Source organism: Melanostigma gelatinosum (genome assembly GCF_949748355.1).
Source record: "Melanostigma gelatinosum genome assembly, chromosome: 19".
NCBI classification, from domain to species: Eukaryota; Metazoa; Chordata; class Actinopteri; order Perciformes; family Zoarcidae; genus Melanostigma; species Melanostigma gelatinosum.
In genome coordinates this window covers 6,353,602-6,425,690 of record NC_136652.1, presented here as the reverse complement: position 1 = coordinate 6,425,690, position 72,089 = coordinate 6,353,602, and the positions used below count along the sequence as shown (strand labels likewise).

General features: G+C 43.1%; 2 protein-coding genes and 1 long non-coding RNA gene across 4 annotated transcripts in view; 1 reads left to right on the top strand and 2 right to left on the bottom strand.

The window, feature by feature from the left end:
* Positions 1-3,678, bottom strand: part of LOC306793047 — a 4,287-nt gene extending 609 nt beyond the window's left edge. The window contains exons 1-8 of one of the 2 annotated variants that reach the window (XR_013772860.1): positions 3,135-3,678; positions 2,800-2,940; positions 2,316-2,373; positions 2,004-2,194; positions 1,799-1,894; positions 1,370-1,458; positions 1,159-1,201; positions 1-120 (exon numbers count right to left, since the gene is read on the bottom strand). The exon at positions 1-120 is cut by the window's left edge and continues 609 nt beyond it. This is a non-coding gene — a long non-coding RNA (uncharacterized lncRNA). The remainder of the gene's footprint in view (positions 121-1,158; positions 1,202-1,369; positions 1,459-1,798; positions 1,895-2,003; positions 2,195-2,315; positions 2,374-2,799; positions 2,941-3,134) is intronic. The other variant, XR_013772861.1, reaches the window with a different exon arrangement.
* An 11,561-nt stretch (positions 3,679-15,239) lies between these two features.
* LOC306793043 (tyrosine-protein kinase FRK-like) lies at positions 15,240-28,456 on the bottom strand. Its single transcript, XM_079290481.1, has 8 exons — positions 27,996-28,456; positions 25,848-25,969; positions 22,019-22,167; positions 21,705-21,873; positions 19,535-19,693; positions 18,504-18,685; positions 16,959-17,124; positions 15,240-16,755 (listed from the first exon to the last, which is right to left on the bottom strand). The coding sequence occupies exons 1-8, from the start codon at positions 28,265-28,267 to the stop codon at positions 16,547-16,549; spliced, it is 1,428 nt and encodes a 475-aa protein (XP_079146607.1). The 5' UTR covers positions 28,268-28,456; the 3' UTR covers positions 15,240-16,546.
* Positions 28,457-32,102: 3,646 nt separating this feature from the next.
* Positions 32,103-42,507, top strand: frk (fyn-related Src family tyrosine kinase). The gene is made up of 8 exons (XM_079290404.1): positions 32,103-32,669; positions 34,577-34,698; positions 36,459-36,622; positions 36,722-36,890; positions 37,332-37,490; positions 39,903-40,084; positions 40,584-40,749; positions 40,936-42,507. Exons 1-8 carry the CDS (start codon positions 32,266-32,268, stop codon positions 41,139-41,141), a joined length of 1,572 nt encoding a protein of 523 aa, XP_079146530.1. The 5' UTR covers positions 32,103-32,265; the 3' UTR covers positions 41,142-42,507.
* Positions 42,508-72,089: the final 29,582 nt, after the last annotated feature.

Here is a 72,089-nt window from a genome sequence, read left to right as displayed (position 1 = left end):
GGCTTCCTGTTGTTCCTTTTCATCCATGGAAAGGACAGCGGGAACTTTAAACCCTCCATCAAATTGTGTCTTGAGACACCAGTCAGCTGCAGCCAGGCTGTCTCTCAGAAGAACATTTACCTGCAGTAAAGAATAAAGTGTACTCAAAGTATTTATTGTATATTGGTGTTGTAACCAACTAATACTTCAAACTTGTACAGCATTTACAGTACCTAATTAACAAATAGATGTTTTGTAACAACAAATGTTGTCTTTGTCAACATATGTGTCATTCAACATCTAAAAGTCAAATCTCTATTTAGAGAAATAAGCAACAAAGAACAAACAGTAATGCTGGATGGGTTCCATCGAGAGCCTTTCAAATTGAATGGCAGTATATAATAAGATTTACCTGTATTTATTTATGTAAATTAATGCTGACAATAAATAGTTGCAAACCAATTCTAGCCAGAGCTTAATCCATGCACATAATTAAGCACCAATCTTATTAGATATCCTGTGAGTTCACAAAAGCTGCTTAATTTAAGTAGTGAAGTGATTCTATATAGGGCGACTGTGGCTAAGGGGATAGCAGGGCCATCTTTCAATCAGAGGGTCGGCGGTTCAATCCCTGGCTCTGGTTCTGCTAGTCGCATGTCAATGTGTCCTTGAGCAAGACACTTAACCCCAAAATTGCTGTAATGACTGTAATGTAATATATTGTCTTATGATCATGCAACAGACAATACCTTCATGATGGATCTTATGTGAAAGGCTAAATGACATTCATTTATATTTACAGTTTTAGTATTTCATGCTAATCCATTTTTTTATTGTTTATCAGGCAGCCCAAAATCTATTATTTCTTATTTTTGGATTCTACTTCATTCATCTAATCGGTTTATATTCAGCTTAATTGTTATTCCTGTACATGCATGCAATACATAATATGAAGTTCTGATGTTTGTGAATGTGCTGCATGGTTTCCGCCATCAGGTGTCGCCCTTGAGCACATGAATCCGTTAAAAGTTATTTCAGCAAAAAATAGAATTTGTCTTGTGGATTACGGTAAATCAAATATACTCTGCTTTGTTGTTTAATGCAGAAATAAAGCCACTGTAAATCAAACTACGCACCAGCATCTGTGTCTCTGACTGCAAAGATTTTAACATTTCTTACCTCTTCTGTGCTTTCTCTGTCACTTGTTGACAACTCTGGAGCACTGAAAAAAAATATATTATCTGTAAATGAACCACTGCCACATTCAGTCATTACAGTTATGTCAACTTCACATGCAAAACCACTCTTAGCCAGGATTAGCATAATGGATTTCGTGATGTTACACATATGCATGCTCACCCACAATTCAAACACAAGTCATGTGGTCTACCTTTTCTCTTTATATGTGTTCTCCAGCAGCACAGACTCTGCCTGGTATCTGCACATGTTGCTGGTCTTTTGCAACCACTGAATCACAACCTACAAAAATGTATCGATAATAATAATTATAAAGTATGTTAAATCAATTTGACAGTTTTTACCAAATGTTAATTGTCAGTCATTACATACATACATTTATATTTCATTTAAATTGATACTTACCTGTACCAGGTTACCCAGTTAAGTTAGCACATTGATACTAAGTTATTCTTCCAGTTGTAGTTTTGGTTTATATTCTCCAAATGGTGTTCTCAAATGTCTATTGACACTTGTATCTCTCGGAGGCCTATGCCATTAATAACTCACTAATCTTCTGCTGTAAACGTAATTCTTAAACTACCGGTAATTGTTAATTTGGTACACATCCTCAATAGCTCACCTCTGGCAAAATGACCTCTGTGATGAATAGCTGCTTCTCAGCTACAGTTCCAGGCACTGACAGTAGTCTTTCCAGACGTTGGATAATCTGTTCTGTCTGGGAAAACAAGTAAATAAGAAACAAATAAAACACTTTTTGTATACCATCCTGAAAGAGGAGAACAAGAAAATGTCACGGTAACATTTCTCTATCAATCTAGTCCTACCTTTTCCCCTCCTCTGCCTAAAATGCTGTGTGTACAAATAAGACAAAAACAGCACACTCTACCTTCATGTCACTGAATAAAGTGAAATGTTCACTGTGATATTTTCGCAGGGCTGCATCCAATCCTCTGTGTTTCCACAGATACATTCTGTTGGAGAGAAAATGCCCACTCTGCAGATTTCTTTCCAAGTCCTGAAATATAAGATGTATATGTAGTTGTAGATTCAGTGTTATGTATAATTAGTGAATACCATTTTTATGTGAAAAACCTTTGTACAGCTCACTGGAGAAAATGTACAATGTATGTTATTACCTTTATTTCTTCATCCTGAAGAATTTCTTCTGCTTTAACAGACTCCAAGATGTTGTCTCTGTTTAAGACAGAAGCATTGCCTGAATTTGACGAAAATCTTTACATGTTGTAGTTTTACAACATACACCTTTAATTACCATGTATCAAATTTTACATTGGTTATACTGTATATATAACTAGCTTGTTGCCAGTATATACTGTAAATCGCTAAAGGCTATGAATGTTGTTTGGGTAATCGTATATTTATTTGTCATTAACAGTCTTTTTTACGTTGTCTATTTATTTATTTGTTAATTTTACAATGTTATTATGTGTTAACTCCAGTGATCCATGAATTATGTTAAATATATGACACTTTAATATAGAACATAAAACTGAAAATTATTGGAGATACTAAGGGAAATTCTTCCCTAATTTATATCAAACACAACTAAAACAATTGTCACTTTTATATCAATCAACGAATGAATGAGATGATTCTTACACATCTTGGACAATGTTGCATCCACAAAAGAAATCCTTTGATGTCCAGTCACCTTCCACACCAGCACACTCAAAATGCAGCCAATTTTTGCAAGTTGAGCATTGAACCCATTGGTAGTTCTTTATGTGGTCATGGAAAACCCTATGAAAAAACAGAGGTGGGACAACTTCCAATATTCCACAATCATTTCATCAGGTTCGTCAATTGCAAATATTCCAAAATGTATTTTCCCTCGAATCATAAGTTACTTACATAAAACTGAACTTTTCACTGTGTTGTGTGTGAAGTGCTATATAAATAAAATAGAGTTGAGTTGCCACTCATGTTGCACATACCTGGTTGTCCCAGTTGCTCGCTGGAACAAACATGACTTTTTTTTGGGCAACAAGTACCAATTGAAGTTAGCCCGCAATTAGCTTGTTGACAAAAACGAGTGGCCATACCATGATAATTCGGCCTTTTTTTAATAAACTAATTACAACTACCAACAGTCATGCCTTCATCATGCCTTCAATGACCTTAATGTATTGTCACATAATGTCAAATAACGACAAATAAAGGCTAAACTACGGCGGAATCCGTTCCGAAACAGTGGCAGCTGCCACAAGATGCTAGTGGTACCAGTCGCAAACAGTGAAAACTGTCGCGAAAAGTAGTGGCAGGTACCACACAACGGTGTTAACTGTCGCAACAACTTGTTGCATACTGTATATATATCTATATACTGCGTATATATATCCAAGTCAACATGTTATATGGATTGCTATCACTCTAAACAGTACATTGCATATCCATCCATATTTACAACCTGTATTCCTTTAGTCTGCAGCGTGAAAGTGTTTATCGTTGCCATGGGTAACAGGTTTCAAGTGAAGTTAGCCCGCAATTAGCTTGTTGACAAAAACGAGTGGCCATACCATGATAATTCGGCCTTTTTTTAATAAACTAATTACAACTACCAACAGTCATGCCTTCATCATGCCTTCAATGACCTTAATGTATTGTCACATAATGTCAAATAACGACAAATAAAGGCTAAACTACGGCGGAATCCGTTCCGAAACAGTGGCAGCTGCCACAAGATGCTAGTGGTACCAGTCGCAAACAGTGAAAACTGTCGCGAAAAGTAGTGGCAGGTACCACACAACGGTGTTAACTGTCGCAACAACTTGTTACATACTGTATATATATCTATATACTGCGTATATATATCCAAGTCAACATGTTATATGGATTGCTATCACTCTAAACAGTACATTGCATATCCATCCATATTTATAATTTGCATTCCTTTAGTCTGCAGCGTGAAAGTGTTTATCGTTGCCATGGGTAACAGGTTTCAAGGGAAGTTAGCCCGCAATTAGCTTGTTGACAAAAACGAGTGGCCATACCATGATAATTCGGCCTTTTTTTAATAAACTAATTACAACTACCAACAGTCATGCCTTCATCATGCCTTCAATGACCTTAATGTATTGTCACATAATGTCAAATAACGACAAATAAAGGCTAAACTACGGCGGAATCCGCTCCGAAACACTGGCAGCTGCCACAAGATGCTAGTGGTACCAGTCGCAAACAGTGGCAATCACTTCCTGTTGCAGGCCCAGCTGCCACGGACAACTTCCTGTTGCAGGCCCAGCTGCCACGGAAAGTCGTGGCAGCTGAGCTTGCAACCGGAAGTGCCTGTACTAGCTGCCGCTGCCACGATTTGAGCTTGCCCTTTCTCCAGCCTGGAGGAACGTGTGTTGCTGAGTTGTCATGTGCCATTGACATATCAAAGCCGGACTCATGTATTTACCAGATAATCATATACCCGAATTAACACATTCATAAAGGCACATTTTAAAATGTGGGCAGGCAAATGTCTCCGTATGAGTATGTTTTGACTATCTGTAGTAGCGTTATTTGTTTGCTAATACCACCTCCGTGGTAGTAGCTTACGTGCCAGTAAATGCTAAATTTGTTTAAGTTTCTTTAACAGAGCGACCGAAAAGAGTTGCAAAACAGACAAAAGTCTTCCTTGAATTGTATAAACGTTTATACATGGACAAACATATTGCAGCTAGCAATTCTCTACAGACGTAACGCTAGCGTTAGCCAACAAGCTAGCAATATAGCATAGGACTTGCTGTCGACCGGAATTGCATTACAACTGTGAAATGGCCTATAGTGTGACAACCAGTCCAGCTCTTAGTGATATGAAGTATAGTGCTCCTTCTGTTGTTGTGTGTATTTACCTGTTTTAGAGAAAGCGCTGCAGACGGCAACCTTGAGACTACCATCTTACGCGGCTTCACAACCGGATGTTGTGAATGCGTTACTTCTTTTCGTTCAATAGGGGGTGTCAACCCATGCCTATGAGGTTTATACCGCCACCTAGCGTACCGGAGTATGTAGCGTCACATCAAAGACTGGCCCAATCCCAGGCCAAATCCCAATGTCCCCCCTAAACCCTCAACCCTCAAGGATTTACTGACGTCACCTGGTAAGTGGGTGAGTGCGAGAGACTGTGAGGGCTTGAAATGATGTAAATAGGAATGGGACGGCACTTTGCTGCAACATATCATGTTACCATGAAAACAACAAAAAATATGATGTATATTTTATACTTTGTACTCCCTGATTTGAAAGTCTTCCAGGCTCTTTTCTCACAAGATGAGAGTTTTTTCAGATTTACTTGTTTTTGTCAAAACAGCTTCAATGACAAAATCTAATATTTGATGAATAAATAAATAAATATCTTCTGATTTCATGTATTTTTTTGTTCCATCTTTAACCCTTAATGTTTCTGAGTAAATTGAATACCACAGGCTGAACACACGTGAGCCGTCCTCTTTGTTTACCTTTTTACTGCTCCAAGCGTCCACTGGTTTAATGTCACATTGCAATGATTTGTGGGTAATTCCCTTAGGGGTTCAGTGTCTTGCTCAGGGACACTTCGGCACAGGACAGCCCCCACCCTCTGGAACTCTCTCCCTGCGGTGATCCGCAACATCTCCACTCTGGACGCCTTCAAAAGGGCCCTCAAGTCCCATCTGTTCGCCAAGGCTTTCGGCCCCTAGTTTACTTGTTCTGTTTTTCTGACTGTTTGTCTAAACTGTTTTTGTCTAAACTGTTACTCTTGTAAAGCGGCCTTGGGTCCCCTGAAAGGCGCTATATAAATTAAAGTTATTATTATTATTATTAGGACACGTAGCAGCCAAGGATCGAACCGCCGACCTTGCGGTTGCCGGACGACCCTCTCTACTGTAGCGTGAGCGGCTCCTGTCCCGTTTCTCGGCGGAAGGAGTCAACGAGATTAATGTAGGCTGTGTGCAGCTAGAGTATTACTTTAGAAGAAAGAAATGACTAAGACTCAAATGTAAAGGATCCAGCCAGTAGAGCCGAGTGTGACATGATGCTTAAAGCCCCTGAACTCTTAAGTATTTCTCTAAAACATTCGATATTCTCGACCAAATAGGCAACAATCTGACCTACATATTCATCAAGAGTTTAACACGGAAAAACTTCTTCAGGACTTTGTGGGTGATGTTCGATCAGATTTGATTGACAGCCATCTCTAAAGCCCAAAAGCCAAAGTGTGAAAATGAGATGTTGTGGTTTTTTGGAGGGTTGTGTGCTGTTCTAGGTCTATACGCTTCATGTTAGCCGAGCTAACAGGCTGCTGGCTGTCGATTCATATTTAGAGAGTGGTTTCTATCTTCTCATCTAACTCTGAAAGAAAGGGAATAAGCTCATTTCCACAAGCTGTCAAACTATGATGATGATGATGATGATGAGGTTACATTCTTGATAAAGTGATTTACAATGTTTTCGTGGACCTGTGTGAGCTATTTTCAATGCATCTGTCTCCAACACGCCTGTCGATGCAGAAGAAACAGTGTAGAACAATTCATCAAAAGTGCACGTTTAATGTGAGCTCTGTGTATCTTACAACAGTCTGAGGCTGGCTGCTTCAAATGTAACCAGCGGATCTGTCGTGCATAACTGTGGCTTGACAGTGCAGATGGAACGGACACCTGCAGCCTTCAGGTGGCTGTAAAGAGTCACCAGTGAAAAGGAAAGACCTTCAGTATAGAACTAAAGTGCCCCAGAGAACAGCAGTGTTCACATTTACTCGTTGGAAAGAACCCAGCGCCTGTAAGCTAACCCTAACCCTAACCCATGATGCAACGATCGACAGGGACGGGGCAGACTCAGAGGTTTGAGGATCACAGCACGAGCTCGCCAGCTGCATCACACCATTAGAATGCTCTCCTTTGAACAAATGGAGGCCGGAAAACTCCATCAGCTGCAAATGATGAGCAGGCTCCACCTTGTACTGGAGCAGCAGCACAAAGGAAACAAACAGGTACAGTAGTACTCCAGGAAATATTGGCTGCCCAAGTTAACTGGTTTAGTCGACAGTACTATTCATTTTTACAGTTCATGCACGGTTTAAATATATATTTTTAAATTTTTAACAGTTGGCATTTGAAATCTAATACCAATACACCAAATGAACAACAACAATAACAGTACTGATGAATTGATATATTGTTTTTAGTGGTTATAGTTCTGTATATCTTGTCTTGTATGTTGGCGACTAAAGTTTATAGTTTATCCACCTTTTTTGTACGCCATGAGAGAGCTTCTATTGACATGCACTACCTCTCATATTTCATAGTTTCTCTAAGTATTAAAAAAAACTGCATTACTTAGTTTACTTACCATTGTCTTTGTTATATTACGCTTTAGAGAGTAGAGTTTGTGGATTAGAAATGAATACAATAAAGGTGCATTTCACCTGAAAGTCATCATACAGAATAACCCTTTCTAACCACATCTCCACATGTAAGGGACTATTTGAGTAATCCTCTGTGTGCACACCAGATGGTGTTCTAATCCACACAAACAAGAGACACCTCATCGTGTTATTCATTGTAGAACATAACATTTTAAACTTGAGTTGATTTTAATCCGATGTCTTTACATTAACTTTAATATTTAAAAATAAAACTGTATTTCATTTATCGTCACTTTTGAAGCAAGTACAGGAAGAAAAGTCATTCTCATTCTCTCTTCCTCGCGTGCTTGTTATAGTTGCCTTTTTTTTCCTTCATCCTTACGTCTTCCTCAAAGTCCTGCCAAACACAAGGCTTGAAGATAGCCCAGCACAATTAAGCCTGAGTGAAGAGAGAGGACAAGGAGGACAAACTCGGAGACCAGAGACATGTGCTTGTGGGACATCCAACAACAAACATTAAACCCCAGAAACAGTCTACATTTGACCAGAGACACAGAGGAAAGAAATATTGAATAAGAGACAGCATTGAACTACAGAAGCTGGTGGAACAGAGGCTGACCCGGACATGACGTCACAGCTTGGACACTCTATCCTATAGAGAGTCCAAGCTGTGACGTTGTAGAAATTGTAGAAATTAGAAATTAGAAATTGTAGAAATAAAATTGCTTTTTAACATATATATATATATATGTATATATATATATATGTTGCAGTGTGAACACAATCCGAACAAAGCGGCAACTGCAACATTGTATCATATTAATCTCTGAATCAGAACAAAGCAAACGAACTGAAGGTGTGAAAACGCCCTGAAACACTGCAACAAAGTTTCAATAACTTTCAGTTACACAAGGCGTCACTTTTAAAGAGCAATACGGATGGCGAGGACATACGCACAGGCTCAGAGGCAGATTATCACATTTAATTTACAATGAACCACACATAGAATGAGACTGCAGTTGTTTTTGGCTGTTTTGTAACTCCTCCAATTTCGATATAAACAATGTAAGGGGCTTTTGACTTGCACTGGCATGCTTGGTGTTCAGGTGGCGACGTAAATAAGAGGGCTTCAGACTGTTAGCCAGAACCTCACTGCACACCACACACTTCATATTTCCTCTTTTTTTTCCCAGTCTGATGCTCTCTCGTTTCCTCTTTTTTCACCTTGACTCCGCAATGGGCCGATGTGCTCCCGATTTGTCTGTGCAATCCCTTCCTCCTTCCTCCGTCTCATCTTCCTCTGACTCCTGTTCGATTTCTTCTCCCGGTCTCTCCCCAACGCACCTCTCCGTTTCTCTCACCTCCGATTCCGCTCTCTCTCTCTCCTCTTTTATAACTGATAGCTTCAGATGTCCCACCTGACAGTTTCCCCGATTTCAGCCAGTTTAGCATATTTGCATGAATGTTGCTGAATGAATGAAGTTAGCTGTTAGCTGACGTTAGCTGCACAAACTAGGCTAGCTACGTAAAAGACAGTCTGGCGGCATAAGCTGAAGTGCATTCATCTCTTAAATTGTACGTTTTTAATTTTAAATTTAAATCTTACAAAGGGAATTTTTATAATTAATGTAACAGAGCGTCTTGGGCGTTGCGCCTTCGCTACGGCAACCCTCAAGGGACATATCATCGTCAACACCAGAACGACAAACATGAGACAGTCTGTTACATTCAGGTTTTTATTTTGTGAAAATTATATTTAATATTAATTATTACACCATTAGACCACCATTACATTTTTCAATGTTCAGCTCAAAGTGTGGTGCGCGCACCACACTTTGGGAATCCCTGCTCTATATCACTGACCTCAAACCAGCATTCACAAAGGCAGCTCGGTGTAACGTTAACAGTCAGCAGGAGCTGTGCCCGCTGTTTGAAACCATACTCGGATAGAGAAAACTGCTGATCTGAATCTCCTGCTGCGGCATTTTACGGAGAGTAAACGTCTCCGTTTACCGTGAACGGAGACGTGCAACTGCGCAACTACTAACGACGGTGAACTTGGGTTACCGTTAGCTCAACACCGGCCAAAGCGTGCACAAAACACAATAACAGACTTCAGCAGAATATAACGTCACATTTTAAAAAAAAGAAAGAAAGACGAAATAGCGCTCCTTGTTCATTTGTTTCACTGACTATTCTCCAAAAATTCACGGAACCGTTAAAGCCAAATGGACGTGCTGTTTTAACAGCACGTCCTCCATGATTATCAATCATGGAGGAAAGTCATATGAAATTGTGGCATTGAACCGACCACTTTTTCAGTCCTTGCTATGCTTTTAGAGGATCAAAGACACTGTAGACTGACTTAACAAAAACCCACTAACGTTAGCTTAAATAAAGTTACAGTGCAGTAAAGTTGGCATGTTTGTCAACTTTTAGGTAGTGCAAAAAAAAAAATCAACTGCAACAACTTGGTTATAATTTGTTCGTAAACTAACAATAATTAAAACAGGTCTTACCTTTGGGCAAATGGCAGCCGCTGCAACATGTGGCAGAAGATGTCCATGTGGTCAAAATGGTTGGGCGGAAGTGTAAGTTGATTAAAAACAAAGACCTCCCAATGAGTAAAATTCATTGACTTTCATTCTTTGACTTTCCTGATAAAATATAATTAAAATATAGTCAGTGATTCACAGCTGATTTTATTCAAATAAAGTTCAGTAAAATGTCATGAATAAATAATTGAAGTTTGTTGAATTCAGCTCAATATAATTCCAAACTTTACGTTCGTCTTTTTTATTTTGTAAAGGTTACTATTATTTATTTAGGAGATATTAATTAACGCCAATCAGTTTTTACAGTGCACAGATGAGGTTCAGGTACTTCTAAAATTGAATGTATTTCAATGTACGTGGGCTACCACACTGATTATCAACTTCTTGCTGTTTTAGTACCAAGAAGACAAACGGTAGGTGTGTATGTGGAATGTAGGCTAAGCCATTTAAATATTAAAATGCTGTTTTATTGCTGTTACTGTCAGGATCCCTGTCTGACCCACTGTGTGGTTACCTCTGTTTCCCCTCCAATCTCCTCTCCTCATGTGTCTGTCATTCCCCTGTGTGTGTTTTGTTATGCCATGTGCTTGGTGTTTTCTCGGACCTGCCTCCAGACTCCTCCCACTGCTACCGCTCTGATGGATGCCAGCTGCGGACAATCTGGCTCGTTACCCGGCAGCATATAAGCCCTGGTCCTGCAGGCTTGGGGCGTCAGTCTGTATTGTCTTCTGCCTCGGTAGCGTCCGCCGTGTCGTGAGTAAACCCCATGGTATCTTCCTGTGCTAATCTCTCTCCTCTCTGCTACGGGTGGAAAGTACTGGGCGATCTACGAACTCTCCGGTGTCGAGCCACGGGACATCACACCGTCGATCTGTCAACTCTTCAGTGTCGAGCCACGGGACATCACACCGTCGAGCTACCAGCCCCCGGTGTCGAGCCACGGGACTCACACCAGCCACCCACCTGTCTACCAAATAAACCTGTTTCATTGGACTTTGTCTCCTGTGGTCTGCATTTGGGTCCTACCCGTGAACTCCCGTGACAGTTACTGTATCAAAACTCCCCTGTACCTGCCAGCTTATCAGAATCAGCTTTATTGGCCATGTATGTGTACGCATACATGGAATTTGACTCCGGTTTCCACATCGCTCTCAATATACATACAAAAGTTTACAATAAACAATAAAAAAAAACATACATATATACAAAACATACATATATACATTAGTGCTGGGCAACGATTAACATTTTTTTGCGATTAATCTCATTGTTATGGCAAAGTTCAATAATGAATTAAAAAGTAGTGTATTGCGTACTTTTATTTTAAAAGTACTGCGATATGAACAAAAGGGCAATAACATTTTGTTTGCAAACACTTATTAAAGGTGGAGGGCCAGTTCACCAACCGCTGTTTGCTCCTGACGCTCTTTCAAGGGGTCTTGTTCGTGACGCCAAGTTTGTGGTGGAAAAACTATATAATAGCACCGAGTGAGTCCTATAATACTGAAATAAGGAACATCGAGAAAAGAAAGTTTGTATTTAAAGTATTTATTCTCTGCGCAGAGGGTTCAATCATCACACAGAGTGCCTGTATATTGTTTATGCTTGACAAGAACATATCTCCATATCTCCTGATAACCAGGGCTAAACTGTTTAGAGGCATCGCGATTTTGCATAATCTCCCCCGTGTTCAACACCCTCTCTTGCGAATCGCGACTTGTCTCTACCTTCGTTCTTGTATCACACAAAAGGTAGCTACCATGATTAATTGAGGCTAAAACCTTTGACAATGTCTATCTCAGTGAACGGAAGATCAACCATTTTCTTTGCGATCTGGGCCAATTCGCCACATCTCTTAACACCCTCTCTCGAATGGCACCAGATACACGAAAAATAGAACATCTCATACTCTCACAGTAGAGGTCCATCATAACTTCTGTATCATCAAAAATGCACAAAAGCCCAGAACCACAACGGGAATCTGAATCCTATTGAAACACAACCCATGAAATGATATCATTGAAATAAAGACAGGAAAAAGAAAATGAATCCTATCTGAAAACATAGTTTAAAAGAAGAAAAAGCAACGCTAAAAAGTAAAACACTCCTCATCCCCAAAACAAAATCCACCTCTCAAAGATATCATAAAAGTACAGAATACAAAATGTTGAACATATCAGAAAACACAAAATACACCCACAACCTCTTGGTTTTTGTGTTTTTTCCTTTCTTCTCTCTCCTAGAGCAGAAAAGTCAATGTCCAGAGTCACATGCGAGCCACGCCAGCAGCCGTCACTGTCGATCGTTCAGCATCTCCCGTCCGAGACGCCACCTGTCTCAGCCCGCTTTCTATCCCAGAGGACATATTCCTCTACACCCTGTTCGTTAGAGTCGATTGAAGGCCCCCGGGCCCACGGAAAGTCCAGTTTCAGTATTTGGATACTGATAAGGACCCAGGTCAGCGTAGGCCGGTTCTCCCCCGATGGGCTGATGGTCCATCAGGTCCGTTGCATCACGTAAGGGCCCGTACACGTTTCGGGGATCGATTTCTTCGTCCACAGAGTGGACAGAGGTCAGGGTCATGTTGACGTTGGGAGACAGAGAGGGAGAGATAGCAGGGGGTGATTCTGGCGAGTCCGACAGTGGTACAACCCGCCGGTCCAACTGGACCTGCCCCGATCTTGGAGATTCGGTGTGGTTAACCTGGAGACCTCAGGGATGAGAGGTTAAACCCAATATATCCAGGGGATGAGGATAAAAGTATTCAACAAAAATAGCAGTAAAGTATCAAAGAAAGAGAAAACCTTAAACGACTACCTGTTTCAACCTGTCCTTTCTAGACTGAGGCGTGCTATTTCGCAGCCGATTTAAGTTTTATACAATCGTGAAGGATATTGTTAGCTGCCATTGCCCTCGCCCTTCTGTATGCCATATGAAAGCACAGATCAGGATCATAGATCGTTGGGCTGGGCCAGTCATCTGGTCCAAGATTCATTTTCACATAATGACCAGGGTAGAAATCGTGTAGAAATCAAAACATAAAAATCTGAAAAGGCTCTCTCCTTCCTTAACTAGAATATTCAACTTAAAAGTTTGAAAAAGTTTTAAAACTAAAAATAAATGCTCAGTCCGTAACAACTGCATAAAACACTCAAACGATGTGTATATAATCCCTACTTAATATAAAGGATAAGATCGTAAAAAATATAAAATAAGAAATGAACAAAATGTCCTCGCAGGAGAAACTGAAAAATCAGAGAAGCTCGTGTAAAATATACGGCTGATAAGAATTGAACTGGTAAAGTAACAAACAAAAACTGATATACTTTTAAAGGATTAAAGACCCGAACTATATTTAGAGAAACGCTGATTTTGGAGTTCACCTGAATGCCAATAGATGGCTGTCCAGGCTCATTCTAGGCAAAATCTTGTCCCCTGAGCAGCTGATGATCCAGACGGCTTGTGGAATGTAAAGTGTGAGGTCACAGAAGTCAACGTGAGGCTCATGCTTGCTAGGATACTGGCTTGCCTTTTTCCTTTTTCTTTTTTCCTGGTGTAGCTGTCTTGAAGCCATCAACCATCGTTCACTGTTGACCCGTGACCTCACTTTGTGTTGGATGTGTTCTAAGGTTAGGAAGAGGAACTAGATTTTGTTTAAAAAAACCTATTGACCTTGTCGTGTCCCTCATTTCGTAATCCCTCATGCATATTGGTCCCTATTTGAGAGGCTTGTTCAAGCAGGACCTCAGTGAGTGCATCATTCCCTCTCCACCCTGAAGGAAAGATAAGGGAAGGTTCAGCCATTTTCGGACTGGCGTGGGCCATTTAGTCCGCTTGTCGTGGCTTGTCGTGGGCGAGCGGTTTGCTTTTTTTCCTTAGTGAAGTCTCTTTGCCACCATTATTCTAGCTCATTCTGAGCTGCCTTGAAAGCAAGGGAAGGAGGGGCTGCCCCTCCTCCCCTGATCGCTCCCTCTCCTCTGAACAAGGAGGGGGCGTTTTTGACTTTAACCTGAGAGACACACAATCTGATCCCCTATTTCACACCTTTAGTGTTTTAGGGCCTAATGCTTCTCAGGTATCCAGCCATGCAATAATATAACAGTAATATTATTACGATTTTAACTCGAGAGAGAAAATCTGTTCCCCTATGTTACACATTCTCGTGTTTTAGGGCCTAATCTCTCTCGAGTCCCTGCTTTTTTCTTTCTTTGCAGTCAAGACACCTTCCAAAATAGCTGTCACCTGTGACATTGTCATGAGTTCACAAGAGCCCGCCCACGTCAACCAGAGGCAGCGACCAGAGCAGCCACAGCTGATGACGAAGGACCGAGTACTTCCGTTAGATTTTCGCTGGAACTTAACCGCTGAACAAAGAGGGGGGGGGGGGTGGAGCTGCCTCCTCTCCTCTGCCTGCTCCCTCTGCTAGGAGCAAAAAGGAGGGGGCCGCCCCTCCTTTGCCTGCTCCCTCTGCTCGGAGCAAAAAGGAGGGGGCCGCCCCTCCTTTGCCTGCTCCCTCTGCTCGGAGCAAGGAGGGGGGCTTTTTAAATTTTGCAGCAATAAATATTAACTAAAATCAACACTGTAATACTACCCCACACTAGCCATGCGATAATATAACAGTGATATTATTACGAACAACAATTGGTAGGGAAGGTTGCATCACTTTTCTTTTATCCTCGGGAGGATTCGTGTACTTTAACCCGAGAGGGAACCTCTGTTCTTCCTATATTACACGTTCTAGTGTTTCTAGGATCTAATCCCTCCGGGCCCCACGTTGGGCGCCATGTTACGTGATATCTGGGGGGTGACCCCTCACGATTTTTTATTCGATAATAAAAAATTGAAAAATTAATTAATTCATTTTTTTTATTTTTTTATTATTAGAATAAGTATCAGTGTGGTTTGGAGCATGTAAAGAATGCCATCAGTAATGTACCGAGCTGGATCAAACACAACTTACCTCAGGGGCTGAAGGGGATCTGCTGAGGCGTAACCCCTCTCCAGGGCTGGCTTCTCAAGAAAATATGAAGAAAAGGACTTGGTCGAAGAAACTAATTCGTTATTTCTTTATTTGCATTTAAATCAAAGTGTAGTCTCTTGGTCCAAAATACAGAGAAAAAATCGTTAACTGAAAAGTATAAGAAAAATCACTTAAGTATTCAAAAACCCCTTCAGAGCAGTTTACAGACAAAGGATCTGTAAAAGCACTGACTCAGCCAGCAGACGGGCTGGCTGTTTAGCCTGCGGAGGAAAAAGTTAATGATTCACCCAGCGCAGGACTGGACAGAGTGAGCTTTCTCTCTTGTTTCGACTTCAAAAAATCTTCTAAGTATTCTTAAAAACTCTGACTCTCAAAGTCCGGTGATCTGCAAAAAGTTAAAGTTTCACCTCCGTGCAGGCAGAAGCCCGCACGGGGTTCGAGACTCCTTCCAACTCCGAACTCCGTCTCCTCCCAACTTCTACCCAGAACTCTTTCAAAACTGCCCCTATTTATACTTGGGGCTGGGGGCCCCAAGCACTTCACCCATAACTTGATTGATGACACATAAACCCCTTACTTCAGCGTAATCTTTGAAAGCCGGGTCTGCCTTTGTGGTCCATATGAACCCGTCAGCAGTCTCAGCGACGCCACTGTCAAGGGTACGTTTACTTATATGTACCCCGAGGCTTAACTACTGATCTTACCGCCCTAGTTTCTTCCTGGAACTGCTGACTCGGTCTTTGTGACTTCGTCTGGGATTTTCCCTTCTTACTCCGCTAGACTAGGTGGCGCCTCAGTCTTCCTTCTTTGTGTGAATTTGCTGGCTCAGCTCTTCTTCCTCCCCATGAACCGAGAAGCCCGCCTAGGGGGGTGAGGGTGTGTGTGTGTGTGTGTATGTGTGCGCCCACCCGTACACATCAGTGCAGCAGGGGTTTTGGACAACAGAGACAGGTCTGTTTAACCGGTTCAACCTTATGTGCGACTTGTCATATCTCCTGATAACCAGGGCTAAACTGTTTAGAGGCATCGCGATTTCGCATAATCTCCCCCGTGTTCAACAGTGTAGTCTGTGTACATCTAACATTCTGTTACTTCCTTTTATGGAAGCTATAGCAGACATCCCATATGTTCTTGTCAAGCATAAACAATATATATATGATCTTGTTGTTGAGTAAGGAAAGTCAGTCGAAAAATATTTAGCACAGGGGAATTTTCGATCACAACTTTCAGACACAGCCTGCCTGAAAGTGCATTCAGTTGTCAAACAAAGCCAAACCTAGGAGCGCTGCTGCAGTAAAAGCTTCCTCACTGCATGTCAGACACAGCCACACCATTCTATCAACCTCAAACATTTTAGATCCTTTATTTCACCGCAAAGGAGTGGAATTATTAAATCACATTTCAATCTGTTGCGTCATAAAAACATCGACGTATGTTCATGTTTGGAATCATATGATTTTTGATTTAGCTTCAGTGCAGAAATTATGTTGTGACCCAGAGGTCGTCCTCGATCACGTCCAGGTCAAAGAAGACCTCCAGCTTCCACCGCAGGGTCTCAAATGTGGGCCGATCCTGGTCGTTCTCCTTCCAGCAGTCCATCATCATGTCATACATGACTTTGGGACAGTTGGGGGGGCTTGGCATCCTGTAGCCCTGGGAGACCATCTGGACGACTTGGAAGTTCGACATGGCTGGGGGGGAGGGGTCACAGTAGGACATTATAGCTTATCTTGCAGGAGACAATTGTTTCGCATTAAAATGTTTGAGCTATTTAGAAACCACAAGAAAAAAAACTGCGCTTTGACTTTCCAGAAAATTCTGAATACATCACTTCCATTTATTTAAATCTCTCTGTTCAGAGAATCATTTATGACTAGATTGACGACAGTCTCACCTGGGTAAGGCATCTGTCCAAACGTCATGATCTCATGCAGCAGAATTCCAAAAGACCAAATGTCCGATTTGATGGTGCACTTGTTGTCTAGGATGGCCTCTGGCGCGGTCCACTTCAGAGGGAATTTAGTTCCTTCTTTGGCTTCGTACACATTTTCATTCTTTTTCTAGAAACAAAAAAATATGTCGATTTTCTTTTACTGTCAGTAAGTCAGCTTTAGTGTAGAGATTCGGAGGCAACCTCCGGGTGTGAAAAGTGAAGCCAATGCAGAGGTGCCTTCAAGAATTGACTTTAAAATCCTGCTGTTGGTTTACAAAGCACTGAATGGTTTAGGGCCAAAATACATCTCTGATCTGCTGCTACCTTATGAACCATCCCGACCCCTCAGGTCGTCTGGGACCGGTCTACTTTCTGTTCCCAGAGTCAGAACTAAACATGGAGAAGCAGCGTTCAGTTTTTCTGCTCCACATATCTGGAACAAAGTCCCAGAAAGCTGCAGGTCTGCTGAGACCCTCAGCTCATTTAAATCAAGATTGAAGACTTTTCTGTTTGCTGCTGCCTTTAATTGAACCACATTCAATTAATATATTCATCAATTTCCTGCATTTCTGCATTTTACGACTGAATTTTATTTCTTACACTGTTTCTTTAATTGTTTTTAAATCTCCTTTTCTTTTGCCTTGTGTTTTGATGCTTTTAATGGTTTTATGTGAAGCACTTTGAATTACCTTGTTGTTGAAATGTGCTATACAAATAAACTTGCCTTGCCTTAATGCCTTTACAAGCTGAGGGAATTTTTGAGGGAATATTTTTTCAAACTGGATTCATGACAAACTTTTTTTTGTCACACACGTTCACACAGTACGTAAATATTACACAGCAAAAAAAATTATTTCAACTCTTTTTCAATTTCAATACAATACAATACAATAATTTCAATACAGCATGATGTTCATTAAACAAATTATGTTTTTTCTTTTGAGGAAAACGGACGATAAAGCAGTGCATGCTTTAGGGCGGGGCTACCTTGCGATTGACAGGTTGTTACTACGGCGTTGTCCTGTCTGTTCTGTTTGTGTTTTTGTCTCACAACTTAAACCCTTTTACACTGTTTTCAGTTCATGAAAGCCAATTGTAACATTTTGGTCACCTACAAATGTCTCATTCGGCATTCAGTTGTACTCAACTCCACCCTCTCGTGTCAATTCTGGTTATGAAAAAACAAGATGGCAACTGTAGTCCACAAACCAATGGCTGACTTCATGGTAACAACATCCACTTCTTATATTCGGTCCATGGCGAAAACCCTTACTGTCGCAACATGGCCGGACAAAAGTGTATTTTGAAAGGGTGTCTGATAGATAACCGTTATCAACATGTGACAATACCTAAACTAAACTGTTTGACTTGACTTTAAGGTCAAAAAGTTAATTTACCTAGGTATGTCTTTAGTGTAGTGTATATTTTTATTTTATGTGATTAGTGAGAATGACTATGACACTTGCTGCATGCATTATACAACAGAACTTTGAATGTCAGACCCACCATGATGACCCTGGCGAGGCCAAAGTCAGCCACTTTGCAGATGTTGTTCTCGCCAACCAGGACGTTCCTGGCTGCCAGGTCTCTGTGGATGTAGTTCTGCAACTCCAGGTAAGCCATGCCCGACGCCACCTGGGCAGCCATCTCAATCTGGTCAGAGAAGCCCAGCGTGGTGCCCTTATCCTCTGTCATCAAGCAGAGAGGCACATAATCAGTCGCAGTCCTATACCGTGTTTAAGGTATGATAGGTGGTAGTGAAAGAACACAGGAGCCCAAAGTGTCAAACAAACAAAAGAGCTGACAAAAGAGACACAAAGACTACAAAGTAGGGGTGTAACGGTTCACAAAATTCTCGGTTCGGTTCAATACGATACAGTGGGTAAGGCATCAAATCTTCACACTAGAGAGGGTAAAAAACCAAAGAGTGCAAAAGAATTGTTGCCATTTATTGTCAAATTTATTTCAGCTTCACTTATTTTCAAGGTGAATTTAGAAGGAAAAAAGTCTGAAGAGGCCAAAACTCCACATGACAACTTCAACTCGTTGTTTTTTAGCCTATATTTGCTTACCTTTTGGCAAAGTGCCACCACTAAAATGTGTGTCAAATTAGCTATTAGCTATTGCTTTTTGCAGTGTATCCATGGATACACACACACAATTATAACTGCATTACTTTGATACTGAAGACTCAGATTATCAGGGAAGTTCTGGAGTTAAAAGGATTGTCTTTAAAAAAATAAAATGTTTAAAACCTTTAAGATACGGAAAGTGGGCGGATCTGGAATCTGCAACGGAATTTGTATACAGGGTAAGTGATTCATAAGCTACTGGGCTACCCATTAAAGTGAAATATGTGCAGCTGAGATCAAAGTTTTGATTTATAAACTGTAGGATCTAGAATGGTTTTGTTGCTGTGGGATAAATCTCTACCGCAGCCTGACCCTACATTAACACATTAGCGTTGGACTCTGACCCTGCCATAAAGAAGCAGGAGCTCATAATCACGTGGGAAAGTTGGAGACATCTCGTCTTACTATTGAGGTACTCCAGCAGGCTGCCGTTGTTCATCAGCTCTGTGATGATGAAGATGGGCTCCTCCACGGTGCACACAGCGTACAGCTGGATCAGCTTGGGATGCCGCAGCGTCTTCATGATCTGAGCCTCTCTCAGGAATTCCTTCAGGTCCATTGTACCTGCAAGAGGTGTTCAGTGATGGTATATTAGGAGTGGAACTTTTCTTTTTTTTTTTTGTGACATCTTTGGTGAGTGTGTGGTGTAGTGTTTTGTACACTCACTCTTACAACCAATACATTTTTCCCCAAACAAGAAGCTGAGCCTGCTTACAATTCCCAACTATCCAAACTCCACTATCACTTTACTTCATTTGGGCCCGAGCACCGACAATGTCGGGCCGCGAGGTCCCTATTGAAACTGTAGTGATTATTATTTTCTGCAAGTGAATCGCCTTTTTCGGGGCTTTATCATGTCCGAAAACTCACCAAAGTCGGCATGCATATCAGGACTGGTGAAAAATTTGATGTGATTGATTTTATGGGTCCCACGCTCGAATATGAAAAAATTGCTCGCTTGCGCCCCCTGGAATTTAGCCCCCATATCCCGTATGTCCAATTAACTTGAAATTTTACACATGCATGCAACCAAATGAGGTCTACAAAAAAGCCTATTGAACCCCTATGAACATATATCACATGAAGACTTAAAAAAAGTGTCTAAAATCAACAGGAAGTCGGCCATTTAGATTTTTGTGTGAATTTTCCCTTGATTTCTAGTTGCTATACTTTAACGAACTCTTCCTAGGGACTTAGTCCACTTGAAATGTAGTCAGTACAATCTAAAGACCTTCGCAATTAAAACGTACTCGAAGCTTTACGTTTGATGGAATGGCGTAGCCGTGGCTGCCATTTTACGTGATTTGCTGTTAAACAACAAGCTGATGTAACTCCACAAAACACAGCCCCAGCGCGACGTTAGACCTACATGTATGAAATTTGATAGGAACATGTATCACATGAAGACTTAAAAAAACAGTTTCTTCGGACCATGCTTCTAAAATAAAAGTTCCTCAAATCTTTACGTTTGATGGAATGGCGGAGCCGTGGCGTGGCGGCCATATTTACGTGATTCGCTATGAAACAACAAGCTGATGTAACTCCACTGGACTTGCTCAAATCTGTCCCAAACTTGCAATACTTAATAACAGGCATGGCCTGAGGAGGTCTACAAGCCAATTTTCACTCAAAGTCATAACGCCACCTACTGGCAGCAGGAAGACAGCGTTATGTGACAAACAGCATCAATTTACATGACGTTTATATGATGTGGTCTGGAATTGATATAGAGCAACACAATGCATGTTTGCACGTGTGTTCTAGCGCCACATAGTGGATACAGGAACTGGTGGAATATTTGCACTACATAATTTCCAGCGTCACACAGTCCAAGCATTCAAAATATGTCTCACTTGTGGGCGCGCTGTCTGATGGTCGCAGATATTTAAGACAAAGTCTGCCGGCGTCTCGCCAGTACCTCAGAGACGCAGAAAGTTGTGAGGGCCCGTACATCCCTGCTTGCAGCTTTAATTTCACTTTTTCTTTTACTATACTTTTTTAAAAACATTCTGACGAAGTTAGAATGAAAACAACTAGCCACATGAATATGTTAAGTGCCCAGCAATACGGCCTGGGCGTCCTTCAGCGTTGACTGGGGGGAGCAGTGAGGTGAAGTTCAGCTCCTGGCCGGACGAGGAGCTGCTGCTGCCGGGCGTGGAGCTCGCAAGTCGGAGGCGGCAGCAAAGCAGGATCTGCTCCTCCACTGTCCACAAGCTGAGCTTCTCCTTGCTGGTCCGCCCGGTTACCGCCACACTACTGGAGGCCCAGGCCATATTGTAGGGCCTGCTGGAGGGAAGAGAGGCACTGGAGAAGAGTCTCACCAGCGAGGATTTGGCATTTCCGCTTTTTTGCTGTATTGAAAACATACGGAGCTGTTCCGAACCGTGGCACCACTGTATCGTATTGAACCGAACCGAGAATTATGTGAACCGTTACACCCCTCGTAAAGACATTTCACATTCTGATTTCACCAATATCACACTGAACTATTGACATGACCAAATCATCTTGTACTTTACTCATTCCTGAATAGTCTGATCCACCTCCGGCAAGAGAAAAGGAGGCAGTAGCGTACCTGGTTTGAGGGTCTTCACCGCGACTAATGTGGTGTCTTTCCACAGGCCCTCGAACACTTCTCCGAACTGACCGGCTCCGATCTTCCTCAGCAGCTTGATGGACTTGCGGTCAATCTCCCATTGGTCCACCGTGTTGTAGGACAGGCCGTAAGTCTGCGGAGCCTCCCTCTACACGGACGGGAGAAGTTGCTGTTTACTGAGATGACAATGTGACTTTATAATGTATTTTAAAAAAGTGTGCGAAAGGAACAGAAACAAACAAAATAGAATTTAGACAATCAACAGGATGTGTTAAGTTCACAGCATGTCTGACTTTTTTGCATGGTTCGCGAAGCAAGGCCTGCTTGGAGTAATGTTCCACTAACTCCTCCAGTGTTTCAAAGGATCTGCTCCTCGACATAAAGTAGTGACCGTTCTCCAGTTTTTTCAGCTTGTAATGCTTCACCTTCCCACGGTCCAGCACTGAAAGACAAGTTAATACAGACAAGTTAATATGAGGGATGTACTCAAGAGTCAAGAACTGCAAAACTAAGTTTTCCTCATGGCACAGGAGCTGAGGGAAAGTTTTTAATCAAAGTCAACGCGCGCGTTTGTCACGGTCTTGCTTACACAACCAGCATGAGACATTCTAACGAGCTTAATGTACAATGAAGTTTCCATTTCCATTCATTTCTAAAATATAGATTTGCTGTGAGGAAAGAATAGGAAGTGCTGCACTGGGTCAAAAAATGTGGTTTTGGAAAAGTATGGGGTATGTATTCGAGTAACAATGAAAAGAATAAATAAGATAAAAGATAAAATAAGAAAAACGATGACTTTGAATGGAAGTCTATGGTATTGGTTGGCAGTCTAAAAAGCATCTGAGGCCCTCTGATTACAGGTTAAAAATCCTTTATTGATATTTTTATTTTTCCTTTGACTTGCTATTGTCAATATAGCATGTCGTCATGATAGAAGCATGTTTCTATTAACAACATTAACTGTGGTTTAACGCAGTGTTAATTAGTAAGGGGTGCCGTAATTTATACAAAGAAGGATCAGGAGACTACAAAAGCAATGGAAAACGTCAAGTGGTTAATTGCCTGAGGTGCGCCTTTAATTGTTTTGACAGATTACCTGTATGAGTTATATGAGGAGGTATAAGTTCCAAGCAGTAATTGCACGAAAAATAACTACTTTTGAGGTTTGTTCTTGGTGTTAGAGGTATCAATTTACCTGAGCTATCATTCCTTGTGTGATGGTTATGTCTGTGACATGTGTATTGGAACTGATTGAAGAAATATTCAGGTGTCTGATTAAATACTATGTTTCTGAAAAACATGAGAAGGTTATCGTGAAGTTTAATTTCCACTGAGAACCATGACAGGCGAGAGTGCATATATGCTGTATTAGTTTTTGTTGAACACTGGAGTGCTAATCTGGCAGCTCGGTTTTGAACCAGTTGTAGTTTATTTATGTCCTTATTCGCTGCTGCTGACCATATGAATGGACAGTATAGCAGGTGACAAAAGACCAAGGACTGTAACACCTGACAAACAATATAAGCAAAGCACTTTCTGGTCATAGCTATGCCCCTTCCCATTTCAATGACAATGCCGTCAATGTGCTCAGACCACGACAACTGTTCGTCCAACACTACACCCAGTAGTTTAGTCTTCTAGACCTGTTCTATTGCCGAACCTGACATTGACAGGTGAAGCTGTGTGTCACCATTAAGCATATTCCTTGAGCCAAACACAATACCTTTAGTTAGTTTGTTCACTTTCACCCAATCAGACACTCTCTCTAGATCCTGATTCAGAATGGTTGCAAGTTCCTGGTTGTTTAAAGCAGTGCTATCCAGTGTTGTGTCATCTGCATACGTTACCATTTTGGCATTCGTAATTGTATTTGTGAAAATAGAAAAGAGTAAGGAGCCTAAGCAACTTCCTTGTGGAACCCCACAGCTAACGTATCTACAGTCTGATAAACTACCATTATAAAAGACTCTTTGCGATCTCTCAGAAGATAACTGACCATCCAAGAGAGTGCCATAATGCTGAATCCATAACTTTCAAGTTTAGGAATCATAATATCATGGTCTATTACATCAAATGCAGCACTGAAGTCACGCAAGACTGTGCCGACTATTTTCTTATTGTCCATCTGTATCAGCCAGTCATCAGTTAGATGGGCAAGGGCAGTTGCTGTTGAGTGACTCTGTCTGTACGCATGCTGGGAACTAGTAATGAGTTTATTCCGAATAAACAATCCTGCATTTGTTTGAAAACGATTTTCTCTAATAATTTGCTCAAAATGGGGAGTATTCTAATTGGACGGCTATTTGTACAAGTGAAGGCTGATTTCTTGTCCTTTGGTATTGGAATCACCTTCGCCACTTTCCAGACCTTTGGGGATACACTGTACATTATGCATTTGTTGAAGATGTGACATATTGGAGTAGATACGTGATCAGAAGCAAATCGCAACAGTTTACCATCTAGATGGTCTATACCAGCCAGTTTATCAGTTGGCAGAGACAACAACATTCTCTCAATGTCAGGGGAAGTAACCTGCACAAAATCAAATGGGAAGTTTTTGTCCTTCATCATATAATTCTCAATTAGTGTGCATGAGGAGGAGCCATCAGTGGGTGTCAAGTTCTTTCTGAGATTATCAACTTTACTCATGAAGTAATTATTGAAGTAATTGGAAATCTCTGCTGGTTTGGTTCGGAAAGTACCATTATTTATTATGTTAGGCTTGCTTGATGTGACGACCTACACATTATATCCTTCATAATTTTCCATCAGTTTTTCTGTCATTCTTTGAGTCATTCATTTTACTCTGGTGAAACTCTCTGTTTCCCTATGTTCAGTTTAGTTACATGATTTCTGAATTTACAGTACATTTGACAGTAAGCCAGATGTTTCAAACACTTTTTCTGCCTCATGTGTTTTTAAATCTCTACTGACCCATGGGGCACATTTTGCCTTTACAGTTGTTTTTTTCAATGGTGCATGTTTATCAGCAATTTCCATAAATAATTTCATGAATACACTGAGTGCCCAATTTGGGTCCTCCTCTTGACACACTATTGACCAGTTTACATTCTTTACATCCTCCATAAAATATTCTTCTTGGAAGTGCTTGTATGACCTTTTGTGTGTAATCCTACAGGCTGCTTTAAGGACTTTAGTTTTCCTTTTTAGTGCTACTAAATTGTGATCGCTGAAACCAAGAACTACTGATACTGCTTTAGAGCAGTGTTCAGGGGTATTTGTGAAGAAGTGATCAATACATTTTAAGTTAGCCTGAGCGAGGACACTCCGCTAACTGTGATAGTCGTAATGTTACTAAGCCAATGGACTCAATGTCAACGTTGATCTAGTCGACCTAGTATCTCACCAAGTTAGCCTGAGCGAGGAAACTCTGCTCACTGTGAAGGGCGGGCACGCCACTCGATTAGCTAGAGCGGCAGTGCTCTGCCAACCGTGGAAAACGAACAACGGTTATAGTCTCACTGATTGCTCCCTTCACGATTTAGGTGGCCCTTTTCAGACTGGTGAATGACCGATAATAGGAGCGTCCACCAGTCCGGGGCTCGATGGTCCGAACGGCGAAACACACCGGCAGTTTGTCGCAGCCTTTGGAGGGCGAGAGATCTGCAACTCCGACCGGTGGTCACAAGGCTACAGCGACAAGCTCCAATATGTCTTGATCGTAGACACATCTTTCTTTGAGCTTATGCTACCATGGTAGCTAGCCTGCGTAGCGAGAACATGAAAAAGGACTGATCTGATGACGGGGGTCATCCGATGTCACAGGGGACTTTGTTGATATCAAGACTCTACCTGCGCAAGTGCGAGACAGAAGATATCCAGTGTTGAGCACTGCCTCTGGCGGTCCGTAAGGATGAACTAGAACCCATTTGCGATATCTCTCTTTTGTGTTTTCATTTTCATTAGCCACCATAGGCTAATGGTCCGCTATCAAACAACCTATGTTTTTCTGCTCAATTGAAAAAGCGTGCGTTTTCTTACTTCTGAATTCTACTTCTTGAAAGACAAATCGCGTAATTTCATCTTTCAAAATGTACACAATCCCTCTTCGGAGGAGAACTTCTTTAAAGTTGCCACTGTAACATGTTTATCGTAGCTTACCCGAGAGGGACCGCTCCCCTTTCTCACTTTCACAGTTTCTGATGAGGAAGGTGCCTTGCTGATTCCCTCTTGCCAACAGCATCTTCTCTGCATCCAGCCTCTTTGTGTTGGGAAAATACCATCTGCGAAATCGGAATTCAAGCAAAAAAGAGCCAAGCGGGTCAAACAAAATGGCTTTCTGAATATAACTATTAATTTCTAAAGAAAATTCAACCGTCTGGGGGCCCAAAGGTTCACTGGTAATTTGTATTGATTTTAAATTGGCTTATCGATTCTGTTGTTCTTACTAGAACAAAACATATATAACAATCAATAATGTCCTTTTTGTTGTTCTTTTGTTAAAAAATCCCCTGAAAGCCCCAAGCTCCAAGCAAGTATTGTGTGTGTATCAAAGCCTGATATATCTTCTTCCTCTCTGCCATAGAGCTCCATTGTTGTCCAAAACTATTAAAAGCACATCAGTGAGCATCAACTCATCAATGTTCTTTCGTCATCATGACCAAACCCACTGTTTATTTTCCGTCACTTCATGCACAGTCCCGCTGTCACTAGAGCACCAAATGTGTATCAATCCACCGCTAAAAATAGTGGCCACCAAATGCAATATTTCCTCCTGTTTAATCAACGATCGTTTAAAACGACAGTGCCCAACTGTTATAAGAAATGCCTTAGCATCTTAAAAAAATGACAGCTCATATACAAGACCTATCTATCGTTATAGACTCATATCCTCAGTGGGAACGAGTGGGTTTGGGGCTTCGAGTCACAGAATGGCTGTGAAAGTCTGACTAATTATTCTCGGTTTGGTCTTTTCATGAGATTTGTTGACAATAAACAAGATATAGAATGAGACCAGCCTTATACCCTAAGACCTTTATTATTTTAGTCTGTATATCTTGTAATCCTAAAGAATTTCCTGACCACAAACTAACTTCAACATACATAAGGAGGCGGCCTTTGGGGGCCCCACAATTTGTTTTACCCCAGGCCTCCCGAGCAGGTTAATCCGGCCCTGATTAAACTCCAGAATAGCTACAGACGCCTATGACATTTAACCAGAAGCTTAGTCCACAAGCCCAGAATATTAAAACGGATTATTTGACATTACACATTCTGAAACCAATCATTGTCCATCCAGTTTGTGATTTAGTGAAACTGTGCCTGGACTGATGCAGGCAATCAGAACTATTTTTAACCCTGTGAGCCAAACGGGGAAAAAAACAGTGTGCAGCTGAGAGGAAACAGGTTCCACTGAGGAGGCTAAGTAGGCCAACAGCACAAAAGACTCGTGCCGTGGTTCTCGTGCCTTCCAGAGAATACGGGTTGGACTTGCTTCGCGACGTCGCTTTCCCCAAGAATTCGACTACATACGGCAATGACGGTTTTATTTGTGAAAACACGAAAGAAGAAAAAAACATTTTTATTGTCATATACATATTTACACATACACGAAATTTGACTCATCCCTGTATATAGGGAGCAGTGGGCTGCCATTGATCGGCGCCCGGGGAGCCGGGGGTTCAGTGTATTGCTCAGGTACACTTCGACACGTGACACGTCCCAGTCGGGGATCGAACCAATGCATGGAGAAGTTACCACATACTGTAGCATCTGAGCGAAGCCTTTCGTGACATGTTGAGGCGGCTACCTGCAGCCACAAATGTTTCTTGCAAAACCAGTTTCTGTGACTTTCCAGAATGTCACAGTCGTTTAAACAGAACATACAATAGAGAGCAGTCCTCAAACCATGAAATAAGTCGGCTTTTTGGCTCTTTCGGTTCCCTTGTGTCAAAGTCAAGGGTTTTTTAGATGGCTTTTGGTTAGATGCTTCAAATAAGGTCTTAGGTTAACACAAGCATAAGAGATTTGAAAGTTTATTTTTTTAACAAATTAAGATAAGTCAGTTAATAGCCTACTTTGAAGCTTTTTGTGTGTCTTCAAAAAGGCGATTGCTAACAAGTGGCTAAATTAAACGCCATGTGTGGACATTATTCAGCACTAAAGACAGAAAAAAAAAAGAAATCAATATGTCACAGTGTTTTACCTTTGGAGAAATGACGGAAACATTGCATGCTTCTTCTATGTGGAATGGTGGTTTCTATCAGTGACCATCACATGAATATGCTAATGACATGATGGGCTACTTACGGCTCTGCGTCGATACTCTCCACGGGCGCCACAAAGTTAGCCGGGATGTATCCCTGTTTGGATGCAGAGACCCCGGTCAGGGCTTTCACAAACCACCAATAGCCGGGAGTTTTAACGAGAGCCTCTAAAATGTCCCCCGCTTTAACACTCAGGTCCTCCTCGGTGCGCGCAGAGTAATCGTGCTGGGCGATGTAATAAACCCCGGCTTTCGCCGGTGGAAGCAGTGATAAAGCTGCTTTTTTACGAAAGCTTGACTCACGAGTCATCTCCATGGTACAGCCGTCAATCACTGCGAGCAATTCTGTGTTCGGGAGTAAGCAGAAACAGTTTGGGGGAATTCCTTCGCCTCCTCGCTCGTGTTCCACATTACATAAAAAAAATACAGATGGAATTTATAATCCCTGCGGGATCGGACGGCAGCAGTCTTTCACCCCTCAGCACACACCCAGCGAACACAAACACACTCTGCCACTTAGTGTGTGAAGTTTCCTGGTTGGGCCTGAGAGTACATTTGGTGTCAATCACTTGCACCTGCTGTGGAATGGGGAGCAGCTTCTCAATACCCAAGTTTACAAGTACGGACTTGTGAACTTTTGGAGTATTGATTTGGAGTCTGGACTGATCTAGCAGCCCTTGTCCAAATGAACATGTGAAAAAGTACATGTTTATCTCAGTTTGGGGCCTCCATCCTCACTAGTGTGAGCCCCCCCCCCCCCCCCCCAAAAAAACTGAGCTTTGGTGAAACAAGGATAGAGCGGCCCAGTGTGGGTCGGAACTGTGTGGCAGTAAGAGAGCTTTTATTTCCTCCTGTGATCACTCATTTTAAGTGTCAATACAGCCCACCACACGGCACGGCTGCTGTCAGTAAACTGCATTTATCTTTATCATGTCAGATGATATTGTCATGAGTCATGATCAGCCGCTTGGCAATGACTGATGCACCTGAGCTCACCATTCAATCATTTTACACTCTTTGTGTCTCAACAGAAACAGAAGAATATGTAGAGAGAACTGCTGTAGTGTGAATTTGGCTGCAGTAACACAGTAATAACGCAGTATAGGTGACAACAGAGAGAAGGGGGGGGGCACTAAATGGAGTTTTACAGACTGAGACCGTCTCTCTCATATACAAACATAATGTAACCAGATGGTTGGGCCTAGTGCTGAAGGGGCAGGACTGGTGGGGAGGCAATAGATTTTATAGGCAGTGGGTCTCACGAAGTCTACATGGCTAGAAGAGAACTGGGTCGTCAGCTGGAGCGGAGGTCACGAACTGCGAAAATGGAAGATATTCAAGAGGAGCTTCAGGCCCTGAAGGAGAGGGTGGTGGTAGACATGTCGGCCTTAAAGGACATTAATGACTCCTTGAATGCACAGTTGCAACAGCATGGGTCTCCTGTTGCGTCCAGCTCTCCGTCTTCCATACAACCGGAGGAAACATCAGGGGTAGTGGGTGATGGTGCTGCTGTTCCCAGGTCTAGAGAGCGTGTCATTTATGTACCGAAAGAGAAAAAGTGTCCGGTTTTCAATCAGGGGTCCTGTGCTGAGTTTTATGAGTGGTTCGATGAGATAAATGCAGTTTTGGGTTCCCGTCATTTTGAGGATACTGTGAAGGCTATATACATTTATGACCATTTGGGTGGGAGACAGGAGATAAGATATCGGTCTCAGAGCGAGAGGAGAGACCCTATACGCATTCTGGAGATTTTGATGGAAATATATGGGCAGCCTTATTCATGACAGACAACCCAGGACGCCTGCTCTGAGTCCTCTGCAGGCAACTCAGTCCAGAAGACTCTGTCTCAACTTGTGAGCTCAAGGAACTCCAGGAAGAGACCCCACCCTTTCGAGAGAATGAGATACCCTGCAAAAGATTAAATTCATTGACCTGGTATATAACACTATCTTTGAAAGGTCTTCTATAAAGTTGACATCTGTAGATATTCATATTTGGAGGGAGAACAGGGACTTGATTGTTGGATTGACCAGTTCTCAGAATTGGAGGATGCATTCATTGTACAGTAACTAGTACAGGAGTCTTGTGTACTTTTTTTTATTAGCTTCAAAGCTTCTTTTTCTGTAAACAAAGTAAGACTTGACCTTTCCCTTAGATGGATTGCTGAATATTATATGACTTGTAATCCTTAGCTTGCTTCTGTTGTCTTTATTGTTTGTTGTTGAAACTTTCATCAAACTTATAATAAAACACTGGGAACAGCACAGTCAACAGCAACGCTGAAGATTTCGTGTTAGCGTGTTATGTTTGTGTCAGAAGTGAAGGAATCGCCTCAAGGTCCGACTGAGATGTCGGCTTAACAGGAATGGGACGGACGCACGCATGGACGGACGGACGGCAATTTCAATATTAATGTTTTATGTATTGTACACTGTGATAATACATTTGTTAAATGTAAATGTTCTGTCGTCTCGTAGCGATGTTTGAACTGTTCAGGGGTTGATGCGAGGACTGATATCATGCTCTCCGATGGAAAACTTTTAAATAATGAGGACATTCATGTCCTTCAGACCAACAGCTATATGAAGGCCCAGCTTTGACTACATACATTCAGGCTGTCAGATTCTTGGATGAACGTCATCAGAGCACCTTAAAACTGTGCACTCCTGACCTCTTGTGGTCCAAGTCAGCACTTTCTGACACTGGTTCAGCAGTAAATATACTGAGATCATTAAAACACAAGGAAGGATGTCAGTAGAAGTATTCCAGATATGTTTGGAACCCTCTTAAAGCCCTTTACCTCTGTTGTGAAATAATAATTAAACCTACTGCTTCTACTCGCAAGTAAAGCTATCATTGCAAATACTTAAATATCAGTGGTACTACTGCTACAACTATTGTCCCTGAAATTGGTACTACTGCTGATACCCAATTTATTATGTTTGTATATGAGAGAGACGGTCTCAGTCTGTTAAAACTCCATTTAGTGCCCCCCCTTCTCTCTGTCGTCACCTATACTGCGTTATTACTGTGTTACTGCAGCCAAATTCACACTACAGCAGTTCTCTCTACATATTCTTCTGTTTCTGTTGAGACACAAAGAGTGTAAAATGATTGAATGGTGAGCTCAGGTGCATCAGTCATTGCCAAGCGGCTGATCATTACTCATGACAATATCATCTGACATGATAAAGATAAATGCAGTTTATTGACAGCAGCTGTACTGTGTGGTGGGCTGTATTGACATTTTAAATGAGTGATCACAGGAGGAAATAAAAGCTCTCTTACTGCCACAAAACGGACAAGGTATACAATTGGTCTGCTTTTGTTTAACTATGCTCAAGTTGGTCAAACGGTCTAAAAAGGTGCAAGTTAAATAAACTTTTTAGTGGGACATTTTTATATTTTCTTGAAGTTTATGTGTGGTCATTGAACAAGTGGGCACTTTTCTGAAATAAACTAAATTTGAGTGTTTTTTTTTCTTCTTTTCTTTTATTTGCTATATTATATATTTTGTATTATTGTGTATCACACATACTTCTCACTACATCAATTTAATCTTTTGATTTTTTACTATTATTTTTATTTTTACAAATTAGGTTGAACTACTTTCTCTGAGTAGCTTCAGTTAACCCTATAGAGCCCAGCGTAACTTTGCTGGAGTTATACTTCTTCCAGTAGGATGTGAAAAGCTATATATGCTTCCAAAGTAACTAACCCTGCTATGTGGCCATGATTCTGACTTATTACCTCATTATTTGGATTCATTACATGCTAATTTTGTCTTAATAAGTACAAGTTGTACTGGCTTTGACATCATTTTTTCGTACCACATAATTGTGACTCACCATGATTATTCGAGTTATTATTTTTTCCTGGCAGGAATAAACTTCCACAGTGACCTCATAGTTATAAAATGCATCATAAAAAAAGAAAAAGATATGACAACAGGAAAATGATGACGCATTTCTTCCTGCTTCTAGGGGTGCTGCCCTCCAAATCGGCCGCCAGGTGGCGCCAGTCGTCGCTTGACACGTCGAGCCGCTCCCCATTCCACAGCAGGTGCAGGTGATTGGCACCACATGAACTCTCAGGCCCAACCAGGAAACATCACACACTAAGTGGCAGAGTGTGTTTGCTGGGTGTGCGACGAGGGGTCAAAGACTGCTGCCGTCCGATCCCGCAGGGATTATAAATTCCATCCGTATTTTTTTATGTAATGTGGAACACGAGCGAGGAGGCGAAGGGATTCCCCCAAACTGTTTCCGCTTACTCCCGAACACAGAATGGCTCGCAGTGATTGACGGCTGTACCATGGAGATCCAGAAGAAGCTTTCCTCGTGCTGGCAGAGCTTTTTGGCATGTTTTAAGAAGCCGAACCAGCCTGAAAGCGGGACCCCCGGGGGAGAGGACAAACCCGACACGGTTATTGTAAATCCCGGAGCTCGTATAACAACAGAGTCGGGCTTTCGTAACAGATCAGTTTTATTAAAACCGCGTCCACCGGCGAAAGCCGGGGTTTATTACATCGCCCAGTACGACTACACCGCGCGCACAGAGGAGGACCTGAGCTTTAATGCGGGGGACACTTTAGAGGCTCTCGATAAAAGTCACGGCGACTGGTGGTTTGCGAAAGCCCTGACCGGGGTCTCTGCGTCCAAACAGGGATACATCCCGGCTAACTATGTGGCGCCTGTGGAGAGTATCGACGCAGAGCCGTAAGTAGCCCATCATGTCATTAGCAGATAGGAAACACCAGTCCACATATAAGAAGCATGCAATGTTTATGTCATTTCTCCAAAGGTAAAACACTGCGACATGTTGATTCTGTCTTTTGTGCTGAATAATGTCCACACAGTTTGAAGTCTTGGGTTAAACCAGTTAATGATTGTCTGTGAGCAGGAAATGCAGACTGACAGGTTAATAATTCCCACAGGGGGTTTCAGGCTTATAAACAAGAGGAAGACTGGGGGGGAAACACGTGTACACAACAATCTATAAAACAAATTATAGGTGGGGATGATTATTATGGGATATATATATATATATATATATATATCTCTCTCAATCACACCTAAAGCACGTTCAAAATGTAAAAAGAAACAAAGAAACTGCTGGAGAAGATGTGTTCTGGCAACTAATTATAATGTATAGCATGATTTATTATTTTTCCAACTTAAACAATCACTTCAACCAAAATGTGCAGGATACTTCGAATTGCAGTTATGGAACAATAAGAAAATAAGCTCTGTGGCGGAGCATCTAACCAAAAACCCATTGAAGAAACCCATTAACTTTGACACAAGGGAACCCAAAGTGCAAAAATGCTGACTCATTTCATGGTTTGAGGACTGCTCTGTATTGTATGTTCTGTTTAAACTGGTTTTGCAGGAAAGTTATTTGTGGCTGCACGTCACCACCTCAACATGCCTCAGATGCTACATGATGTGGTAACCTCTCCACACATTGTTTTCACAAATAAAACCTTTATTGTTGCGTGCAGCCGAATTCATGGGAAAAGCGACGACACAAAGAAAGTCCTCCTCCTCCTCAGTGGAACCGGTTTCCTCTCAGCTGTACGCTGGTTTTTCCCGTTTGGCTCAAAGGGTTAAAAATAGTTCAGATTGCCTGCAATCAGTCCAGACATTTGTTTCACTAAATCACAAACTGGATGGACAACAATTGGTTTCAGTGCGTGTAATGTTAAATGTTCTCGTTAAATGTCATCGACGTCTATTATATATATTCTATATAGCTGTAGCTATTCTGGAGTTTAATCAGGGCCGGATTAACCTGCTCGGGGGGCCTGGGGTAAAACATATTGTGGGGCCCCCAAAGACCGCCTCCTTATGTATGTTAAAGTTAGTTTGTGGTCAGGAAATTCTTTAGGATTACAAGATATACAGACTAAAATAAAAAAGGTCTTAGGGTATAAGGCTGGTCTCATTCTATGTCTTATCTATTGTCAACAAATCTTGTGAAAAGACCAAACCGAGAATAATTCGTCGGACGTTTACAGCCCGTCTGTGACTCTCAGCCCCAAACCCACTGAGAATATGAGTCTTTAACGATCGGTCTTGTATATGAGGTGTCTTTTTTAAGATGCTAATGCATTTCTTGTAACAGCTGGGCACTGTCGTTTAAAACGATCGTTGATTAAACAGGAGGAAATATTGCGTTTAGCACTATTTTTAGCGGCGCATTGATAAACATCTGGTGCTCAAGTGACAGCGGGAATGTGAGATTTGAGTGAAAATAAACAGTGGGTTTGGTCATGATGATGAAAGAACATTGATGAGTTGATGCTCACTGATGTGCTTTTAATAGTTTTGGACAACAATGGAGCTCTATGGCAGAGAGGAAGAAGATATATCAGCCTTTGATACACACACAATACTTGCTGGTGGATCTCTATATTGTCGCTTTGGGGCTTTCAGGGGATTTGTTGACAAAAGGACATTATTGATTGTTATATATGTTTTGTTTTAGTGAGTACAACAGAATTGGTCAGCCCATTTGAAATCAATCCAAATTACTGGTGGACCTTTTTCGAAATTATTATTTATATTCAGAAAGCCGTTGTGTTTGACCCGCTCGGCTCCTTTTTTTTGCTTAAATTTCGCAGATGGTATTTTCCCAACACAAAGAGGCTGGATGCAGAGAAGATGCTGTTGGCGGGGGGGAATCAGCAAGGTGCCTTCCTCATCAGAAACTGTGAAAGTCAGAAAGGGGAGCGGTCCCTCTCGGGTAAGCTACCATAAACATGTTACCGTGGCAACTTTAAAGAAGTTCTCCTCCGAAGAGGGGTTGTGTAGACTTCAGACGTAAGGAAACGCGCGCTTTTTCAATTGAGCAGCGTCGGGGGTTTGATAGCGGACCAGTAGCCTATAAAAAATTATTTTTTAGAAACAGTGGTGAAAAAAAGTTAGTGTGCAGCCCTGAAACCCACAGTGCAGTGTGGCACTAACATGCACTACATGGGTTCAGTTTTGGAAGAGAATGTTCTTTGCAATAAAAATGTAGTCGTGTTTTTTTTTTTTTTTCTGTAAAGGGAAACCAATGAGTTGTTCCGTCTTCTATTCTTATTTGTATATTTATCATTGCTCCTTAAGAAGCGACTGTTTAATTTAATACTATAATACTCTTAAGCTTATTAAAATGATCAATAGCTGCAGCGCTAACAGGGACTGTGATAAATGTAAATTGAGATCCCACTGTTGGGGTTCCATAACATTTCTCACTAAAATGTTATGCTTACGAGTTATCCTAAAATTAGAGTCAAAGAAATTGCAATATTACAGTACTATTACTTACAGTATCGCAATATGTTGAATCATAACTCCTGTATCATGAGACGCCATATTCTTTCCAAATCACCGCCCCACTTTCAGCATGTAAGTTACAAAGAACACATTACTTTCTTTTCTTTAAAAAAATATGACTGAAGGTGACATCAGCTACAAAACGCACTCTTCAATACACTCCAGGTTTTATAATTCAATTGTATTTGTATCTCCTAATATCACAAATTAGCTTCAATATGCCAATATGAGCAGTATATTATGGTAATACGGACATTGTGGTTAATGTATCATGATGATTATTACCGACAATGACTCGGCGATGTCTTAAACTCGTACCTAAAGCAGTCGGACTCAAATTGCGCGAGTGTATTATTCCGCTCGATCAACATTGCTTTCTCAGGTGAAGTCATGCTAGCTGGCCAGTTAGCACACTGTGTGTGTGTATTGTGTCCACTCGTTACCAAACAGCCCCGGCATTGTTCAGTGACTCAAATGATTAATGGCTCCAAGGCCATCGATTTAAATACAAATCGAGGTCTGTGCTCCCCATAAAGCAGCGTGATCACTTATCTCCCTCTGCTCTAATCTGTCTTCTCACTTCGGCCTTGCTCTTTCTTTCCATTGGGACCACATTCCTTCCATGTTCGTTCATTAAAGGCAGTTGATGAGCCACACAACCCCAGGTTAAGTCACTGAGTTTGTGTGTGTGTGTGTGTGAATCAAACACATATTTACCCGCGATATGACAGCGATATTTGCTTTTTGTGTGTTATTACTTTACTGATATTGGCCACGATCCAACAGCAGCCTTTAAATCTGTATATGTGATTAACACACCGATAACTCCTGATAGGCGCACAGGTGATCAAGGAACTAGTAAAAAATAAAAAGGTTGTCTTGTGTAATAGTTATATTGCAACACATAAGTTCAGCATTTAAAATTTCCTCCAAAAACATCCTAAAATGGTTCCAATATTAAGTTGGTGAGACATGTTTGGATTCCAATGAAGGATTATGGACAATATTCTATTCTTCGAATATATGGCGCTACTTTTTCATACTGAAGCACATTTACAGGGACCGTGTGACAAACGCTGACTTTCTTTAATTATGAACGTTCCCTCAGCTCCTGTGCCATGAGGAGAACTGACTTATGCAGTTCTTGACTCTTGCGTACGTCCCTCATGTTGACTTGTCTTTCAGTGCTGGACGGTGGGAAGGTGAAGCACTACAAGCTGAGAAAACTGGACAACGGTCACTACTTCGTGTCCAGGAATAAATCCTTTGGAACACTGGAGGAGTTAGTGGACCATTACTCCAAGCAGGCCGATGGCCTCTGTGCGTGTCTTGGCGAACCATGCAAGACGGTCAGACACTGTTTCTGTTCCTTTTTAGTACACTTTTTAAAATACATTCTAAAGTCATATTGTCATCTCGGTAAACAACAACTTCTCCCGTGCATTTAGATGGAGGCTCCGCAGACTCACGGCCTGTCCTACAACACGGTGGACCAATGGGAGATTGACCGCAAGTCCATCAAGCTGCTGAGGAAGCTCGGAGCCGGTCAGTTCGGAGAAGTGTTCGAGGGCCTGTGGAACGACACCACAGCAGTCGCGGTGAAGACCCTCAAACACGGTACGCTACTGCCTCCTGTTCTCTTACCGGAGGTGTTGAACAGGATCACACTAATGAGTGAAGTACTCGTAGTAAGATGATTTGGTCACGTCAATAGTTCAGTGTGTGGTCGGTGAATTTAGAAAGTTGTGTCTTTACTATAATTTAGTGTTGCTTTTGGCGGTTCCTTTGGAAAACCTAATTTGACTGCAGCAGGGTCTGACATACTGACGATGACTGTGTTGCTGGGTATTTAACATATTCATGTGGCTAGTTGTATTCATTATGGGCCAACTTTGTCAGAATGCTAACATTAAGTAAAGCGATGGTGGAGAATTGTAAGCAGGCTCAGTTTCTTATTTGGGGAAAAAAATGTATTGGTTGTAAGAGTGAGTGTACAAAACACTCACTAGAGATGTCACCAAAAACTCCGAATATACCATCACTGAACACCTCTCGCAGGTACAATGGACACGGAGGACTTCCTGAGAGAGGCTCAGATCATGAAGAGGCTGCGGCATCCCAAGCTGATCCAGCTGTACGCTGTGTGCACCGTGGAGGAGCCAATCTACATCATCACAGAGCTGATGAACAACGGCAGCCTGCTGGAGTACCTCAATAGTAAGACGAGATGTCTCCAACTTTCCCACGTGATTATGAGCTCCTGCTTCTTTATGGCAGGGTCAGAGTCCAACGCTAATGTGTTAATGTAGGGTCAGGCTGCGGTAGAGATTTATCCCACAGCAACAAAACCATTCTAGATCCTACAGTTTATAAATCAAAACTTTGATCTCAGCTGCACATATTTCACTTTAATGGGTAGCCCAGTAGCTCATGAATCACTTACCCTGTGTACAAATTCCGTTGCAGATTCCAGATCCGCCCACTTTCCGTATCTTAAAGGTTTTAAACATTTTATTTTTTTAAAGACAATCCTTTCAACTCCAGAACTTCCCTGATAATCTGAGTCTTCAGTATCAAAGTAATGCAGTTATAGTTGTGTGTACATCCTTGGGTAAAATGCAAACTGTAATGGCAAATTCCACATGCATTTTAGTGGTGGCACGTTGCCAAAAGGTAAACAAATATAGGCTAAAAAACTACGAGTGTTGGCCTCTTTAGACTTTTCTCCTTCTAAATGCACCTTGAAAATAAGTGAAGTTGAAATAAATTTCACAATAAATGGCAACAATTATTTTGCTCTCTTCAGTTTTAACCCTCTCTAGTGTGACGATTTGATGCTTTTCTTTGCAAGTCATGATGGGTTATTAAATATTTTGGACATTGTACCTATATTATGTTTGACAGTTTTGTAGACAAAACCATTGTTAGTTCATTCACAAACGAATCAGCAGGTGCATAATGTAGATTATCATTAGCTGCAGCAGTACACAATTAGGAAAGGATGAATTCCTGGATGGACTTAAACTGAAGGCAGTGGAAGCGTTTTCAAATGCTGGGTGACCGTGACCTGGTTTCTCTGTGCGGCATAAACACAATGTAAAGGAACAGACAGGGTGGCCCTGATGCTGATCAGTGTTTTGATAAGAGGCTTTTGATTTGCTTTATTTTGGACTTTGTGCTTGCTGAGACTTGCTGTGCAGTGCACACCTTAGTCAGACGTGACGTGTAGTAGTGTGAGATATGTAGTGTCCCTTCCATTAAGGGTGAGAGGAGCGCTCATGTGCAACTGATGTCTGTAACATGGTCAGGACATGTTCAACGTCACAGGACGGAAGTATAACGTAATCTAGACTGTAACTGCTGTACATTTGATTTGAAAAATGATAACCCGTGGTGAACATTAAAAGCACGACTGAAGAATAGCCTCCACATGGCTCTCAACATGGCGACGGCTGAGCCGGCGGCTAGCAGCTAACGGTGCTAACAGTGATTTGATTTCCGATTATTAAAATGATAAATAGTTATATAATAGTTATCCACCCAGATATGGGTGGATTATGAGACTGTTGTGGTTTTTTTCACGGTCGACGATCTTTGGTTTGAAGTTGCTTCTATCTTCATACTTACTTGCTGTCTGACTCGTGGTGAGATTCTCACTAACACAGGAACTCAGTGACGAATACCAACAGAACACAAGAGAGATTGAAGTTCACGCAGATTTATTTGTACAGAACACAAGCAAATTGAGTCGTCCGGAGCCAACTAACTAGAACAATGAGGCAACTTACTTTATACCCCCATGCAGGATGCCCCCCCCCCCCTTCACTCATCGGCCCTCAATGTTCACTAAACAGTAATTTCGTTCATCAAGAGTACAGTGGGGGATTTCTAAAGGCTATATGCATCCTGTTTACCCCGAGGGATTCTGGACCGCTGAGATAGGCAGTTAGTTCACTAATTCTGTGGTTCTGTGGTCAGGCTAACTCAACAGGAATGCAGTCACAGTATCTGTGCCTCTGCTATACATGGGCCTACGTGCCGCTTGGATGGTAACGTTGGATCTTTCCCCGCGGCCTCAGTCCCCCCTCCCTTCCTTCTTATTTATTAATGCTCCTGCCAAACGTCTGGAGACGGCATCACTGCCGTCCGCCGGTCACAGCGACCCAAGAAGAGGCAGATATTCTGGTCCCCGGGCCCATACACAAAGGGCGTCCTGTTTTCCTCGGGCGTGATGGGGGTGATATCGAGGCCAGTCCCTACTGGACTTCACCTTAATTTTAGGACTCATTAGAGACATGAATCCTCTCACTAATCCTATGTGAGTGACTGTATGACTATGCCGGGGCCTGAACTGAGTTTAATACAAAAGAGTACAAAAGTAAGATTATCTGAGCAAATGTATAATATAGACTCAAACCCAAAATATAGATGTAAATGAATACATTTTACAGATGTATGAATAAACACATAGGATAACCTTGGAGAAAATAATATAGTGGCAAACTCATACACAAGACTATGGGCCGGAACAATTTTCTTCCATATCCTGTGTTCTTTCACTGCCACCTATCATACCTTAAACACGGTATAGGACTGCGACTGATTATGTGCCTCTCTGCTTGATGACAGAGGATCAGGGCACCACGCTGGGCATCTCTGACCAGATTGAGATGGCTGCCCAGGTGGCGTCGGGCATGGCTTACCTGGAGTTGCAGAACTACATCCACAGAGACCTGGCAGCCAGGAACGTCCTGGTGGGCGAGAACAACATCTGCAAAGTGGCTGACTTTGGCCTCGCCAGGGTCTTCATGGTGGGTCTGACATTCAAAATGATGTTGTATAATGCATGCAGCAAGTGTCGTAGTCGTTCTCACTAATCACAGCAAATACAAATGTACACTAAAGAAATACCAAAGTAAATGAACTTTTTGATCGACTTATTGTACAAGGATTCTTGGTAGTTGTTGGACCCGTGTAAGCAAGCCTGCATTGAGACCATAAAGTCATGTTTACCAAGTTTACTGAGGGAATAAATCAAGTGAGAAGTAGAGTCAGGAGTAGACTTCTATACAATCAGACTTTTCCAAACCGGTTTGCACAGACTTTGTCAAGGTTGACCGGAGTAATAAAGTTGGCAATCTTGGTTCATCCTCGGTGTTGTCAAATTATAAAAAAGTTCCCCCAGCTTGTAAAGGCCTTATTAATGCACCTCTGCAGTAGCTTCACTTTTCACACCTGGAGGTTGCCGCCGAATCTCTACACTAAAGCTGACTCATCTATATATCTGCCTATGTATTTGTTTGTTTCTAGAAAGAGAATGAAAATGTGTACGAAGCCAAAGAAGGAACTAAATTCCCTGTGAAGTGGACCGCGCCAGAGGCCATCCACGGCAACAAGTTCAGCATCAAATCGGACATTTGGTCCTTTGGAATTCTGCTGCATGAGATCATGACGTTTGGACAGATGCCTTACCCAGGTGAGACTGTCGTCACCGAGTCGTAACTGATTCAGAATTTTCTGGAAAGTCAAAGCGCAGTTTTTTTTTCTTTTTTCTGTGGTTTCTAAATAGCTCAAACATTTTAATGTAGGACAATCCTCCTGCAAGAGAAGCTATAATATCCTTATGTGACCCCCCCCCCCCCCTCCCCCCTCCCCCCCACAGCCATGACCAACTACCAAGTTGTCCAGAGGGTCCCCACAGGCTACAGGATGCCAAGCCCCCCCAACTGTCCCAAAGTCATGCATGACATTATGATGGAATGCTGGAAGGAGAAGGAAGGGGATCGGCCCACATTCGAGACCCTGCAGTGGAAGCTGGAGGACTTCTTTGACCTGGACGTGACCTCGTACGACGACGCCAGCCGCTAGCACACTGGCGAGTGGGAAGGAAAGAAACAAAAAAAACATTCTTTCTGCACTGAAGCCAAATCAAAAATCAGCTGAATCCAAACATGAACATACGTCTGTTTTTATGATGCAACAGATTGAAATATGATTTAATAATTCCACTCCTTTGCGGTGAAATGAAGGATCTGAAATGTTTGAGGTTGATAGAATGGTGTGGCTGTATCTGACATGCAGTGCGGAAGCTTTTACTGCAGCAGCGCTCCTAGGTTTGGCGTTGTTTGACAACTGAATGCGTGTCTGGAAGTGGCCTCTTTCAGCAGAGACACAGAGCTGCTGTCTGACCATCTCGACGGACCGGTTCTTCTTGCACTCTGCGTAGCGCCCATTCTTTCCACTGGCTGTTACCGGTAGGTACCTGAGAGGAGTCGTGAGTCATGTTTGCTCGTAAGCTCGATCTGTTTGGTATGTGCTGATCATATACAAATCAAGAGTAAAGTCAACGCCCTCCATTCAAAATCAAATCGTTTTTTACTTCAGGCCCGTTGTGCCACTAATAACTGCAACAAGAGAGCTAAAAACAATTGGACAGTCAGGTTTGTACGAAGCCCTGCAAGTGACCAGGAGGGGAAATAAATTCATGTGCACAAAGGACTGGAGCTTAACATTCAATAATATTTACTTTTTAAAACTCATTTAAAGCTGGATTCATTGTTTTTGCTACTTTGGGGTGGAGCGCATCATCTTGAAGGTATTAGCAACTCATTACACATCCAGCAGACACGGAGCAACAGCAGTGTTCATTTGTCGTGTTTCTGGCTGCCTGATGAATCAAAGCCAAACATTCCATCTCTTTTAGCTTTGTTTCAGAACAATGCTCTTCAGCTGATAAACGAGCCACTATGTTCACCAGCTCGTTAACTTTGCTGCTGCTTGGACTTTGCTCGGCTCAGTGTTTTTTTTTTTTTTTCGTTTTTTTACCGTTAACTTCTACACCCCTTTAATGCGTGTTAAAGATTGCACAGATGGTTATTTTGTGTGCACATTTATACCTGCCAGTCCATTTGCCCCTGATGGCTACATTACATCACTACACCCACAGATCTGCAGTGACCTCATCCCGTTCTGCTCTCACAGCGGGTACATGAATTGAATACATATTTTTGTTGGTCTTGCATACGGGGGACTTGCAGTATAGTTGCTCAACGACTGAACAATGTGAAACTAGACTTAATCCCTCCGAATGATTTTAATGCTGTCAGATCTGTGGCCACGTGTATGTTTGAACCTGGTGGATTATCTCGTGCTCTAATGATTGTACATAATGTTTTTAGTGTCATGAACAAAATCTTGTTAATTTGTACATTTTAACCATGGAAGTGTTTCTATAATCCTACTGTATGTTGTAATTATCAGTTATACATGGCACAATAAAATGATTTATATTTACTACAATGTTTGGTTATTGGTTTGGATTTGGAGAAAAAAAAATGCAATTGTAAAGCTTGTGTTTTGAATGAGGTAAACAACATACAGAAGGTTTGCCAGTGGAAAAAAAAGGTTTGTTAACGAACTAAATCAGAATTCTTATTTCTCACTTGCCTCTCAGGACTTCTGTAACATAATAATCAATCAGAAGACATAATAAAATAATAATGTACAGGGTGAATACATGAGAGGATGTTTTAAATCAGAAGGATCTCACACGTCTGTAACTTAAAAGTTAAGAAAAACAATCCGAGGATCACTTTCCCAAATAAGAGGAAAAGAAAATATGCCTCATGCCACTGTTGGCTGTAATGACAAAAATAATTATTCTGCTTACCCTCGCCCGGCACTGCCTGCCTTTATCCAGGTTTAATATTCATATTTCCTCATCGCACCCTTTTACTCTCTCGCACTCATCACTTTGCTGTTTCAGACACCGATCCATTTTGTGTCACTGCATCCGTTTGATTTTCTTGCTTTAATATCGCAGTGTGCACATTTATAAAAGCTTAATTGTTTTAGCAGAAGTACATGTGTTTTCCTGAAAAATAGACCTACGTGTAATTTCTCAATTTGGCCACACAGTGGCGCTGACACTCCCCTGCAGCCGCTCATACCTCCTCCTGATATGACTAGCCGGCAGTCTCCACCTTCAGTGCAGATGTAACTTTTACATATTATAGTGTTTCCGCTCATATGCATATGTGACACCAATGACCTCAGGGAAATGTATCTTGATTGATAACTTTCAGCCGCAGACGGGCGTGTTTTCTACATTTGATTACTCGGCTCAAAATCAACAAATCCTGAATTTGAGGGTAATTCCAGATTATACTGTGAGTTGAGACGCATGTGTGTCATTTAAAAATAACCCATCATCGGGCAACAGCTGTTTATATCCTCGAAAATCACACAGATCAAAACACTTGAGACTGAAGCGATGATATTTATGGCCGCCTTTAATCAGACTTGAGATATGTCCATTTCCAGTAACGTTTGCCAGAACAATATTCACTGGGGATGCTTCACAGATTGGTTTGCTAAATAAAGATATCATCTTGAGAGTATTGTTGCACTTCCCTCCAGAAACATGACCAGAATTCCATTTGAGCTTCTGTTCTCGAAAAAAAAGATGCATTTCTTGTTCTTTCACAAGTATCTTCTGAAGCCCCTTCAGTGTTTGTCCAATAGCACTCAAGTAGTGCATGTCTCGACCTGCACTTAGTTGAAATGTACACATGTACACACACATGTACACTCTGAGAAATAAAGGCGCAGACTTGAACCATATAGGGTTCTGTCATAGGTGAACCCTTTTTGGGTTCCTGGTAGATTCACCTGGAACCCGTTCAAAGGGTTGTACCTGTGAAAAGTTCCACCCAGAACCCATGATGAGAGGTTTTACAGAGAACCCTTCTGTGCAGAACTTTTTTTCCTTCTCAGGGTACCAACCAAATCCACCCTGGGGTTCTACCGGCACTACAAGGGTTTCATCTTCAACCCACCCACATTGACAAACCTTTTATATTCCAAGGGTTTCATCGAGATCCCACTCAGGGGATTCTACCGGGAACCCTTTTGTATTCATTCCAAGGGTTTCACGGAGGATCTTTTAACGCCCATGCTTTCAACAATCCGTGAAAACCCCTTATTTCCAAAAAGGGTTCTTTGGATGAAAAGTCTTCTTATTGGTTCTTCTTCTTACAAAGAACCCATTACCCCCCAAACAAGGGTTCCTAAGAAGCAAATGGTTCTGGGTAGAACATCAGCTGCCTGCTCTGTGAACTGTTCAATATGGACTAAGATTTTTACATTGTTCATTTAGATCTAATGTTCATGTATGTGTTTGTTCAGATGAGAAAAGTACTTCTTGTCAGTGAAAGCTTTTAAGGATACACGCCAACAAAACTGTATGACAATGTTCCTCCAAAATAAAAGAGACTACATTTGAGTTATCCGCCATCTCCGGCAGTGACTGCAGACAATCGCAAGTGCTCCATAATAATTCAGGACTGGTACTCACTGAAACATGTTGAAAGTGATTGTCGATCATTCCACGAGGCGAACCGCACGCAGCACTGTGAGCTCACTTTAGTCGATAATCAAGTTGTAAAAAAGAGGCTCAGTGCAACAAACACGAGTCCCGATGCATCTTAATTCATTGGAGAGGCGAGGCTGGAATGTTTGAAAGCTTTTTAAAAACATTTCACAGTGATAAACAATTTGCATAATTTGGATAATGAATAAGTAGCAGTGCGAAATAATCCATCTTCCTTTCAGTGTCTCAGAAACGCATGAGGCTGCTATCCACCTTGGAAAGCAACTGTCTTTTTCCATTAAAAAGTGTATTTTTCCCCATTTACCATAATGCTTCGCAATAACAAGAGTGTGTTCTAATGCAGCCCTGTAAAAAAAAAAACGCGGCAGATTTGCCCCGCGGTCATAAATTACAAGCAGACAACGCGTGATTGCCTCTCAAAGGGAAAACAAGTGGATGAGACAGGTTTAGTGAGAATTATTCAAATGAATTGCTCTTGTTTGCAGAGAGAAAAGGGGGATTTTGAAAAGATGGGCTGCCGAGAATGGGATCGGTAATTCCTTTTGCAGCCAACATATTTATGAGCACCGGGTTAATTCCCCTTTTCACGGAGACATGTCAAGACTCCCGATGCGCTCCTTCTCCTCCTCCTCTTCCTCACGTCTGCAGGCATCCATGTATGATTGACTGTGACTCATTCCCAGTATGTATGGGGAATGTAGGGTGAATATGGACCCGCTGTTGAATACACCGCTCGATTGAGCTGTGTGATTTACATGTTTTATGATGCCTTATATCATACAACCTATAGAAAGACAATAAAACGGTATTGGAGTGAAGATCCCTTTCAGTGGTGTCTGGGGGGCTTTCAATACGACAGTTGCTTGTTCTCTATTTGCCTAGTACCCCATTTTGCATTGTCTAAAGGCTTTAAATAGACAACACGTTAATACAAAATACTTTGCCTGCAAATATTATCTCATTTAAGTGATTTTACTGTGAAAGGTAAGAAGAAAAGGAGCAGATCTTAGTCAAGGTGGAAAGGACTAATAAAGTCTACCGCCTTGCTTCTGACTCCAGAGGCTAGTTGTTGCATCATCAGTCGAGGTGCAACTCAACCCTTTCTGCACACTTTAATTGGATAATGCCTTCATGTAATTAAATCAATAATTAGCTAATGTTAATGTGCAATTAAACACAACCAACCAAACACTTTGTACTGAACGGGTTTTGTGAAATAAGACTTTTTTGATACTGTCTATTTATGGTTAACCTCTCTATGGAGTTGAAGTCAATAAGAGGTGCAAATCAGAGCAGCAGTGAATTGAAAATGACCACATTTCCTATGTATTATGTATATATGTAGACGTGTTATCAGTTAAGTAAAATCCCGATAGCTTTCTGCCTGTAACATAATGTTGAAATCTGTGATCGATGGTTCCTATGAAGTGCATGTTGGGAGTCATAATTAACTTCACTGCCTGCATATTTTGTAGAATGCACCGGCTTGTTCTTTCGACGATCAAAGACCCAGATCTTTTCGAACGCAGTTCTTCATCTTTTGACGGACCAATTTAATCAATTGGCAAAGTCAGAGACCGAAGGAGGAGAAAGTTCTGAACAAACGAAATATGAAAATATCTCAAACCCAAAAAGCAGCCTGAACTCATCCCCAAAATGCAATACATTGTTCAGACCTATCAGATTTGAGAGGAGAAGCAGAACTCTACTCCTCGACCACTCAATTAAAATAACTGATTCTGCACATACAAATCTCAATCATTGCTCTACGGGCTGTAAGCAGAGGAAAGCATCTCAGGAAGGGAAACAATCAAACCCTGGCCTTTCCCCAAAAAAAAGCACGAAATTGAGACGCTCCCTGTCAAAGATGCACATTTAAAAGCAAGCGTAGCGTCTTAAAAGGAACACGCCTCTATAGCTCTATTGCGCTTTGAGTGATAGGACAGCCGGCTTACAGCCGGGAAGGCCGTGTGTACGTGTGCATCTCCTATCAGTCCATCATGCGTTGCATTCTGGTAGAAAATCACAGGCGGTGTTGACATACAGTGGAAATCTATCATCCTCGAGCTTCACAGCCCCGAGCCGTCCTGCTGAGAGTGCGCTCGTCAAATGCGCAGGTCAATACCTAATCTGCTCTACATGTGCCCGTCCGGCAGTTGATGGAGTTGGAGATGGCCCTGAACAGCCAGACTTTCTTGAGTAACCGCCCCGGGAGTGATCGATCAACGGCGACACAGCAGTTGGGTCATTAGAATAGTTTAGTTTGTATCAATTTGAAGCAGCGGTTCCAAACCACTTGTACTCTACTATGTTTGTGGTTGTCAGGGAGTACTTGGAAAACATTGTAGAGTTGCGCAACTAATTTCACAAAATAGAAATTACGACTTTTTAAAAAAATATCGACGCCTGAACAATATACGCTGCAACTGAAAGTGCGCAAAACTTGCTGCAAGCTAAAGCAGCAGAGAAGTTATAGCTCCAAGCAGGGGTCGGCGACCTTTCACCCAAACAGACGAGTCTGCAGAGAGGCTGCTGCAACACGAAGCTTCCAATATAATCAATAAAACTGGCTCCACCAGGCTTTATAAGCTTGACCAATGACACACTTCCAATGCGTTGGGAAGAGAGTTTTGGGGAAATGTTGGGGAAAGTGTGCTCTTATATGCATGCAAAATGCCCTCGATCACAATTGTTGGAATTTTGTCCAGAATTTGTGACGTTTGTTGCTGATGAACAAGATTGGCATGAAGGTTGGTACAATTTGATATGGTGTCAATTCATGTCAGCCTTATTGTTGATGTGGCATACTGATACAAGCACATTTAACAATGGCACTTCATATCAAAAAGGTTGCCTACCCCTGGTTAAAAAGCAATGGATGAATGATAGGAGTAGAGAACAACAGCAAGCGTGTCGAATAAACAGTTGAAATAGTGAGCAAAGGGTAATGGACACAAGGTTTGGATAATTGTTAAAGGTGAGCATACAATACAACCAATTGTATGCAGAGCAGTCCAAGTCTTCAGCTGCCCTCCATTTGTCCTTGCGGAGGCAACTTGTGGACCTCCTCGGAGCCCTGCTGACTGGGAGATGAGGATGTCCTTAGGGTCAGTTCAGCGTAAGGAGGGTGAGGCAGAGTAATTATATTTGTGGTGTGGGGTTGGGTGAGGTTCAGGAAGCCCGCTCCGTTGGGGTCGGAGCGTGCTGCTGTGAGGGCGACATGATGGATGGACTTCCTCCCCTGGCTCCTCACGTTGATCCCTCAAACTCTAATGGCCCACGAAGAGAAGGGCATCTTCTCAGCGATGAACGACCCGCACCTGGAATCCTGGAGCCCCTTCTTTCCAGGCCTGGACCGTCAAATCTTCATCATGTGTCAATTAGCGACCCGGCGATAAACGCCTCGCTGTGGTTGCTGTGAGGATGAGCGTGAAAAACTGTGCCGGCTCTTTTCTTACAGGAACCTGGGATTCATTAGCAGAGCCACGGTAGCCCTGACCTGACATTCATACCTCTATATTTAATTATCTCCACTCTGCAGGGGTGCAGAATTGGCTGAAGCATGTGCTGCATTTTGTTAAGCTAAAACCAGGAGCACGGGACAGGGAGGTGGCCTGGTATGATCAAAAGGTAAGGACTGCCAAGCTTCTGTGGTTTGATGTCCTGGACTGGGGTTTGTCTGGAACCTTAGAAAAGGCATATTTAATGTACCGGTAATGGCTTCGTCAACCCCACTGAATAAGCTCTGAAAAACCCACCGTACACGACCTGCTCAGCACCAAACAGCAAGACAGACACAGTTAAAGACCAGCTGGTGAAAAAGTGGAGCATTTAGCAGCTAAAGAGGAGAGACAGATATTTCCCTCCGGTGTTGGAGACTAAAACAGAGCTAAAAAAAAACAAAGAGTGATTACGGTGGACAGAAATGTGTCAATAGGCAATTGGTAACGGGCAATATCCCCTTTCATTCACATTAGCTGTACCAACTTTGTGAAGTGATAATATGTCAATGCTGTGTTTACAGCCATTATGTGGCCCAAGATAAAAAAAAATCTATCTAGAAGCATATCTATTGCCTCTCAATAGCTGTCAACATGACGCCGGCTGAGCTGCCTGCTTGCCCACAGTGTTTACGTGCGGGGGAAACCGGTGGGTGGGTGGCTGCTACTCTAGAGCCAGAATTGAAGCCAGATTTGGGTCTGTTGCTGGAGGTCCCGCTGGTGTCTGAGCTGAAGGAGCTTCTGGTGAATCTGATTCATCTGATTTCGCAAGATGGCCCAACAATGATGTTAACGGAGAGGGGACTGGAGCTGAGACAAGAGGTTTCCATAACTCTCAGGTTTGAGTGCAAACACTGCCGGGTACTTACGTTTATGAAAAGAAAAATGCATCATCATATTTTTGGAGTTTATCAAAAGTACAATTTACAAAATTAAGCGAGTCAAAGTATAGAAAAATACAACCAAATCAAAACTGTACCTACTGTTCTTGTTGCACAGCCATGCTTTGTAATGTAAGCGCAGCTTTAAAGCTTCCTGCTCTGATTGATCAATGCAGATACAGAAGTAATAAGCCTAAAGTCACATCCCCCCCCCCCCTCAATGCCTCCCCCTAAACACAATACTTTCTCTCTTTAACCATTTACATTTATACTAGCCCATTTAATGCCTTATGTCATTAAAGTTGGATCCATAATTTGAAAATAGGATCAAATATGTCTCAGGATGAAACGGAGGGCCGACTAGATCGGCGCGGCGTAGTGTAATTTGTCCAGATCACAGTGACACTTGCCCAGGTCCTGAGATCTGAGTCAAGCTGTTTCCTCAGTGTGTGACAGTGGCCACCTGCTCCATGCACGGGCCACTGAACATCCACAGGCCGGGGGCCTCCTGGGAGGTCGTAATTCTTGTTTCCTTGTTGTTGTTTAGGCGTTATGCTCCATGACATGGACACCACTTTCTAATAGAGCGGTCACGCTTTCTTCAAAATTCCAACTGCCGTTTGAACGTGAGAAAAAAAGTCTTTGATTTGTAATGACCTATCTGAATACTCAATTTAATAAACGCCATGCCCTGTTGCCAAAGTCCTAAAATGCTCTTTGGGTTTGACCTCTCGCATGCCGTGTTGTCGTTCTCACTGTTCATGCTCATACCTACGGAAAGCAACGCACTAATATTCATATGTAACCCACGTCATAAATTGGAATAAATTGTAATTATTGAATCACAATACTTGTAGAATCACTTAGAATTGTAAAAACTTTCAAAAAATTCAATACATGTTAAATCCTCACCCAAGTATCGTTATAGTATCGAATTAAGAGATAAGTATATTGTCCAAACCCTATCACCCAGTGAGAGTTCTGGCAACCAAAAAACATTTTATAACAAATGTAACACTATTGGCTTTATTGGTGTTAATAAATGTTATAACTAATGATGCTATCGTTATAAATCCTTTTAAATGGTGCTCTGAGATCAAAGGCAAAAAGTCCCGCAGATAGAAGTCGATTCATAAGAGAGAGCCGGACCACAGCTGAGCTTTGTGTTGTCAGAAGTGGAGAAAAATGGTGTGACGTAATTACATTTCTTACCCACCTCTGGCTTCAAAGACCGCTTTTCTTTTTACCCCTCCTGCTTTCTGATTTGCATCAAAGTAACCATTAACATTACTGAAACAAATCTTGGCTGAAATCTCAAAGGCCGACAGAGGAGCTCTGACTGCACCAGGTCTCTAGAAAGTGCTAATCCGCTTCTACCAATTTGAAAAATGAACTCGACAACAGATGCTTGTGTTTCTCCTAGAAATGAAACGCCTGAACAACAGCCAGAAATGTCCCCTCTCACCTCTGAACAATAAAGTATCCGCCTCGCCAAGTACTCTTTGACACTGGTCCAGATGCAGACGTCTATCAAATGGTGTTCAAGGACTGCCATGACCATTGGCCAAGAAAGCACTCGGATTTTATACCCTGCCATGGGCCTTTGTGACTTTGAATTTCAGAAAAAGAGCTCGCCCTTCAACTCGGGCGTCCTCGCTTTAGTGAGCAGGACGTGACATTGTCAGAAATAACTCGATAACTGCTTTTAACACACCTGCTGCTGTTTCAAATCATGGCTTTGTGCTTTGATGTGAAATGAATAAACCAGCGGCCATCTGTTTTGGCTGTAGGGACACAAGCTGACCTGATCAAAGACACAATCGAATCAAAGACTGCATCTTTGCTGCTTGTTTGGGGATTTGAGGGGGATACAACGCGGTATTGCCGACATGAAAGCTTGTTTATGACAAACATCCTCATTTGATATGTCTCTGTCTGCATATGAAAAGATTGAACAAGTAATCCCCCCCCCCCCCCCCCCCCACCCCCTCGAGCATGATTAAAAGAAGAAACATTCAACGATCTGTATTCGGAGTATTGTGAGGGCCTCCGCCTCGCCTCTGAAAGCACAGAGAGGGAAATGATCGATTACGCTGTGCAGCGGACCTTTGTCTTTCTGGCTCCCAGAAATGAAGATCGGCAATCATCCATCAGACCAGCGACCGCTTCCCAGGGTGTGAATGTATGATTACATCGCTCCGACTCCATTTATCTGCATACCTCCTATTCAGCAGCGTGGACCCGGAGTGTGCTACACCCCCCCCCCCCCAAAAAAAAAAGGCAGCACATGAAATTCCTCACGATCTGTCCCAATTCCTCTTAATGCTATCAATCCCGCTTCCACTCATTCCACTTCATTGTCTCTTTATTTCGGCACTTTCCTGCATGGGGAGGCTTGATTGATTTGGCTTTCAAGGATGGGAGACAGGGAAGTTGGGGGGGGGGGCTCGGCAAAGTGTTTGGGAGCATCGTATAAACTGTGACACAGACAAATGGCCCCGGGCCCGAATCGGATGAATTGTTTGGCTTTCGGAATACAGCAGAGGCTCCCTTTTCACACGAGTGGCCTCGTCATGCCTTTTCTCCTGCTTGATAATATGGTGACAAGCACATCTGTTTCCTTCTGGCCCGTATCACTTAGCTGGAGCGCATGATGAGTAAACCCACAGTAAAACCTCTTTGATAAATTACACCTTGAAAGGAATTAATAGATTCATTGTATTATAGTTAAGCAGCCAAACGTTTTGAGAGATGTTCTCAGTCACAATCAGTTTTATCACGTTGTGTCCACTACATATGGACAAGGACTGAAAGCAGGTAGAGACCGTTTGTATGACCCCATCACAAGGAAATGAGACTCCCAATAACTCCCAAGCTGTTATAGTTTAATTGTATCTCATACATAATATTTAACAATGAGCAGTGAGCAGTTGGCTAGGTTTGTGGGTCCACGTTGTTTTGGCCTTGCAGGTGAAGTGCTGGCGAAGCACCATTAACAGTGAAACAATGTGTCCTCTAAGACGACCCGTTCTCACGGGCACGCTTTAGCATCGATGTCTGTGGGAATGTCTGAGAAGGTCGGGTGGGTCAAACAAACGCAGGACCATCACCCAGGAGATCCCTGTTCATGTCCCGTGTGAAACCACGTCAACGTTGATTTATTTTAACATAGTTTTGTTACATAACTTCCATACGGCTATTTTACTTAAACACTTATTTAAACCCCAAACTAAATCATTTCCGAAACAAGAAGTTTCGTTGCAGAACCGAAACCTAAAAACTGAGCCCATGCTGAAAATATATTTAGAAAAAGAGTCCGTATGTTCTATGAAAACGTTAGTCTGTTTTAAAAAGACTAACAGGCAGAGACTGAGACCTGTAGAATAGAGCTGCTCCTATACAAACCTGTTGTTGACAACCTAAAGTGTATTTCAGACCCGTTTCTTACTCCGCAGTAAGAGTACATTTTCTCTAACTGTGATCCCAAAACAACACTGGATTCACTTAATTTCGGCTCCTCGCTGACAAGATTGAACATCCGCTCCTCTGAAGCGACAGCACATTTGCAGCCTCAGCCAGTGAAGGTCGGAATGGAGGGAATATAAAGTCCTCTTTCTACAAAACACAGCGACAGAGTTCGCCTTGTTATAACACCGCAGTGGCACTGATTAACACCATGTGCCGATTAGCTGAGAGCCACACTGTGGGACAGGGACTTGGGGGCAATTAACAGCATTGACACCATTTTTGTGCAGGGTTTTCATAGAGAAGCCCCCCCCCCTCACTAATCCCCCTGCAAGATTTCCATATTTAATGAACTTCATTTATTTTTGTTTTGACCGCTTAAACATTTCAACAAGCTTTTTTTTGTTGTTGTTCTTCTCTTGTTGTTGTTGTCGTTGCCTATTGGAAGAGGCTTAACTTGATGTATTTCACATCATTGACGGAGCAGCATGAAATCATTTCTGACCCAATCCAGTAAATGAGGCGCAGAGGGGATTCAGAGGCGGAGAACCCCGATGAAGACATGGACCAGCGCACGCTACACAACCATGTACACAACCAATGTGATCAGACGGCAACGGGGAGAGCAGAATGAGAGCCACCTGCCACAACAATGCATCTTTTACTCACTTTTCGCTCCACCCCCATACATTTTCAAGCAGAAAACTCTCCAGTGCCCCCCCCCCCCTCCTCCTATTATATACATATATCAAATGGTGGTATGTGTGAAGTGTTGCAGGTGCCGGGTCTGAGGGTCACTTCAGTGATGCTCAGTAGAAATATGCAGCTAGTGGAGTGGGAGGAACACTGATTACCGAAGGTGATGCTAATGGCTTCGGAAGCAACAATAGTCGAACCTCTGCATCGTGATTCATTTGCTCCTCCTGCACTTTAAGACCTCACTGACACTCCCAGAATGAATAATTGCCTGACTGAAGTCACATTCATTTTCCAAATGCTGATGTTCCTCGAAATGCTGCAGCCATGTACTTGTTTTTAGGATTGTACTGCCACATTTTAATTTGTGTTTTGTAACAGGTGTTTTTGGCAGGTGTTGTTTGGGGTTTTCAAAGGAATGGTTTCACATTTTGGGAAGTATGCTTTTAAGCTTTCTTGATTATTGCCAATCTCATGTCTGTATGGTCAAATACGGTGCTCCAGCAGCTGTGCGGCTGGTCACAAGTTGATCTGTGGTTTAGGTGTGAAAGCAACACTCAAGCTCAGTCTATACTCGCTGTAGTGAAGTCGATGTGAGGTGTGCACAAGTGGTCGCAGCTTTTGATCGTCTAGGATTTTACAAAGGTCAATTGGTTTTTTTGAAATGCTCTAGAAACCGGAGGTCTTAAAGTTCTTCATTTGAGTATATATCTTGCCTGCCAAGTCAATTTGTTTCCAGGACATTTAACCTTTATTTCTTTATAATGCATTCACTACTTGACTTCTTTCTTTACAGGACTCGTATAAAGGCAAAAAAGTAGTCTGTGAATATGAGTTTACAGTTAACTACGATCCCTGATCGGCATCATGGAGGTTGGTTTATGTGGTATTGCCAGTTACACTTGTTGTCTTCTTGCCTCTTCACATTACATTTTGTTCGTACGCCCTCTGGCGTTTCGGGGAATAATGCGACGAACAGCGCTCCCAGCATGAATGCCTTTGCACGCGCTCGGAGCTGGCACGCCATCTGTGGAAGCTCCCAGCACGGTGCCACACACACACACACACACACACACACACACACACACACGCACACACACACACACACACACACACACACACTGACTGCTTCACATCTCATGATGGCTGGTTCACACTACTTTCTAAATGGCAAACCGATAGGCCTGTGCGGAAATAAAGTGCCGCACAAAGCTCGTACCTGCTCTGCCTTCTCGTCAACAAAGTAAATATAGACGTGATGTATTCAGCCACAAAAACAGTGATGTATTTTTAATCGGCAAGCCCATACCTGTGGTTAGAAGCAGAGCAGCACGTACAAAAGCTCACACCACAGCAAGACAAACTAAAAGACCAGCACATCAGAGTTCTGACTGCACGGTCTGATGTCACATTTTTTGGGAAGTGCAAAACTGCCACGGCAACAATTCCTCATCCCAAAAGCGTCGTCCCAAAAACACATCATGATTACTACTTTTAAATGTGACAGGCAGAAAGAAGCCTAAACAATAACACAGGCATCGTAACACAAGTAAATCAAACAGGAATCGTTCTCGCTTCCAGTGTCTGAATAACAGCTTTTAAGATGTAAGAACATCTGTTGGCTGCCACCGGTGCTTCCAACTCGATCCGTGTTTCTGTTTCAAGGTGGGCCTGCAGTGCGATGCAATATTTATTGAACCTTATGCTCCCCTTCTCTCGCCCTCCTCAAGGACCGAGGCGGAGATGTTTTGATGTGTGCGGCCAGGAAGGCAGTGAGCGTCTCGCTGATGATCCGGCCGGCTGATGGGAGCCTCGGGGCGCTTGCAGCAAAACCCGTATTAGGAGGGTCACCACAGTTACTGTCACTAATGAGGCCATGTTATCCAGGGACAATGGAAGGAGAACAAAAGAGAGAGAGAGAGAGAGAGAGAGAGAGAGAGAGCGGCATGAAGATGGAAAAGGAGTCAAATTAAGATGTCAGCGGGAGTGTGCAATTATATGATGGAAAGGGAATCATGAGAGAGAAGCATTTTTCATCAGATCCTTTCTGTTAACCCCCCCCCCCCCCCCTCAAATCTCAACCCCAATGACATCACAAGGGTTATTTTCTCAGACTTGACAAAGTTTCAGAGCCACAGAAGAAACTGCTTTCTATTTTCATTTTGACAACAACATCTCGACTCGTGGTTCACTTACAAGCTGTTTCTGGAGCTTTCAACCACCAATCTCTTTTATTCCAATATTAATCGTGATCTTGACATTCCCACAATTGAATGAACACGATCGGCTGCGATACTGATGTTTAAAATGCGCGCGCCACGAACAAACCTCAGCTTCATATGAAATCAAACGCTCCTTAAACTAACAGCCAGCCACCAGGGGGCGATCTAGTTTCGCCCCCTGGTGGCTGGTGCAGCTTATGAGAAACTCTCCTGAATGTCACGGCCCAGAGTAGAGGATTGATATGCTGGGTATTACTCGTTTTGCCCGTCTGCTCTTTAGACAGAGCGGGTGCATCTGTCCGGGTCATTCAACTCGGCAGGTCAGGGCTGGGAGCATTTAGCTCCATGTGCGCTGTGACCGGCTATAGTAGGTCGGAAAGGCTCGGGGTGAAGGTGGCACGTGGCTCCGACCATCTGTTTAACCGTACTTTGTAAGGTGGGACTTTTCGGCCATGTCATCACCATCACATTCACACCAGCCGATGTAGCAACAAACTACATTGTTTATCTCGAATCTTCATTTTGCTCTCAACGTGCACCAGATCGATGCATTTAGCTTTAAAATGTGCAAAATGAAGGCTGACTATTCCTGAATATTTACATATCACAATATGGTGCAGCTCTCTTTTCTACATTATCAGGCATGTAGCACAACATGGAAGGGAAAGTAATGCTTTATTTAAATATGAACGTGCAATAAAACATTTTGCCCTACTTGTGTCAGGATCCAGGATCCCTGTCTGACCCGTTGTGTGTTTCCCCTGATCTCCTCTCCTCATGTGTTCTGTCATTCCCCTGTTTGTTATTGTGTGCCGTGTGCTCTGTGTTGTCCTCTGCCTCCAGACACCTCCCATGGCCACACCCTTGATTGTGCACAGCTGAGGACACTCCAGCCGATCACCTCCTGCAGCCTGACACACCAGACTCAGGGCCCACTAATGAATCTCCTGTCTCTATATAAGCTCTGGTCCTGCAGTCTGGGGTTGTCAGGTCGTACCGTCTTTCACCCGCTTCAACCCCGTGGCATCTTCTACCCTCCTTCATGTTAAACGGACTACACACTCCGTCAAGCTGCTAGCCCTCCGGTGTCGAGCCACGGGCCTCACACCGTCGATCTGCCTACTCTCTGGTGTCGGCCCACGGGCTCCACACCTTCTAAATAAAACCTGTTTATATCAACTTCTGTCTCCTGTGGTCTTGCTATTGGGTCCTAACCGTGAACTCCCGTGATCAGTTGATGGACTTTGCTCAAACTCCGTCCTAGCGAGTGAATGGAACTTGAGTTAAGATGTTTTGCCAAACTAATTCTAAGGTCAGGGATGAATGGATGGACACCGAACAGCCACGACATGAACGGGCAACTGCACTAATGGACAAGTCAGGATAATGCAGTCTCCAATCGCTCAGTTAGCCTTTTAATGATAATTATTAGGGAAAAATGACAAACATTCCTCAATGCAAATTGACTTCTGGATGTGATTAGTTGTAGGTAATTACTTCAGGAAGCTGGATACTGAAGCAATCATTTTCAACATCTGTAGCCATTTGTTTTCTTGGGCAGAAAAAAAAAGAAGCAAATCCCTTCTGGGTACGACAAATCATAAAAATCCTGCCGACAGTGTGTCTTTCCATTGTCCAACATCCTGACCCTGAAGGCCGTCCGGTCCTAAAACCTGCAAGCAGCTGGGTCAGCGCTGCATCACTGTCACTCTCAAATGAGAGCAGAAGTAATTGAGCTTGATTAACCTGGCCCTTTGCCACGTCATTAGAGTGATGGATGGAAGTGGCAGACCAGACAGGAGAAGGTGGGAAGCACTTAAGTCATAAAGCAAGGTCGTTCTCAACACGTGTCTCGCTCATTTGCGGTGTTTGTTTCCACCTGCCTCGGCGCAGGGACTCGCAATTGCGTGAACGAGGGGCAGACATTCCACTTTCCCCGGGTGACCATCTACTTGATGGCTGCATTGTAAATGCAAAACAGGAGACCGTGAATCACTATGCATCGACTATATCCACGCTGTATGGATGGCTGCAGTCACTATCTGTTTCGGTGCCAAGAAAGCTGCTCCATCAATCCTTTTATCACATTTATCCTGCGCTATCTGATGAGGCGACCGCTGAAAGCAAGTCAAATGTATCTGGGGAGAAGAAAAAAAAAGAACAAATAATGCAAGCAGGACACCAAAGTTGGAGAGCTTACTTCTCACAGTGAAACCATTTTCATTGTCCTCTTAATCCGCACTGTTACTCTGTAGAAGTTCTGTGGGTCTGTTGAGCATTTTTGTAAATGTTCAGTTCAGAGCCTGCATTTATATCTAATCCAAGGTAGGAGGTTCTATTTCATCAGTGGAAAAATGTAACTATGGGTACATTACTAAAGTACAAATCTGAGGTACTGAAGTATTTACAGTTCTATTCAACTGGGAAATCTTTTACTTTTCACTCCACTTCATTTATCTGACAGTTTTAGCAAGGCTACTTGTGTCTTTGCATAATGAGCATGTAAAATATGCATCTTACAGATTAAACAGTATTTGAAGAGTAGTTGTTCCGATACCCACACCATTATCGGAAATGCCTCCGATATCTGTGAGTCTCTGCACAGATCCGATATCACGTCGTCATCTCATTTATCTGCAACAACAACACGCATCACGCACTACTAGATCCGTACATCCTGCCCGATCGCTACTGCACATGTGCAAACTAGCGCTACACAGTTTTTTTTTAATGCTAAACATTGTGAACAACAAATCAACTAAATTGTTCAAATCAGCAGAAGGAGAGCGAGTAAATGTTGGTGTCAGCAGCTGGCGGGCCGCACAGCCAACTATAGCGGAGGTTGCATATTTACATTGTGACGCGTTCAAGCTCCAGTCAGTAAAAATAAGTATTAAGTGAAGGAAAAATGAACACCATCGGCATTTGTTCAAATGAAATCTTGTAAAACGTAGTTTTACTTGACTAAATACAGGTGTATTGAAGGATATGCTTTCCCAGCAATAATCAGAGTAGCATTTTCTGTCAAAAGGAGCAATGCAATGTCTGCCTTTAGGCCTACGTGTTCTTGTGTGTGTCCAGACCATCTCTTGATAAACTCATCAACCACTTCCAGAAAGTCCAAGAAACTCTCCCCCCAGAGGAAAGGTCACCCATGAAACTCTCCAAAATATCTGCCAAGATAAGAGTTATTTTTCAAAGACCAAATATTTGTCACTGAGAATCTTTAATCTTTAGGACTGATTTCCTATTCTGAGACAACCCTGGCTTTTAAACCTTGTCGCCTCGCATCTAACCCTCATATTTCTCTACAAATCTCAGTAAGTGGTTCCTCTCCTGTTACTATCCGTGTGTGCTTTCTTTTAAAACTTCAGGGTTTTACCATCTAACAATACACAACATGACAGCACAGTGAAAGCTCATTTGAATGTGGATTTGTGTGCAGTACTCAATCTCAAGAGGTGCTTTGGGATGCCCTAAGCAGGCCGAGTCTGGAGCTCTGAGAAGAGAATCTCAATAAAAATGCACACGGAGACGGAAGGTAATCGGTCTGTGAACATCTCCAGCGGTTGAGGATCCTCCGCTGTGAGGGGGAACCTGCCTTTATTTCGGGAGGGAGCATCGTCCAGGGAGTACGTCATTACTGCTTTTTATAATGTGCATGGGGGGGGGGGGAGGACTGGGGAGCCGCATTGTTCAGTGCGTATGGTTTTCACGTAGGAAGATGTTTGGGAGAAGGAAATTACACCGATATAATTAATTACCATCGTAAAAAACAGCAAACATCATTAAAGTGTAATTCCATTCGAGCTCCTCATTCCACCAGTATTCATTAGCAGACGAGAGTGGGAAATGGGAGGCGCCGAGGGAGAGAAAGTGCACGTGTCCACTCCCACACATGCACACACACTCACTCTATGAGTGTGCAGAATTCAGATCAGTGTTCTGCTGTTACACTCGAACACATTTGCAGGTTTTATGGAGTTCTATAAAGGAGATGCATCAGTGCTATATGAGGATTGTGGGAGATCTTTGTGGCTATCCCAGCATGCAATAGATAGATGAAAGGCAGGGAAATAGGCAGCGCAGGTCACCAGTAGGTTGCACTGGTATTTCTTTTTCTCAGAGAATGTTTCTCAACTTTGTTACATTCAAGAAGTGTCACCTGCAAAACATGTATTCTTGCTGCATCAAATAATGGTCCGTTAAGACAGATTCTACTTTCATACACCTTTCCTCTAATGTTACGAGGTGTGGCAGTCAGTTCTATCAGTTGTGATGAAAGTCATCAGCCGTAGTGACAAATACACTGGACCGTAGTCGAAGAGGCGGTGCAAGTATAGCCAACATTGCCAGTGTTCAGAAAGTGAGGCAACAAGAGGAAGGGTGAGAAAACAAATGTCACTACTCTGCTTCCCTTCAGCTTTGCACCACTCTACTCTGTATTTCCATTGTAGTTGAGTTGACAGGTATGTCTTTTGGAGACAAAATGCTTGTAAAGCCTTATGCCAAAAAACTAAGTGGCTAAGTGCGGCCAAGCGTTTGGAATAGTTTAACTTTTGGCTGCCAAAGTACCCCATCGGTCCATCAGTGAACCGAATCCTGAGACTCCTGTGACATGTCGACTCATGGCAGGATATGTTGGACAAGAATTGCTTCAAGCTGGAAACACATTGCATTTTTCCTGTCGGCAGAAACATTATTGCTGCCCCTGCCTGGTGTGTGTCCCGCGTTATAACTTGTGTGTTGTTCTGTGTACAATCATGCGGTGGAAAAGGCTTTCTGCTTCAACTGACAATATGATGTCACACTTTGACATTTTGGAGTCAAATGTGTAACTGGGCTTGGTAAATGTAATGTGATGACTGATTTTCTGATTGTAATCGCCTATGCTTTTTCACAGTAGTGACATATTTCCCAATACAGTTTGAGTGTAACTTGACTGATGATTTGAATCACTGTGTAGGGGACAGCCAATTGTCTAAAACACTCTATTTGACGGTAAAACTGAAAGTAAGTGCACCTTAAAACGTAGCTAAATCACATGCTTTAGCTACGTTCAAAAAGAAAGCACAGTATGAAAGTTATTAAAACTCACTTATTATTCAAGTGTAGTGTTGAATGTAGAAATGGCCTCTTCTGCCTCCTCTACAATGGATTTATTTCAGTCTCGTTTGTGCTGACAGCTCCGCGTTCATCCGATGGACCTGCATTCACACCTTAGCTTAGGTCAGCATGTTTGGTGCAAAGTGAAAGACAATTATTCTACTAGAATCAATACCAGTATTTGCTTGTAACATACAGTAGATGCAGGCTTGTGTTATGTACAAACTACACCATGGTGTTAAAAGGGTGGGTTTCTTTTTTTAGTTGTACATTACTCATCACACACTACAAATACAAAAATATGACATCTTTCCATGACCCTGGAAGAGTTTGTGCCACTTTCAACAACAGAACTGGTTCCATCATGTTGAAATCTGCTCTAATTGGCAACTTGACACGCTGTAAGTGTGCTCTTGATCTCAGCGTTGAGAGGCGAGATCTTCAGAGCACAGTGTTCCTGCGGCCTTCAGAGGAGACTCTTATCCGTAGAATTAAAAGTCTCATCAGCCGACCTATAAAATACTCCAGTTTGCCACTGATAAACTCGGAGCAGCAGAATACTTTTGTTTAAGGTCACACTGGTTTGGGCTCATTCTGTCCTCTTGAAGGACTCCGAAAAAGGTCGCGTGGAGACGAGGCCTCCACCACAGGTATATTGCTTTTGTGTGGTTGACTTCTATCTCATCAGACTTTTATCACTTAATCCATCTACTTGACCTTTGGCGGCGTCTCCAAAACTATTTCTTTCAACAGATTTTTTTTCCATCGAGCCCCGTCGGATCCCTGAGGACAGCTTGAGCCGCTTCTGAATGATTAGTGCCCCGCTTTGTTCTGCCTGAATGGGGCTTGTGAGAAAAGCTTCTTTTTTTTTTCAGCTGGAGATCGGTGGAGGGGAGAGACACTGACAATGCCACAGGAATAATCTCACAACCCGTCGTCATATCTCACCTGCTGCTGACAATAACAAAGAGAGAATCTTTCAGGGTATGATTCATTACTGGAAGAGTGGAATGCAGATTGCCTGCAAGGTACTCCTATTTACATCAATACGGTGAATTGCAAAGAAGGTGCGAGCGAGCCGGATGCGTTCCACCTTTTGTCTCTCTTTACACATCAGTAAGACGAATAATCACAAGATGTCACAGAGCTGTTTTTCTCTCAGCAAGCTAAATCACAGAAATGTGTATAAAAGAGCAGCTACTGCGTCTGAATACAAATACCACCAATAGGGTGACAGTGTCCCCCTTCATTTCACCCTTTTACCGCGGTCCATTATGTATCCAATCTGTAGTAACGGAGCAGAGTGGGCACTCCTCACGTCCATCTGGTCAAGTGTTGGGATTGCCTGAGGGATGAGATTGCCCAAGTAGTAACGGGCGCCCTGCAGTTAAGAGGCGTCTCATAGACAAGTAGAAGCCTGGCAGCAATGCATCCTCATGGTAAAGCAAGCAGTGAAGGTATGACTTGGATGTGCTCTGTGCAGACGGTCCAGGATTACAACAGTTTAAAGATTACAACAATGAACCTCATGGTGTAAAAAATGTGTTATTGTAAAGGCATCATTATGGTTGAAGTACTTGTTGAATCGTCAATCAGCGCCTGAAAACAATTTGCGTTGTGTCAATGGTCACCTGACAAATTCAAAGTTTTCTCTCCTTTTTGGTCTCCACCAATCCTGGAGAAACATATCTGTCCCTCTGGCTGCTGCCTGCTGTAGAAAGAAAATGGGGATGATGAAATCGGTGAGACTTCAACCAAAACAGTGAAGTTATGAGCTGTAAAAGCAAAACAATGAGCTCAAAGACACAAAAATGCTGCATAGAGCTGAAAAAAGTTGCAAAATGGGTGATAATTCTCTGTGGGGCTTGTCACTATGAGCCATCCCTTTCAAATGACTCATTCATTTGAATCCTCATTAACGTGGAAATATTGTTAAGTACAGCTTTGAGTTTAATTAACGCCAGACAAACGGGTCCCACAGTTCTGGTTGGCGACTACATTTTGTTCATGCTTAAGTAAAGATTCTAAACATGAGAAAATGTATGAATGCAACACATATTCGTAAGTGACTTTCCACCAAAGAACAAATGTGTGGCCCATTGTCTTTGTCCAGAAACATTTACACAACCCCCTCCTGAGCAGGAAGCCTGTGTTTGACAGTGAACAGGCTGGAGAGTACAAAAACGGCAGTCCATTTGGCACAGGCCTGAGGAGTTGATAAGGCGTGCTGACTTCCCTTCTTCATATTCTGATGTTGATGCCAGAGGAATAGTTTATACGATGGTGGCATAGTGATTGCACGCAGAGGTGTTAATCCAATGTTTTAAGGCTAAATTGACACTGTGGAAAGAAAGTGTTGTCCCATTGATTCTGACACTCAGATGTTCAAAAACGATATATGGCATCAGGTTGAAGAATTCACTAGAAGGGCACCTGGACATCTCAGAACTCCTCAAAGGCTGTTTCCATGAGTAAAATATAATGCATGTGCCTGTGATTGGGATCCGCTGTGGAATTGAATGGGTTCTTCCTTTGCCAACACCATGGAGTGAAGTTTCATGAACATTGGGTCAGTAGCTTTTCCATAATCCCGTTGACACACGAAACCAAACTCAATGCATAACCTCTTTAGCAAAAGGTAACTAGAAGGGGCCTCCGCCAAGGCCATGCCCCATCTCACAACGTTAACGAAAGTCCCTTGAAAGACACTTGTATTGAGTTTCATGAACATTGGGCCAAGTTTTTCAGTAAACCTGCAGAAATAGGCAAACAAACCAGAAAAAAAGAACCTTCTGTCCCTGGATTTCTTTATTTTCTTTTTTTTTAAATCTTACCTTCAATGACTGAACGCTCTTTTGTGTTGGAATGTTCAGTACTCATGAGGGGAAATGTTGGATAAACTTAGGGAACAATGGTTTTATCAAAGGCACTTCCCTTATGGCATCAAATAGATAGAAGTGATATTCTTTTATTCAATTTTATCTCCTGCAGCAAGACTCTTACCCACGCTTTCCAGCGTCTGCAAGGAATCAAGTCTGTGTGTAATCAGATAAAGGCATGAATCACAAGGTGACGGTTTTATCCTAAAATGTGATAGCTCTAGGTTATATTTGGGTTTGAAATCAGATGTTTGCCTGAAGGATTGTACTTCAAAAGCAAAATTAATTTGTAGAGATCCACAGGGTGCCGATCCGATACCAGTGTTTAATTGGTTCACTGTATGGATGTGACTGGGGTCATTGTTTCATGTGTAAGACAATCAATCAGGCTTGACGTAAACATCGCTTTCTTAACTTTGTAATACAAAATGTAACAAACAGACATGTAGATATAAATGTATTGAATTGTTATTTATCATTAAAATAATAAATCATACACCAGCAACTTAATAAACTTAGCAGAAATATCTTCAAAAAATTAAACATTTTTAGTGCAGCAACAAATTTCTAAAACCATAAACAGGAATTAAAGTTTCATAATATATTGTCGCTAACAATACCCAATCCAGCTATTCGAGCCAATATTGGCCTGATGTCCGATATTTGTATTGGTGCATCCCAAATCTTTCATTATCAAATAGTTCTGCCAATATCTAATAATAACTGAATATCAGCCTACTTATATTGTCAATACAGTATAACCTTTCGTTGAGTTCCTCTTTTGGGTTGATTTTGAACTTGGACCTCTTCCGCTGATACACATCCACCAAGTGCCTGCTGGGATGGACATGCCAAGACCGAGTGGATGGATAAATCCCCGTCCTCTGGAGTAACAGCCGAGTCCCCCACTGGCCTCATCACACCAAAGCTCCCTGCTCTCTCACTCTCCCTCTATATGAAGAATAGCAGGCGGAAAGGCGAGTCGACTTTCCATTGAAAAATCAGTTTGAAGTGCAAAGAAAAGAGAGGTTGATGTCAGAGTTGCATATAATTAAAGTGGTTCATGCATCGTTGAATACACGGAATGGTTGTCCATCGGGTTTTTCTGGACGATCCAGTGTCTCGGTGAGGCATGTCAGTGACTGAACATGCACTATACCAGTGCCCTGGAACTGGCCTGTTGAGCGTTGGGTCGAACATGCCTGGGCTTTGCTCTGGCTGGATTTGAGCTAACTGCTGCTAACTGAAGGCCTGTCTCCGTCTCCCAGAGCTGCCACGTGGTCTACTCCCAGCCCGAGTAGACTCCTGGTGGCAGAGAGGACGATGTGAGGGGTCGTCCATTCTCATTTCTGCCACCAACAGTCAAACTATTCAAACAAACACTGTAACCTTTACATGTAGCATACAACTGTTCACTGTACCATTTTTTTGTTCTTCATGTTTTAATCAAAAACACTGGCCAGATCTTGCATATTATCATTGTCAGCAAGTTGGCAGTCCGATGTTAGCGTCTTGTCTTGAGGAGATTCTAGTTGGTTGGTGGTTTTGCCTGGCCTGGCTCTCTGTTCCTGTCTCTGCTCACTTCCCCCCAGACCATGTATCCTCTATCCAGACCTGCTGTCCTCCAGCCATCCACTCCATGACCTCAGACTCTCTTAGCAGTCTTGGTCACCTGATATCCCTTCTCACATATACAAAAGTTCCCACTTTCCTCATCAGCCCTGCAGTTTATAACAGGCCCTTTCCCACACACTTTTATATTTAACGACTTAAGCCACGTAACGACACACCTGACCTTGCTTTCACCTAACGGTGCTGAATCTTGGCTGAGAGAGAAACAAATACAAAGCACAGGTGTTCGGTGAGGGGAAGAATCTGGTTTCAAGCTGCAAAAAGATGCAATGTTGGTTTGCGATCTGGCAGAGGAACACTGTAATTGAATACATGCGGAGACCAGACGTGTGTAAAATACATCCTGACCGAGCCATACGTTAATGGACCTGCTGTAATTAGGCATCAGAGCGGCTGGGCTGGATTGTAAGTATGTTGAAACCAAGGTTATCTGCCTTCATATTTGAGTTTGATTGACACACCGGGAGCAGTGGGGAGGTGCTACCGTACTGGGCGAGTGAAGTTGGCTAATTGGTGGAGGTTGTATCCAATGGTATGTTCCAGTCTGGTTCACTGTCCCCTGATTATCAAAGAGTCCAGACGTGACTAAGCAGCCTCATCATAGTTTTTGTCTTTTTCTATGTGCCCCATGTGGACAAAAGAGAGCATATTAATCCATGCTTAGACCGTGATGAGGATTGTTTTCATACACAATGTATCCCATAGACGGATTATTAGTTAATTGACCCACCCGAACCCCACATGAGCAAGACCCCTAGCCTCTTTGTAGTCGTTTGGGAGTCATTTTTTGTCTTGTAGTTGTTTGAAGTTTCTTTGTGATTGCTGTGTCTCGTCACAGATGTTTTGGTTCACGTTGTCGTTATTGTATCTTGTTACCGTCGATTTGATTCTCCTTGTGGTTTTTGTGTCACATTATAATCGCTTTAAGTCTCTTTGTGGTTGTTTTGTCTCGTTGTAGTCGTTTTGAGTTTTTTCGTAGTTTCTTTGTCTCGTTACAGTCGTTTGGGTCACTTTGTGGTGGATTTGTTTTACTGTTGTTGTTATGGGTCATTTTGTGGTTGTTTTTTCTCATTCTAGTCGTTTCGAGTCTCTCTGGAATTGCTGTATCTCGTTATAGTCGCTTTGAGTCACTTTGAGGTGGTTTTCTCATTACAGTCATTTTGAATCTCTTTGTTTTTGTTTGACTTTTAACTGAGCTCTTTGACTTTCCAACATGAAATATTAAGTCATTTCAAACAGAGGCAGTGGCCCGGGAGCCTCCTGACTATTTGGGTTCCTGGGCTTGTGCCCAATAGGCCTGTTTAGTAATCCATCCATGATTAATCCCTCTGCCAGCTCCATTCAGTCTGAATGTCCTGAAGAGCTAAATGTCAGGGAAGGATAAGCATACGGCGAGAAGTGTCACTGTACACTGTACACTCTAAACAGCCACCTATTAGTCCCCCCCAACCCCCCACTCATATGAGAAAGTCATTGAGCTCACCATGCAAAAAGGACACTCGAGCCATTCCAGACATATGAACGCTGACAGAGGAGATGGAGGAGAGTGTTTGACCTTGACAGTGCACTGCCTCCCCTTCGGTGAAATTGCCCTCCCTCCTTTTACGAAAAAATACTGCTCGTGCATCTTTGAAATGACACATAAGTCCGACCGAGAAAGAAATAAATGCAGCTCATTCATACAGAAAGGCTGAGATGGGTTCCGCTCTCAATCATAGCAGCTGGCAGGACCATGCATCTCGGCGACATTTCACAAATCTGCGGAAAAACAACAACTTCCGCCACTCGCGGAGCAGCGGGGTCATGTCTGTCAGCTCCATCGTCTCGTGCCCAACCCTGGGGTAGGCCTCGACCTGCTGTCCCAGAGGGCAGACCCAGACTGACAAGCACAGAGGAGACAGACAGCGAGGCAGACCCGGAGAGGAACCTGTCGCTATGCTCATGCAGCGGCAGCTATCAGGCGCCACAGTGACACCGCCCTCCCCGTCCGGCTCGGCGTGCTCAGGGGGAAAAGCCAGCATATTTTTCTCACTTCCACAGGCAGCCTTCATTTTCCACACGACTGGAAACTGGACATTGTCATCTGTTATTGAGTTTTCTGGGCTGCAGTGCCTATCTCTGTCTGGGAGATTCAATGCGGGGCTTTCTGTTCTGCGATGGGCCATTGAGTCTCACCTGAAGATTGGCTGTTAGTAGATGAAAGCACCATCATTCTTCCATTTTATTCAATGTGTTGTTTTAATGGAAAGAGGCTCGTAACATCGCTCTACGGTCCCTATAAAGACCAATGTTATAATACCACTCAGTAGAAAAATACCCTTTAAGTGAAAACTCTCTCACGATTCGTATTAATTACAAATATGAAAATAGTTGTTTGTGAACTCAGTATTCAGTAGATTGTCCTTTGGCAGTAGTTACAACCTTGAGTCTATGTGGACCGGTCTCTGCTTTGCTGCAGTTATACTTCATTCTTCTTTGCAGCTCTGTCAGGTTACATGGGGACTGTGAGTGAAGAGCCTTTTTCAAGCTACAAAGTCTCAGTTGGATTGAGATCTGTACTCAGCAACTTACAGTACATTACCGTTCTCGCTGGAGAAACACGCTGCAGCGACCACGTTTGACGTCGGGGATTGCATGTTCATGATGACGCACAGTGTAACATGCCGCTTTGTCTGATGGCCAAAAACCTCCGTTGTGGTTTCATTCAGACTATAGAACCTTCTTCTAGCTGACCTCAGAGTCTCCCGCATGCCTGGAGCTCAGAGGTCATGTGAGTTTTCTTTTTAGGAGGGAGTTCTCATGCACCTCTTCCACTAAGCTGTGACTGGTGAAGCACCTGGCCAACTGCTGTCGTCTGCAGTCTCTCCGATCTCAGTCTCTGAAGCTTGGAACTCAGGCTTGGAAGTTTTCACAGGTCTTGTGGTCGACAGCTGTGCCATACCGATTCCACTTCTTAAAGATGAACGGTATTACTGCTACATTGAATTATGTGGCTTCTTAAAAGCAATCAGCTGCACCAGTGATGATTTTATAGGCTGCCTTCAGTCACAAATATGACATGGCACGCAGAGAAACAATCCAACTAACCCATTAATGCCCCCCCCCCGGCATCAATTCAAGCCATTAAGATTCGATGTGCCAATGATGGAGCATTACAAAATAAACCTTGACAGACAGTTTAAGATCCAGTGGATGAATCAACATAATAAAAGAGCAGGACATCCATCATCCACCTAATTACCTTTCAGGCCATATTAGAGATTGTCAACAAAAAGGTCAAGGTTGCTTTGGCACCAGTGCTCGTCCTCAACAACATATGCAGGAGGGTGGTCATGTGTTTTTGATGCTTTGTTACCTCACGGTTTTCCTTTAACCTGGGGACTTTTCACATCCGTTGCTGTCAGTCAAGAGCGTAGGTTTGCAGTTGGATGGTATTTTGGGAGGGCAGAATTGTCCCAATATTTGAGCGAACTTGTTTGCATTATATTTGAAGTTGTGGCGATACGTGGACTAACTGTTTTATCAGCGCACAACAACGCCACCCTAGGAGTTGCACCTAGAGATTCACTTTCCCCTGATCTGTATCAGGGTACCAAAGACACTCAGGTTCATTATACAAATGAGCAGGAGACGTGGTTCCAATACAAAATTATCTTTATTCTGCCACACAATGCACTGTTTACAGTTTATACACGAAATCTAAGAGAGCCGTTATACATTTAAAAAGAGGAGGACTGCGGCTTACCAGTGGCGAGGTGGACCAGCGCAGGTGAGGATCCCGAAAGAGGAGGCACCCCGATCACCCGTGTACACAACACTCACACACACAACCACACGTGAGGGTCTCAACCCGGGGCACACCAAACGACACAGCACACAAAGGGAGACACCACCACCTGGAAGCACCAACCCCACCACCTTGGCTTAGCAGCTCCTACTCGGACAAAGAACACAATTATAAAAAGGCTCTGGTTCTTAAGAAAGGAAACAAAACAAAAATAAGCAAAAAGGAAACCAACAATAGTTTGGGTTGGCTGATCAGCCACGGGGGGTGATCAGTAACCCAATCTATACACACTAAAAGCCAATTGTGGGCCTTCACATCCGTTGGTCAGACTACACGAAGTGAATAGCTCAGGCTAAAAAGAGGTGGTTCATTAAAACAAGGGTGCTGCTAACAACAGCACAAGACAGGGGCGCAGTGCTGACAACAGCAGCGTCAGACTCTGTAGGCGACACAGCGCCGGTCAAAGTACGCCAATCCCGTAGGCCAATGCAGTTAGTTGAACCAAGGCCATAGACAAAACACCGGTACACAAAACAGCAGCGTCCTTAATTTACGCAGGGTTAGCTGTAGCCGCAGCTCTGGCGGCGTTCCGCTTGAACCCAACCAAAAGTCCCCTGTAATACAGGATAGCAAAAAATGAATAAAAGGATAATTAACACAAAGTATATAAACTATCAGAATAAAATCACCTTACCGATCAGGCAATGTGCGTCGGCTCCAGAAGGGGGGGAGGAGGGCATGTAGCGTAGCTACCGGCAGCTATACAAGCAAAGCACTGTCACTAACAGAACACGAGTATATTTAAATCAGGACCCAATCGAGACTCACCGACAGCTCCGCAGGTGAATCACCTGTGCAGGACGAGGGGAGCCCCAGAGATAGTCTGCACAGCGGCGGATGTCCAGCAAACCGGAAGCGGGACACGCGTTTGACGTCAGGAGGGAGCAGAGGGGATCCCTGGCGCATTTATGCGATGCCCGCCCACTGCGATTGGCCCGGTAATTAAAGGGACACCGATGCTCCCTTCTGCTACATTCTACCCCTCCTTCTTGCATCGCCGCCCCGACGATGGAACAGACAAGACTAAACTTAGTTTGAACTAACTCCAGGGCCTGAACACAGCAAACATTGCATTAGACACCGGACCAGGGGGAGTTGCAGGCCTGTCTGTGATTCTCTCCACTGATCTGGGAAGATGGTGCACATTAGAATGCTGACCAGCAGTTGACCGTATGGTCCGACGTACGGCCACAGCACCACCATCATGTGGACTGGATAGTGGGCCAGCCCAGGAGGCAGATGGTTTATTCGTCCTCACGATAGCGGGAGCCACTACGGGGTCTGGCACAGTGGACACCGGGTCGAATGGTGGGTGTAGCAGCCCCAAGGTGGTTGGTGTCGCTGCAGTTGGTCTAGCAGATGTCAAGATAGGGGTTGCTCGAAGACATTCCTGCTGCTGCAGCATCAACAGATCACCATCGGATGAGGACTCGTCCTCAGAGAGTGGCACGTCCATGGAACATGGGCTACTGGTGGAGCCACGACCTGGGGAGTCAGCTCCAACCACGGCTTTTAGCCGGTTCCGATGGACTTGCTTGATCTTACTGTGGTCATCCACCGGTGCAATGGTGTAAACTGGGCCACCATCCTTAGGTGCCTTCAGGACTCTATGCACCACAGGACACCACAGATCCTGGATTTTATGACGTCCCCTCACACTAAAATCCCTCAACAATACCAATTGACCTTTCCTCAAAGGCGCAATTCGAACATGCTGGTCATAGTTTCTTTTGCGACGCTCGGCCGCCAACCTCAACCTCTCCCTAACTCCCTCAAAGGCTACCTGCAGCCGAGTCCGGTGCTCCTGGATCCACTCGTGGACGTTTCCCTCCACCGGATCCTGAACTCTGCCCAGCAGGAAATCGACCGGCAGCCTGGGTTCTTGACCAAACATGAGGAAGAAGGGGGATTCACCAGTGGCCTGATGGGGAGTGGTGTTATAACAGTATAGGACCTGTGGCAGGCAAGAATTCCAATCTCTCTTTCGAGAGACGGGTAGTGTGCGCAGCAAGTTGTGGAGAGTTCTATTGAACCGCTCACATTGCCCATTACCGGCCGGATGGTAGGCGGTGGTGCGAGACTTTCCAATGCCGTAAAGACCACACAGCTGCTGGATCAGGGAACTTTCAAAGTTGCGGCCCTGGTCTGAGTGTATACGGGCAGGAACACCAAACTTGAAGAACCACTCTGCGACCAAAACCTGTGCCACTGTAGAGGCACGTTGATCACGGGTGGGAATAGCCAGTGTATATTTACTGAAAACATCTGTCATCACCAGAACATTTTCCAATCCATTATGGGCAGGTTCCAACACAGTATAGTCAATGGCTACAATCTCATTAGGACGGGAAGCCAATAAATGCCCCAAGTAGCTACGAGTGGCTGGCTGGGTGTCTTTGGCCACTTGGCATCTTTCACAGGTCTGACACCAGTCTGCCACCTCAGAAGACATACCTGGCCAGTAGCAGCGAGCTCGCAAGAGCTCCAACGTTCTCTCCACACCTTGATGACCGTGCTCCTGATGAACCCCTGTTAGAACCTCGTTCTTTAAGACAGCCGGCAGCAGCAGTTGGAACGTTGCTGCTGCACTATCAGGGCGGAAGATCCGACGACAAAGGACCCCGTTCTGATCAACCAGGCGGTCCCATTGTCGGAGCAGCACCAAGGCGGGCTGAGATAAATGTTTCCGCTCCTCATGGTTAGGACGCTGCTTCTGTCTCCAGAACAACGAGACTGCCTGGATAACTGGGTCAGCCTGCTGGAGAGAACAGATGTCAGACAGTGTGCGATTAGGCAAGACCATGACCGCAGCCTGGGTTGCCTCAATCTTCCCCAACTGCAATGCTCGCTGTAACGGTTCCGGAAGCAAGGTGCCAGGGACCATGGCTTCCATGTGCTGCTCACCTGGTGGATGCTGCCGGGAAAGGGCGTCAGCGTTCCGATTGCTTTTCCCTGACCTGTACTTTAACTCAAAGTCAAAGGATGCAAGTTGGGCCGCCCACCGCTGTTCGGTCGCACCCAGTTTAGCAGACGACAAGTGGCTCAATGGATTGTTGTCGGTGTAAACAAGGCACTTTTGACCCAGCAAATACTCCCTGAATTTCTCGGTCATGGCCCACTTAAGGGCCAAGAACTCGAGTTTCATCGAGCTATAGTTCGACATATTGCGCTCAGTGGGTCTCAGACCTCGACTGGCG

Bases quoted from the DNA above. Each gene is read 5' to 3' on its own strand.
- frk (XM_079290404.1), top strand. From the start codon at position 32,266: ATGGAGATCCAGAAGAAGCTTTCCTCGTGCTGGCAGAGCTTTTTGGCA. The intron at 36,891-37,331 runs GTACGCTACTGC...CACCTCTCGCAG, and splicing joins GGTGAAGACCCTCAAACACG to GTACAATGGACACGGAGGAC. The intron at 40,085-40,583 runs GTGGGTCTGACA...GTTTGTTTCTAG, and splicing joins GCCTCGCCAGGGTCTTCATG to AAAGAGAATGAAAATGTGTA.
- LOC306793043 (XM_079290481.1), bottom strand. From the start codon at position 28,267: ATGGAGATGACTCGTGAGTCAAGCTTTCGTAAAAAAGCAGCTTTATCA. The intron at 19,694-21,704 runs GTACGCTACTGC...CACCTCTTGCAG, and splicing joins GGTGAAGACCCTCAAACCAG to GTACAATGGACCTGAAGGAA. The intron at 17,125-18,503 runs GTGGGTCTGACA...TTTTGTTTCTAG, and splicing joins GCCTCGCCAGGGTCATCATG to AAAAAGAATGAAAATGTGTA.